The following is a 72,089-nucleotide window of genomic DNA, read 5'->3' as shown; positions in this document are numbered from 1 at the left end:
TAAGGAGTATTTTCCATGGGGGAGGAGCAGACTAAAGCTTGCATTTGGAGATCACTGACGCCGTTGGCTCATCAGTCTCTGTGGCGATGTTAGTCAGTGCGTTCGGCTCTTCACTAACAGGTGCTGTTCTCCCACGACCCAGGAAGGGAGAGACAATCACACCATCCTTTTTTCTTTAGCTGCACAGTTCCGGGGTTTTACCGTGATCAGGAATATGTTCGTCATGAGGCACGAAGGGAGTAGGTCCCGGTTTTCGGAGAGCTGGTTCCCGGTGACATGACTGTGTCGGCAAGGCGTGGGATCAGACTGTTCCCATTTTCCACAACGAATGCCCCAGGATTCATTTTGGAAACGTCAAACCAATGAGGGTAATTGTCATTCTACGAAGGGCAGGCGAATTCTTGAATTCGCTAACAGTCTTCTTTATGAGATCCTTGCAAGGGGCTTGCTACAAGGAACTCCTCAGTCTCTATGGAGCAATTAATTCTCCTGTTCGGGTGTTAACCGATAGGGTGTTCCCACACATGGAGCAGTCGCTGTTCTTATCCATCCGAATCCTTTGTTGTGCAGTTTCATGTTTTTAGTAGGTTCGGGAATATGCTCCCAATCGGAAAATCTATCCAGTGAGGAACGACAAATGTGTTTCTTTATTGTTTAATGGCTGGTAAAGTGTTGCGGATGCTTTGAATCTCTGACAAAAACAAAAACTGTTCAAGGAACTCGACAGGAATGGAAGACACTGTGAGAAAAACAGTGTTCTGAGAAACTCCTGAAGAAGCTCTGAATCGTTGTATCTGTTTCTCTATCTCCAGATGCTGCCAGGCATGCTTAGTTTATCTTGCAATCTCTGTCTTTGCTTCTAAATGAATGATAATTTGAAATATCGAGATTGATTACACAGACCAAACATATCCTGACATTTTACCCTGTTGAAGCTGTGGTGATTCAATTGCAACAAACCTAACAATGATTGCCTGTCCCTCAGCTCCACAGGGAGGGAGAACTTGAAACCAGTTTAGTAGCGTACTTCTGCAGGTGTGGCCAAGTGATTGAGGCGATGGGCGTTAATTCCACTGTGAGTTCCTCATGCAGTTATGCATTTTGCTGACTGTGATTGAGAGTCGAGAGTGAACCATAAGTGTGTTTGTTCTCTGCTTTTTTGTTTGAAATTCAAATCGCAGGATGAAGTAAAATGCATATAACCTAGATAAGGAAGCTTGAGAAACTGCAACCAACCGCCTGTCATGATTGAAAAGGCAGAAACCTCCAAAGCATGAAAGACATTTATAGTCGAACACTTACAGTGCTGAATTAGTTCGAGCCTTTGAGCAAAGTGCTGCCAAATGAGGTAAGAACAGTTCAGGGGATTGTATTGGAATGTGCAGACTTAGTGGGCCAAATAGCATTTTCTGTGCTTGACGCATCCATGGCCAGCTGAGAAAAAACTCAGTTTGTGAAGGAACAGGACATTGTTTGCAAAATGCCCCTCGGCGAGGAAGGGGTTCAAACTACTTCCTGTCAGTCAAGGTATTCATTGGAACATTTTAATTGGTAATATCTGGTATGGTGCCCATTGATGGAATCAGTCTATACGATAATCAGGACACGAAACAGTGATGCCTTATTGCCCTGCCGTGAGCAAGCCATCGCAGCTTACATTCCCTGATTCTGCTTTTGAAATAAAGATCACTTTCTCAATATGTCTGTATTTGTATCAAACAGCTCATTGCTTTCGGGACTAGACATGAAGAGGAATCTGGAGGTGTGACAGGGACAGAAACAGAACGAGACGAGACGAGACGTGAAAGTGTCTAGAGTTTGCCGTGTGTCAGTAGTTTTAGTGAGCAATGTTTGCTGGGCGCTATCCTGTCAGATCCCAGGAGCAAGATGCCTTGATTTGGTAGGATTTGTGTGACTGAAAGTTACACATGCGAAGCGTGTGGGACGATTTCAGCTCAGTATCCACTTCATATCGCAGCTCACAACAACGGTTCACATTTTTTGGAGAAGTGGCTTGTATTCCACTTAAAGCCGCCTTTCACCAGAGAAACTTGCGGACGTAAAGTACATGGAGTGCGTATAATGATGAGGACTCTGTCACTGTCGGGGAATGTCTCTGCGTGTCTGCCTCTGTGTGTGAACATGAGAATACGTTCCTCAAAGGTGTTACAACTCAGTCAACCATCAGTACCATTGTTGTGTCATTTAAGCTCACAGAGCGAATCTCGTTGACATTTTCCCAGGAAAGTCAGAACATTCAAAGTTATGGGGCAAATGCTGCAAACTGGGACGAGGATAGATGGACGTCTGATAACCTGCTCTGTACGATGGACGGATGGTCCTTCACTGTCCCGCCCCAACCCGACTCTCCCACGCTTTAAAATCTCGAGGACAGAGAGAGAAATTGACCTGATGAGAAAATCTCTTCACAATCTTCCATCACCTTTTTATTGTCCCTTTTCCGACAAATTTTGCAAATTACTTACCATGCTTTTTATATTCTCACCTAAATCATTTATTTAAATGAAAAAAAATGAATGTGGGTTCAGCATCGATCCTTGTGGAACACCATCGGTAATAGTCCTCCAGTCTGAAAGCTACTTTCCACGGCTATTCCCAGCCTCCTGCTGTTAATCTAATTTTATATCGAATTGGAAATCTCACCAAACTGTCTGTGATCTCACTTTTTCAATCAGGCAAACATGTGGAACCTTGAAAAAGGTTTTATTAAAGTTCAAGTGAGCAATATCTACCACTTTGTCCGGATCAATCATATTAGTTATGCCCTCGAAAACTCAGTCATGTTTGTGAGATACAACTTCCCTCGCGCAAAAACATTCAGGCTATTCCCATTTATTCCTTGTATCTCCAAATGCATTTAAATCCTATAGTTTATAATTGCATCCAACAACTTACTTAAGACCACTGTCAGAAACACAGGTCTATCGTTTCCAGGATTCTCCATGTAACCCTTTCTTAACAAAAGCACAAAATTAGCCACTCCCCGTTTTTTTCGGCGCCTCACTCATAGTAATAGCTTACACAATTATTTCTACGAAAGGCCCAACAGTTTCATTCCCTAACTTGCCACAAAGTTCCGGGATACGTGAGATCAAATCCCAGAGAAATATCCATCTTCATATTTTCCAAGTCCTCCAGCACTTTCCCTTTACAATGGAAACGACTTTATAAACATCAATATTTAGTTGTAGGGTCCATTTCGTTCTCCACGAAGTGAACATTATGTATCTGTCCATCGGCTGTGGTTAAAACAAAAGTGAGCTCTTTCATCTTAAAGTGGACCTATTTCGTCTCGAGTTCTTAATGTACTTGTGGAATCTCTTTAGGTTATATCCTTAACTTTACGTGCTCAGGCGATCTGACATTCTCGCTTGACCTTGATGATGTCCTCTTTAAGAATGCCCATCCCCTCCTTATATCGTTCAACAGATTCAATTGAAATCATATGTTTATATGGAAATTATGACCTTTTTTAAAAAAAGAAATTCATATGACAAAAGCCTTAATCCCTGCAATCAACCTTGTCCTAATATAATACCTACAATGTGGAAACAGGCCATTCGGCCCAGGAAGATTCCTTTAATCCTGCAACGGACATCACACCCAAACTCACACCTCTACCCAATTCCTGTAACTCTGCATTCCGCATGGCCAAAGAAGGTCACCGACGCATCTTTCGTCTGGGGAGGAAATCCAGGCAGAATCAGAGAGGATGTGGAAACTCCAAACACACTGTCGTCTAAAGTAGAAGTTGCCCATTATTGAGCAGTTTGTCATACTGCACCTCGCCAAAAGCCTTTTAGAAATTCCAGCTGGTCACCTCTACAGGGTAGACTTCGTCTTACTTGCTCATTACCTCCTCACAGATGTCTAATATATTTGTCAGACATTATTTCCCCTTGAGAACCTGTTCTGATGCTACAGGCACTCGGTAAACCCATCCTTCCAATGACATTTGACAAAGAATTTAATACAAAGCTGATTTATTTGATTTTTATCCAGAATATCAAAACTTTGCTTTCAGATCTGAATATGAAGAACAACAAGGTTAAATCGCTGTTGAGATATGTAATCTCTGCACTGTCTCAGCAGGGTCGATGAGTGAGTGAATTCTTTCCCTTAGTGGGATCCCTCTTTTGTCTCAGCAGGGTCGATGAGTGAGTTAACTATGTTTCTCACATGGAGCAAGTAAAGGCTTTCTGCCCACTGCAAACTTGCTGGTGTACTGAGAGTTGAGATGAACGCTTGAACCTATTGCTGGAATAACTACACTTGAAACGTCTCGCACATTGTGAAAATGTCGAAGGGACATCAGTTCTACAGAGACTGTTAAGCACATCCCACAGACTATACATTTGATATGTCTCTCTTCAATGTGAAGACGTTAATGATAAACTGCCCCCTGGAACTTTTAGAGTGAATTATGTCTTTCCGCAGTGTGAACGCGTTGATGACACGTTCGTCTGCAGGAAATTGTGCAGCACTTCCTGCCGTCGGGGCATTTAGAAAGACACGTTAAAATTTTGAGAAAGGTGATGAGCCATCCGGTCACTCGGAATTTTACAGCAGGTCCCATCGATTTGGAAACGAAGATGTCTCTCCTCCCGGGTGAGCACGTAGATCAGTCTCCAAAATTCTTAAAGGTCTCTCATTAATATGAGCATATTTCTCAGAGATGAAGCACACAGAGGTTTGATGACATTTTCCATGGTCTGACGAGATGAAAGGTTTCTAATCAGTATGAGCGTTGTGCTGGACGTTTTAAAGCATTTTCGGCAGTCCAGACGTTGAAATGGTTTCTGCTCATTTTGAACGAGCCAGAGACAGAGTGAATCCCTTTCCACACTCTGAGCAGGTGAATCGCTTTATCCTGGAACCTTTGCCTCCATGGGAATTCAGCTCAGACAAGGAAATGAATACGCACATTTCCATAGACTTTCCTTAGTATGACTGCATTTGTGGTTTGTGAGCTCTGATGATGGGTAGAACCATTGTCCACGCACACAATAAGAGAACGATTTCTCTCTCACTGTAACCAGAGGGTTTTTTTCCTTTCATGTTCTCGATCTGATCAAGTTCTACTTGTGATAAAATGTGCGACTTTATCAGATCACGGCGGAGAGATTGGTTTGTAAATCTTCCCCTTCTAATATCCTGCGAAATTGATGTTATACAAAAATGAGAGTGGGAAAGGAACTTTCACAAGACTCTGGATACTTTCTAAGATATGGTCTGAGGGTGAGGGATTTTCGACACTTAGAATGTGACCAGAATTTCGTCAGAATCTTTCATGCACACAGCATCCACCACAGAGAACAAATAGATCTGCAGGTGGATATAAACACGATCACCTCCCTGTTCCTTCCAGGTCAAACGCTGTTCTGTCTTGTCTGACATGCAGTTCTGTTGAAGCAGACATTTCTTACAATTGCATCATGGCAAAGCTGAGGCCTCTGTCTTCAGTCCAGAAATCAAAATCCACTGCCTCGCTCCTGAGTCGGAAGTGTGCTGCTGGAAAGGCACAGCAGGGCAGGCAGCATTCAAGGAGTCGGAGAATCGACGTTTCGGGCAAGAGCTATCATCAGGAAATAAGCTTGTAAACCGTGGGGGAAGAGAGACAAATTGGTGTGGATGGGGCTGGGGCAAGGTAGCTGAGAGTGTGATCGGTTAATGGAGGTGGGTGTAGTGGTGATTGGTCGCAGAGCAGGGCTGAGCGGATAGGTGGGAAGGAAGATTGATACATAGGTGAGTTCATGAGAGCCATGGAAGCCCAGGACCTGCATGAACTTGGCTGATTGGGAGGGAGAGTTGAAGTGTTCGGCCACGGGTCAGTGATGTTGTTTGTTACGGGTGCCTGTGGGTGTTTTCTGAAGGGAACTGTAATTAGGTATCCTGTTTCACAATATAGGTAGACTGCACCGGGAGCAATGGATACATTCAATGACATGTGTGGAAGTGCAGATAAAACTCTCATGGAAATGGAAGGCTCCTTTGGGGCCTGCGACAGAGTGGAGGTGTGGGTGGAGATTTTGCAAATCCCGTGTTGGAATGAGAATGGGGCGGGAGGGGAGGGTGGTTTGGTGAGGGGCGGTTCATTTACAGGTGGTGGAAATGTCGGAGAATGACATGATGTCTGCGGAGGATGCTGGAATTTAAAGTGATGAATAAGGGAGCTCTGTCCTTGTTGGAGGGATAGGTTTTGAGAGTGGAGTTGCGGCAAATGGATGAGATGAGCTGGAAAGCATCATTGAACATGTGCGAGGAGGAAATGCCTCGCCACTGACTCAATCTTCTCGCTCGCAACTGTCTGATTCTGAACGAGACACGTCATAAACATAGTGACATCCTTCACCGCGTTTTGGACATTCAACCACATATCGCCCTCATGACCATGTCAACCTACTTGCACCTCATTAACATCATTAACTCTTCCACGTCTCCGCTCTTTAGCAGCTCAAACTCTCATCCATTCGTTTGGATTAAACGGTGGTAACCCACTTCAATCCGTTCTCTCAAATTCCCCCTCTGCTCTGGCCTAACTCCCTCTGCTACTATTCAAGGGTGTACTTGCGTTCTGGCCAGTGTTTCATTGTTCCTTACCTGAATGATATTTTTACCACTGCACATTTTCCCAAACGTGCGCTGCGGCCTTCGCAGCTTTATCTTTCCACACGGGCTCCCACATGCTGGAAGGGCAGGGATTGCGGGTTATTCGCCCAAAGATGTAGTCCTGAGATCTTTCAACAAATCTACTGCACGTGGGAGTATTAACAACAAGGGTTGTTCACCCATTACGGGGCAGCTAAATTCCAACGTTTTTATCATTTCTGCAAATGTCTTGACTGTCTTCGCTCTGTCTATCACCGTCATGTCCTCCAGCCCACTCAAGAGCAATTAGTGTTGTTCAATAAATGCCAACCCACCCAGTTAACATGACACCCAAGATTTTGTTTTAAAACGCCCTCTCAGATACCTGCATAGTCTGGAATTCCAATCTCCGGAGTTTGTTCGATTTGAACTGTTCCACGTTTGGTGCCTAAACTTCATCCACCAAGGTCATAAATTGTGAAATCTCTTCACTACGCAAATCGCACAATAGTATAGGAAACGAATTAGTCAACAACAGAAGAAGAAAAGCTGTAATCTTTGTTGAAATGAAGGGCAATTAATTGATATCAATACTACATCGTGCCTTTCACATAATGGAAACTTCAAAGCTGTTCCTCTAGAGGGAGTTTAAACAAATTTTGATCCCAGTCACATTATGAGATATCGGGAAGCTGACAAAGTGTTATATCAAACAAGTGATCAAAGAAATGGGTTTCAAGTCGTATTTTTAAACAGAAAACAAAGCTTGCATCACGAACCTCGGACGATGGAATAGGCTGTGCTCGAATTCATCATTTTCTGCTAGTCAGAAAAAACGCCTGAGACATGGCATGAATCCAAATGAGTCGACTGTCAGTAAGGTGCCTTATTCAGGAACAAATGAAGAGTAATATGGTAAGGAATTATTCTATGAGGGTTACTCCCTGGAGGATCGTGTGAATTTGTTGCATCAAATAGCCAGTTTCTTAACTGTCGGCATTCTATGATACCTTACTGTGTTGTTTTAGCACATGTTCAGAGAGGGGAGAAAAGTCAAGAAAAACAGTCATTTCCCAGTCAGTGGTTAATCCATTGTGTGACAACCAACCGATTCACCTGTGACTGAACTAGCTCCCATCTTCCCTATACTGGTAATGGGTATACACCATTCGGGCAGGTTTTCATGTGTTGCATTGGAACAGCATTCTTTCTCAAGATGGACTTCCCTGGGATATAAAAGAAATGATAATAGACATGGATGCCGATGACTGGAATCAAAAGACGTCAAGAAGAATGGACAGCGTCTACTGGGAAACAAAAAAGAATGGAAAGGAAGCCAACGAAGTTCTGGGGCAAAACGCCATGAGAAAAGACAAGGCGGGGATGGTGGAACAGACGAATAGATCATGTGGCGTGAAACCAGGTAAAACTGAGTTGCGTCCATATGGAAGTTTCCCTGATGATGTGAATTTGCTGAGAGTAAACAGGAGGGAAAATCCTTCATTCAGATGGATCTATAACTAGACTTTCGAAGTTCAAAACCAGCGATGAATGATAAGGAAAAGTTTGGAGCCCTTTTTTTCATTCTACAGTAATTGAAATCGAAAATGATTATTTTTCAGGAAAATGTGTCAGAAGCTGATTCTAAAATATTTGTAAAAATGCGTGCAGAAACATAATGAGTGACTTTCACCAAGACAGGGAGTCTGGTCGGCCGGGTCGGGTAAGCGTTCGGTGCACAATTTCTAATTGGTTAACGTTAATTGGAAATATACCACATTTCACCTCCAACTGAGTACGGCTAAGTGTAGAAAGTGCTGGTTGTGAAGAAAGGTTTAACAACATGTTCTACGTGAACTTCCATAAATTGTAAAAGAACTGAGCTGTTTCTGTTAGCTCAGCATTAAAGGGAAGTCGGTAAGCTCAGTCCACTGCATAATTGGTTTAAGGTATAAAGTGATGCTAACAGTGTGGGATTAATTATCACAATATCTCAGCTTACCACCAGAATCTCGATCTCCCCACTCACCTAACCCTTTATACGATGGCGACAATCAAAGCGAAATTATACTATAGTGAGTGGGAACTGACCTGTCGATGGAATGCACCATTTTCTTTTCATCTATTGTCTTGGTCATTTGGCTGCAATCACAGAGAAGGGAGTGAGACCATTTGTCGCTCACCCTCTCCCCCCAAAATATCCAGCGACAAGACTCGAAAAATGTTCCTGTTTGAATCCTATAATCTTTAAAGCAATACTTCAAACATCTTTATCATTTCGGTTCCAGTTTTGCCGTCAACATTGTCCAATGAGATAAATCTAGTAATTTTTGAATGGTTTTAATGGACTGTGCGAGGTTGCAACAAAATAAGTAACATGAAACGAACTAAACATCCTTTCCAGAATTTAACCCAGCACAGGATCAGCGATATGAGAAACGTCAACATCTTCAAACGTCACCTCTGTATCTCTATTGAGAGATGGATATTTACTCAGGGAGTTTTTCTGCTGGTTGTAAGTAACTGAGGTATTTCCCAACGACAGAATATTCCATAAAATCATTTAAAAAAATAAATGCCGTTTCAATCAAATTTCTTTTGCAACTTTTAAATGTATATGCGCACACACATACATGCAAGTGCAAACACATTTTTATATACATGTGTAGATGTTCATATATATATATATATATATATATATATATATATGAGAGTGTGTATGTGGACAATATTAGGAATGGATTGCCGGACATTTGAAATTTCTTTCTGTAGAATGTGAGCGGTAAGGGTTTTCAATAATGTCCCAGATATCCACATCTGCGGGAAGTGCACCCAACTCCAGCTCCTCGGCAACTGCGTTCGGGAACTGTAGTTTGATGTCAGATCATTTGGAGTCTGAGTAGTATTGAGCGAAGTTATAGGGAGTCAGTAACACTTCAGGTACAAGAAATAGATAGATGGGATACAGTCGGGTGCCAAAACACTAAAAAGGCAGAGAGTGCAGGCATCTGCTGTGGCCGTACCCCTCAGTAATATGCATACCATATTTGTTATTTTTTGGTGGGATGACTTACGAGGGGAAAGCCATTGGGTATAGGTCTTTGGCACAGAGTTTGACCCTTGTTCTCAGAAGGGTGGGGGAGAGAGGAGGAGAGCATTTGTTATTGGGGACTCCATATCGATGGGAACAGATTGAGATTTTGTGGCTATATAGGGCAGACTCATGATTGCTGTGTTGTCTCCCAGCTACCAGGGTTTGTGATGTCTCACATCGCGTTTTCAGGATCTTTAAGGGAGAGGGTGGGCAACCCTAAGTCATTGTCCACATATGCACTAACAACATCGGTAATAAAAGTGATGTGGATGTATGGCAGAATTTCAGGGATCGAAGGTGACATCTTAAATCTAGAACAAACAGAGTTCTCTCTGATCTGTTGCCCATTCTACGTCGTAGTGAGGTGAAGTATAGGGAGAGAGCATTTGAAAATGTTGTTGCAAGGATGGTGCAGGAGGGAGAGATTCCGATACCTGGATAGTTGGGGCTCATACTGGAGTCGATGAACCTTTACAAACAGGATGGTCTTCACCTGAACCAGAAGAGTACCAATACCCTGAGAGGATAATTTGCCAAAGCTCTTCATGAGGGTTTGAACGAATTCAGCCGCGGAGTGGGAAGCTTAATTGTAGCTCCAGTTTGCAGGTGGTTGTGAGTGGATTTGTCATAAATAGCGTTTCAGGTTTACAAGAGTGTACTGGCAAGGATGAAGGTGGCTTGAAGTGTTTTTGCTTCAACGCCGGAAACATCTGAGATAGGGTAGGTGCCATGTGTTATTACCTGGGACTTCGATGTTGTGGCCATTTCAGAGACATGAACGGAGGACTGAAGAGAATGGTTGTTCCTGGTACCTCAGTTTCGATTTTTCAGTCAGAACAGGAGGGTCGTTTCAGAGGGGGAGATGTGGCATCATTCGTCAAGGACAGTATTTTAGTAGCAAAAAGGATATTGGTTAGGACGCGACTGAATCTGCTGAGGTATAATGTACTGAGATTAGAATCAGGAATGGAGAGGTCACCACAAAAATGTTCTAGATATATGGAGGAAAATATTGCAAAGATGATTATGGATAGGAACAAAAGTGACAGGGTAGTTGTTTCTGGGGAGCTTTAACTTTCCAAATATTGATTGGAAATGTTATCGGTTCAGCACCTCAGATCGGTCAGTTTTTGTCCAATGTATGCAGGAGGGTTTCCTGACGCAGCATGTAGACAGGCCAACAAGACGCAGAGCCACATTGGATTTGCTTATGTGTAATGAACTCAGCCAGCTGTTCTCTTTGGAGGTAAGTGAGCACTTTGGTGATAGTGACCACAATTCGGTTATGTTTATTTAGTGATGGATAGGAATAGGTATTTATTGCAGAGCATGAGGTATCGCGGGGAGAAAGACCAGTATGATTCGACGAGGCAAGAATTAAGATGCACCGCATGTGGAAAGTAACTTCAAGGGTTGTGCACACCTAAAATATGGAGCTTGTTCAGGGAAAAGCTACTGCATGTCCTTGGTAAGTATGTATGCGTCATGCAGGGAATATGAGGTCGACACAGGGAGCTGGGTTTACTGAAAAAGTTGAACCTCTTGCGAAGAAGTAGAAGGAGGCGTATGTTAACATGAGATATGAAGGCTGAGGTAGGACGCTTGGGAATTAAAAGCTAACCAGGAAGGGCCTAAAGAGAGAGCTACTTCGAGCGAAGAGAAGGCATGAGAAGTCTTTGTCTTGCAGGAACAATCCTGAAGCTTTCAATTGATAGTTCAAGAATAAAAGAATGTCTGGCATATGATTACGGCCTGTCAAGAACAGAAGTACGAAGTTGTCAGCGGGGTCCAAGGATAGCAGAGATGCTGAATGGATTTTTTTAATCATATCAAAAATGAAAAAGACAATGTTGTCGAAGTGAGTATTGAGATGAAACCTATTAGAATAAACGAAATTGACATTCATAAAGAGGAGTTGTTAGCAATTCATGAAAGTCTAAAAATAGGTTTGTACACTGGACTTGATGGGATGTATCCGAGGATTCTCTGCGAATCGTGGGAGGAGATTGCAGAACTTTTGACTGTAAGCTTTATTGCGTCAGTGTTTATGTCATTAGTGCTAGAAGACCCGAGTTTAGCAAATATTGTCCCCTTCTTCACGAAGGGGAGTAGAGACAAAGCTGGTAATTATAGAACAGTGATCCTTAGCTTTCTTGCAGCTAACATTTTGGAACAGATTATGAGAGATAGGAATTATGATCAACAAAAAAGGAAGAAGTTGGTTCGGGATAGTGAGTACGATTTTAGGAATACCAGGTTGTGCCTCACAAACCTCATTGATGTCTTTGAGAAGGTGAGCAAACAGGTGGATGAGAGTAAAGTGGTTGATGTGGTGGATATGGTTTTCAGTAAGGCAGTGTCGGCTGTTGCATGAAATACAGAGCCATGGGATTGAGGATGGTTTAGCTGTTTGGATCAGAAATTGGCTCGCTGAACGAAGACAGAGTGTGGCAGTTCATGGGAAATGATAATCCTGGAGTTCAGTAACTGATGGTGTACGACAAGGTTCCTTTTTGTGTCCGCTGTTGTTTGTCAATTTTATAAATGACCTGGATTAGGGCATGGAATGATGGATTCGTAAATTTGCAGAGGGCATTAAGATCGACGATGTTGTCAATAGTGCCAATATCTGCTGACGGTTACAGAGGGGCATGGATAATCTGCAGAGCTGACCTCAGAAGTGGCAAATGGATTTTAATGTGGAAAAGTGTGAGATAATTTACTTCGGAGGAACAATAAGAATAAAGAGTTCTTGGCTGATTGTAATATTCTTGGAAGTGTAGATGTGCAGAGCGATCTTGGTGCCCATGTATATAAAACTCGGAAAGTTACCACCCACGTTGACAGGTTTGTTTGCAAGGAGTACGGTGTGTTAGTTTTTTCTTGGGAGAGTGATTCAGTTTCATAGCGAATTTATCACTTTGCAGCTCCAGAAATTAACTGGTGTGGCCGCACTCATAGAGTTGCGTGCATTTCTGGTCGCCACATTATACGATGGATGTGAAAGCATTGGAAAGGGTGCAGAGGACATTTTCTAGGATGTTGCCTTCTATGGAGAGATGGTCTTACGAGGAAAGGTTGAGGGACTTGAGGCGGCTTTTGATAGCGACAAGACGTTTGAGGGATGAATTTAGAGAGACATAGAAGATGATCAGAAGTTGCCATAAGGTGGACAGTGAAGGCATTTTTCTTCAAATGGTAATTTTGGCACAAGGGCACATCGATGTAAATTGAGGGTGATAGATACCGAGGTAGGTTCCTTTAACAGTGAGTAGTAAGGGTGCTGAACGCCTTGCCTTCAACACTCGTAGACTCAACAACTATCAGATCTATGAAATGGTCATTGTATAAACCTGCGGATTATGATGGTAAAATACTAGTCAGATTGGTATCACAGGTCGGTGCAACGTTAGGGACAAAATGAACTTTATTGCGGTGTAATATTCGGTGTTTGAAATGTTCTTCAGCTTGAAGTTGCAATCATCTCTGGTCACTATCAATAAAACCAACACCTGGCGAGAACCGAATTTGCAACTTTGGCACCTGACTCACTTCCAGTCTGTCGTGCAATTACATCAAACTGACGAATTGCACCACGGGAGCTGCCGTGTACTGATGACCAATGGCTACTGATCTTACCACTGGGCCCCTCAAACCAATTACTCCTTTTTTGCTGAAGATCTGAAATGAAACACAGCGCAGAGGAGGTTATACTGATGATGGATCATCGATTATTGAGCAACAGGTTCAGGAAAATGACATAGTAAAATGTGGTGAAAATAGGCATGATTGAATTCTATGTTCGTTTCCCATGGCTTCCTGCGTTGATCACAAGCCACTGTACTGGGATTTTCCTTCTATCGGTATCAATTCGTCAGAGAATTCGATTCACTGGTACTTCACCAGCATCCTTTGGAATGTTCATACGGCACAATGACCCACACTGCACACAACGTCAACAATCTGCTACATTACTACATCCAAGGGCAGGTGGCATGGTTTTTTATAAATAGTGAAAAATTACTCATGTCATGCAAGGGCAAATTGATTTCTAGTTTAATTAGTAAAGTCGCAAGAATCCAGAGTAAGTTTCAAAATGTCAGAAATTCACGTTCATTACGTTGGCCAGAATTCTAGCCCAGCAAGTGGGAAATCTGTCCCTCAATCCCCAGCATCCATGTAATCGCTTGCTCCATGTGTCCACTTGGAAACCTATGTGAAGGGATGTTCAGCCTGACAGAGACCTTGTGAGAATCCTCCACTGTCTGACCTAAAGCTGAAACAGGAGCTATCTATTCCAGCTTGGAGGGTAGCGAAGTGGAGGTGAGACAGAAAATATTAATTGGTGTAGATTCACATTGTTCTCATTGTGATTGTTTAAAAACCTGGGCCAGAAAAGACTCAAGCAGAAAGGAGCAGAAGTAGGTCATTCTTAACACCGCTCCTGCCCCGCCACGCCATTCTGTACCATCACAGCTCACACAGCACTTTTATGTCTTTTTCCAGCATATCCATATCATCGTGTTGCCAAGTGGCTAACACATATTTATCGATCTCTACCATAAATAGACATCGAAGTTATTCATCGCTGAGAGGAAAATGTTGCATTTCGAGACAGTTGGGTTTCTGAATGAATGTTATTGGTTTTGCAGATGAGCAGCCGAGTCTGGTCTGAACACCTTTCAAACCATAAACTAAAACTCGACTCTGATGAGATTTGCTTCCACAACTTTTGAATGGAAGTCTTAAGAAAGGCGTAGAAATTCAACGCGCTTTCCATTACACCACAGAGTCGCGGCCTCACCCAGTTTTCAGCACAAAAGTTTGCCTTAGAACGATTTCGTTCGGGACACCCATCTCATGTCTGTCTGACCTCGTCACACTTTCCAGAATCTGGTCCTTATCCACGTGTGCTCTGGATCTTCAAGTGTTCGGCTACATATTGCTGAAATGTCCACATAACACTTAGCATTACCAGACGTTCAAATAAGAAATTCCAGATGAACAACACTCTCCTCTATCTCCTCTAAACCGCTTTTCTCCTGCTTTTTATCTATGTCACTGGTTGTTATTCTTTCCTGAAAAGCTTTATTCCTGTCATACACATCTATCCTCTTCATAATATGTGCATGTTAATCAGTATCTCACTCAGCCTTCTCTGTGATTAGTTACACAGCCCCAGCTTAGCTCATCTACCTACACAATGGGAATGGTCCAGCCCTTGGCATCATTTTCATCTCCTGTAAACTTCTCCTCCTGCAAACAGACGGTTCCTGCAGTCTTGCGATTACAACGGAAAAAGAAATGTTCTTTGAAGAAATGCCAAAATGTCTAAACAAAATCAGCAGCTCTTGTCCATCTATGATGAGAAAGGACAGTGAATGCTTCGAGTCCAATGATTCGTGTTCGGAACTGATGGGATGTGTGGGTGGGTGAAAAATGTGGAAGAGGGCAGACAGGATCCAGAATGATTGAACTCGATGTTGGGTCCTGAAATCTGCATGGTCTTTCAGTAGAAAATGAGTTGCCAATCTTCCAGCTTGCGCTGTGCCTTGAAGGAGAACTGCAGCAGACCAGAGACTGGTATGATGGCTTGGGTACACAATGCAATGTTAAAGTGACAGGACACTGGAAGACCGGGGTAATTTTTGTTGATTCTGGACTGAACTTAAATGATCTCAGCTTTGTCACCGACTCTGTTTTCCTCTCTCCATTGTAGAGAGATCACCTTCTCAGCAGGAACTACAGTTTTCTGGATTGAATGAAGTGCAGACAAATCACTGGAAGATGTGTCTCGACGTTTCCACAGTGAGGAGAGACATCGGAAACCAGCAGGAAATGTATCTTACAACATAGAACGTTACAGTGCAGTACAGGCACTTCGGCCCTCGATGCTGCACCGACCTGTGAAAATAATGTGATGTCCATTATAATGGAAAATTAACATTTCTTTTGAAACCAATAAAAGCACAGGGAAACAAAAAAAGTAAGGGCCTGACTTTGCAGAGGGCAAGTGATGCAGACAGAAAGAGAATCTATGTATATTTAAACCGAACTAATAGCAGACTTACAAGGCCAGCAAACTACCATATCAACAGCAAAGGAATTAGAAAAAAAAAACAACTCCATGTCTGGAAAGGAACTCGAATGTTTCAGGCCACTGACCTTGAAGTGTTGTGAAGAAGAAGCGAATTGTTCTTCAAAGGGAATATGTGAAAGCTATCAGGCACCCATTACATGAGGCGTCTTGCCAATGTATTACCTGGGACACGGGAAACCTGAATTTGATGGAACTCCACGTGCTACATGCTGAAAACTTTCGCCCAAGAGAAGGAAAAACGGAAATTAAAGATGGAACAGCAAACACATAAAGCTCAGCTTACTATGATGCAAATGGTCGCCCAGCCGTTGGAAGGAGGTGGTGCGTTTAAAGAAGGGCTGGCAGAGGTAAATCTGGCGGGTGCTTTGTTTGCAGAGCAATGGACCACTGAGTGAGGCAGTGCACGCCCAGACGGCCTCAATCGGCCCTGGAGGCTGGGCAGCAGGGTGACTAATGGAGGAAGGTTGAGGTGGAGGTGGGCAGCCCCAAAGTTACAGGTAAACCTCTTTGCTTTATGTTTGGCAACGAATACTCGCTTATGCTCATCTCTACTGCTAACCTTATGGGCACTGAAACATGTCCCACCTCTATACTGAGCACTGAGTTTGCGAAGCGTGAACGAAATTTTCAGTACAACCATGATGCATATACGTCAATGCTTACATCTATGTTATATGTGGAAGGTGCAACTCTTACTTTTTTGGAAGATTCTCGGGCAACATATTCAGAACATAAATCAAGGCAGTTCAGAGAGTCGACGCAAATAAAGATGAACGGAAGTTTCCTGAACTTAATGGGTGCATCAGGAATCGTGACTCGAGAGAGATTTACCGCACCCCAATTGTGCGAAACCAGTAATGGGGAAACATTCCAATTCTCATTTCTGTTATCGGAATCCTGTTCTGTAAATCTGATCTCAGAGTGAGACTGGGATCGGATTTGCGCAGTACCCCGACAGGCTTGCAGGTAATGCAAAAAGAAGACTTAACAGTGCAGGCTGGAAAATACGAATTCTGGATCAGTGGTGCTGGAAGAGTACAGGAATTCAGGCAGCATCCAAGGAGCTTCGAAATCGACATTTCTGGCAAAAGCCCTTCATCAGGAATAAAAGCAGAGAGCCTGAGGCGTGGAGAGATAAGCTAGAGGAGGGTGGGGATGGGGATAGAGTAGTATAGAGTACAATAGGTCAGTGGGGGAGGAGATGAAGGTGATAGGTCAGGGAGGAGAGGGTGGAGTGGATAGGTGGAAAAGGAGCTGGGCAGGTCGGACAAGTCCGGACAAGTCAAGGGGACAGTTTTGCTGGAGGTTAGAAACTAGGATGAGGTGGGGGAAGGGGAAATGAGGAAGCTGTTGAAATCCACATTGATGCCCTGGGGTTGAAGTGTTCCGAGGCGGAAGATGAGGCGTTCTTCTTCCATGCGTCTGGTGGTGAGGGAGCGGCGGTGGAGGAGGCCCAGGACCTCCATATCCTCGGCAGAGTGGGAGGGGGAGTTGAAATGTTGAGCCACGGGGCGGTTTGGTTGATTGGTGCGGATGTCTCGGAGATGTTCCCTAAAGCGCTCTGCTAGGAGGCGCCCAGTCTCCCCAATGTAGAGGAGACCGCATCGGGAGCAACGGATACAATAAATGATATTAGTGGATGTGCAGGTAAAACTTTGATGGATGTGGAAGGCTCCTTTAGGGCCTTGGAAGGAGGTGAGGGAGGAGGTGTGGGCACAGGTTTTACAGTTCCTGCGGTGGTAGGGGAAAGTGCCAGGATGTGAGAGTGGGTCGTAGGGGGGCGTGGACCTGACTAGGTAGTCACGGAAGGAACGGTCTTTGCGGAAGGCGGAGAGGGGTGGGGAGGGAAATATATCCCTGGTGGTGGGGTCTGTTTGGAGGTGGCGGAAATGTCGGCGGATGATTTGGTTTATGCGAAGGTTGGTAGGGTGGAAGGTGAGCACCAGGGGCGTTCTGCCCTTGTTACGGTTGGAGGGGTTGGGTCTGAGGGCAGAGGTGTGGACGAGATGCGTTGGAGGGTATCTTTAACCACGTGGGAAGGGAAATTGCGGTTTCTAAGGAAGGAGGCCATCTGGTGTGCACCATACAACGCGCAGCCCTCCAATCCCTCTGCTCCAATCCTGACCACACCATCAAGCCAGCGGACAAAGGGGGCGCAGTGGTAGTCTGGCGCACTGACCTCTACATCGCTGAAGCCAAACGCCAACTCGAGGACAACTTTTCCTACCGCCCCCTTGACCATGACCCAACCCCCCATTACCAAAACAACATCTCCCAGACCATAAGAACCACATCACCTCAGGAGATCTCACACCCACAGCTTCCAACCTCATAGTCCGGGAACCCCGCACTGCCCGCTTCTACCTCCTTCCCAAGATCCACAAGCCTGACCACCCTGGCCGTCCCATTGTCTCAGCATGCTCCTGCCCCACTGAACTCATCTCTACCTACCTCGACACTGTCCTATCCCCCCTGGTCCAGGAGCTCCCCACATACGTTCGAGACACCACCCACGCCCTCCACCTCCTCAAGACTTCCGTTTCCCCGGCCCGCAACGCCTCATCCCTCACCATGGAGATCCAATCCCTCTACACCTCCATCCGTCATGATCAGGGCCTCCAAGCCCTCCTTTTTGTCCTCTCCAGACGTTCCTAACAGTACCCCTCCACCGACACTCTCATTCGTTTGGCCGAACTGGTCCTCACCCTTAACAATTTCTCCTTTTTATCCTCCCACTTCCTCCAGTCCAAAGGGGTAGCCATGGGCACACGTATGGGCCCCAGCTATGCCTATCTCTTTGTTGGCTACGTAGAGCAGTTGATCTTCCGTAATTACACCTGCACCACTCCCCACCTCTTCCTCCGCTATATTGATGACTGCATTGGCGCCAACTCGTGCTCCCGCGAGGAGGTTGAGCAATTCATCAACTTCACCAAAACATTCCACCCTGACCTTAAATTTACCTGGACCATCTCTGACACCTCCCTCCCCTTCCTGGACCTCTCCATCTCCATCAGTGACGACCGACTTGACACTGATATTGTTTACAAACCCACCGACTCCCACAGCTACCTGGATTACACCTCTTCCCACCCTACCTATTGCAAAAATGCCATCCCGTATACCGAATTCCTCCGCCTCCGCCGTATCTGCTCCCAGGAGGAGTAGTTCCACCATAGAACACACCAGATGGCCTCCTTCTTTCGAGACCGCATTTCCCTTCCCACGTGGTTAAAGATGCCCTCCAACGCATCTCGTCCACATCCCGCACCTCCGCCCTCAGACCCAACCCCTCCAGCCGCAACAAGGGCAGAACGCCCCTGGTGCTCACCTTCCACCCTACCAACCTTCGCATAAACCAAATCATCCGCCGACATTTCCGCCACCTCCAAACAGACCCCACCACCAGGGATATATTTCCTTCCCCACCCCTCTCCGCCTTCCGCAAAGACCATTCCCTCCGTGACGACCTGGTCAGGTCCACGCCCCCCTACGACCCACCCTCACATCCTGGCACTTTCCCCTGCCACCGCCAGAACTGTAAAACCTCTGCCCACACCTCCTCCCTCACCTCCTTCCAAGGCCCTAAAGGAGCCTTCCACATCCATCAAAGTTTTACCTGCACATCCACTAATATCATTTATTGTATTCGTTGCTCCCGATGCGGTCTCCTCTACATTGGGGAGACTGGGCGCCTCCTAGCAGAGCGCTTTAGGGAACATCTCCGAGACAACCGCACCAATCAACCAAACCGCCCCGTGGCTCAACATTTCAACTCCCCCTCCCACTCTGCCGAGGATATGGAGGTCCTGGGCCTCCTTCACCGCCGCTCCCTCACCACCAGACGCATGGAAGAAGAACGCCTCATCTTCCGCCACGGAACACTTCAACCCCAGGGCATCAATGTGGATTTCAACAGCTTCCTCATTTCCCCTTCCCCCACCTCATCCTAGTTTCTAACCTCCAGCAAAACTGTCCCCTTGACTTGTCCGGACTTGTCCGACCTGCCCAGCTCCTTTTCCACATATCCACTCCACCCTCTCCTCCCTGACCTATCACCTTCATCTCCGCCCCCACTGACCTATTGTACTCTATGCTACTCTATCCCCACCCCCACCCTCCTCTAGCTTATCTCTCCACGCTTCAGGCTCTCTGCCTTTATTCCTGATGAAGGGCTTTTGCCAGAAACGTCGGTTTCGAAGCTCCTCGGATGCTGCCTGAATTGCTATGCTCTTCCAGCACCACTGATCCAGAATATGGTTTCCAGCATCTGCAGCCATTGTTTTTACCTGGAAAATACGAATCACAACCCGTGATGCATGTCAGAGAGCGATAGGTTCCTTGAGCGATTCACTCACCCAGGAAGCAAGTAACCATGTTAATCCCATTAACACCGCTTTTCTTGCTGGAGATATGCTGCACCGCACAGCACACATACACCGCGATGGTTCTGACAAATCATAACAGAAGGATTGGTTCAGGAGATTGGTTAAACCAGATCAGTTGTTATTGTGCGAATTTTATTGGAATGATCACAGATGTCACTTTAAACTTTTCTCAGTATCTGTGACGGTAAGTAGACCCTGTTTTTTTTTTATGTGGAAGGCTCTTTTCCTCACGGATCATTGGCGAAGGCATCCAGCGACAGGTGTCAGAATGTACGACGGCACAAAAAACGAAAATTGTATCTTCAGGGTCGATGTAGGTATCTGCTTCAATGCATTTATAAGGACGGATAGGAAGAAACTAAATTGGCTAATTCAGGCAGACAGGGCAGTCCATGTAATCCCCGCCAGGAGTGTCGTCTGGCGTTTACCTATAGTAGATGTCTCTGACCCAAGATTAAGAAGGGTCGCAACTGATTTCAGGGCAAAAGGCAAACACGATGTGGGGCTCATACGAACCCTTAAGAATAACCCCGAAGTCTGAGTATTGTCCTTGCATAGCAAAAGAGCCGTTAAAACCCGAGGCTGTGCAAGAAATTACTCCAGTCTTTGAATCTCTCTTCTAGGCTGGAGTGATAATCCCCCGCGAATAATCACTGGTGAGAACACCCATTTTTTTCGTTAAAAAAGGCACACATACCAGGTGAATTGGGGGAATGGAGGTTTGTTCATGACCTGCAGGTTATCAAGAACGCTGTTGTTCTGCACACCCCAAATGTTCCCAACCCCTTTATTATACTGGCTCAAATTCCACCGGATGTAAATGGCTCTCTATTGTGGATTTTGCAAATACCTTGTTTTGTGTACCGTTACACGCCGACAGTCAATTCTGGTTGACTTTTCCATTCAAAGGCCAATAGTATACTTTCACGTGACATTTTCAAGATTACTGTGAGTCCCCACCATAATTAACGAGGCTCTACACAGGAGTCTGGAGACTCTTGTTTTAACCGGGGAAGGGGTCAGCCCTTCTGCAGTATGTAAACGAATGCTTAATCGCAGCATCAAATAGAAACAATGTGAGAAAGGTAGGCTTGCGGTGCTCTGCCATCTAGTCTTGCAAAACTACAACTTGTGGAACAACAGTTGAAGTTCTTAGGTCACTTAATATCTGAACAAGGAAAGGTCATTGGTCAAGACAGAGTTCAAGCAAACCAGCAAAATTCAAAGCCTCACATGAAGAAACAATTGCTATCCTTTTTGGTCATGTGATCCTACTTAGAATGTTTAACCCACATTACGCAACCCTTCAGGCGCCCAAAATTGACATAGCTCATGGTCCAGGTTTGCAGAGCTAGAGTCCGTTGCAGTGACCCCTGAGGCCTAGAGTGCCTTTTTTGAATTGAAATGGCACTCCAAACTACACCGACACTGGGATTCCAAATCCAAACAAGCCTTCTGTACAAACAGTGGATGCGAAGCGTGCCTGCATGACATCTGTGCTGATGCAGAATTACGTGTGGAAAATTGAGGCCAGTAGCTTATTTGTCACCTCAATTTAGATCCCGTAACGGCAGTTTTGCATAAATGCCTCCGTGTTGTGCCTGCATTTGAAATGACTGTTGGAGCTTCCAGGGACATAGTCCGCTTTGTTGAATTAAACCTACTGGTCCCACATGCAGTATCCTTACTGCTTTCTGAGCAAAACAGAGCACACATGTCGGCAGCACGTTGGCTCACATACAATGCTATGCTATTGGAGAAGCCTGACATGTCAATAAAGCGATGTAACGTCCTTAATGCTGCTTGTCTTCTCCCCACATAAGGAGACGGAAACCCACATGACTGTGTCGCTGTAATTAATGACATTTGAAGCCCGAGACCAGACGTGTAGGATTCACCAATTTAGAATCTGGATACGGCGTTCTATTGTGGATAGGTCAGTATTCAGAAGCAAAGAGATAGGCCAGTGTCTGGTATGTTGTAGCAACTACCCACGAGGTAGTCAAAGCGGGATCACTTCCTTCTCATCTGTCAGCGCAAGCAGCAGAGATGATTGCCTTGATTGAGGCATGTAAATTGGCCGAAGGAGGAACAGTGAATATTTACATCGACAGCAGATATGCATTCGGGGTTGGACATAATTTTGGATCCCTGTGGAAAAACAAGGGCTTCTTGACCTCCACTGGAAAGCCAATCACATAACATGGCCTGATCTCTGACCTCCTGAAAACAGTCCGATTGTCTAAATCAATCACTATATGTCAATGTGAAGCCCACAGGAAAAATTATGATTCAATTTCTCAAGGCAATGAAAATGTAGACTGAGCGGCAAGGACGGCAGCCAATCAGCCGCCAAGTGATCAGTTTGACATGTGTATGTCAAATATTTGTAATCCAAAGCAGATTTATGGGAGTTACAGTCGCAGGCCACATCGAAAGAGAAGCGTGAATGGACAAGGGCAGGGTGCAGAATGAGGGAATGGATGTGGTGTGGCCCCAATGGTAAACCCTTTCGACCACGATCTTTATTCCCTTTCTATGCCAAAGTAACACACGGTAAGGATCATGTGTCAAAAGTGGGGATGTACGACAATATTTCAGCACGCTGGTACAGAAAGGGATTTACTCATTACTCAAAAAATAATGTGAATAATGTGTTATCTGTGCCACTAATAATGTGGGGAGGGGAATACAAATGAATCAGGCAGAACACCCCCAATCCCAAAGACCCTTTGAACATTTACAGATGGAGTTTATTGAACTAACACCCAGCGAAGGGAAAAGGCATTGTCTGGTAATAGTTGATGTTTTCCCAAGGGGTGGAAGTGCTCCCACGTCTAAACAGGATGCCAGTGCAGTAGCCAAGGCTTTGCTAACTGAAATAATTCCGAGATGGGGCATCCCTGAAAGGCTAATCAGCGACAATGGAAAGCCATTTATAAATATTGCCCTCCAGCAGATCAGTGATTACTTGTGAATAAAGGTGAGGCAACATTGTGCCTATCACCCAGGGAGCGGTGGGGCAGTGGAAAGAGAGAAAATTACCCTTAAAAATAAATTGACAAAATATTGTGAGGAACTAGAGGTTACATGGACAAAGGCATTTCCAATTGTGCTAATGTATATGAAGGAGAGGAAGAGTAAATCTTAGGATGTTTGAGATTTTGTTTGGAAGGTGGCCCAATACAGGAATTGGCCCAAGACCGATTGTAAGACAGGTAACAGACCACTGTGAGGACGAGATGTTATGTTACGGTATAAAACTCTCCACACTTCTGTCTTAAATACAGAATCAAAAGAAGGGCAGCACTACCCCAACCTACAGAAGGGAAGATGCACAATCTAGAACCTGAAGACTGGCTGGTGGTGAAAGACTTCAGGAGCAAAAGCATGAAGGCGAAGAGCTGGCTGGGATTGTTCCAAGGGCTCCCTACAACACAGACAGCTGTTAAGATTGCCGAAAGAGCCACGTTGATACACGCCAGCCATTGCAAACGTGTAGCTGACATTGAGGAGACATTGGACAACACCGGATCCAAATAAGTGTAAGTAGTGATTAGTAGACTCATAGAAATATGGGGCTGCATGGCAGGACGAGTCGTGAAGGCAGGGGTGTCTGGGCTAGAACCGCAGTCGGTAATCTTAACCAAGGATGTTAAGTTGACATTTACATGCCACCCATGCCCGTTTGGTAACCAAGACGACTATAAATAAGTCACTAAATATTTACGCAGAGATCCTTGTGTACCCAGTTACTGGCACTTAGTAGTATCTACCACGGCTACAGATACACCTGACACGGGATATCGGTTTCCTGTTATCAAGGAAGGAGGTGCCATGGCAAGGGTAATAATAACCAAGATTCAGAAGAGCGATGACGAAGCCTGGTGGTGTGGAATAGATAGACCCTTCTCCGATATCCATAGACAGATGAATATAGTGATACAGCCTCGCACCCACCCTACCCGAGATGCAGTGCAAAAGGTCCTCCAAGAAATAGTAGCTCCTGGACTCGAAAAGATGAATGTTCAATAACCCGAACTGCAGATGGGCGGAAAGGCCTTTTCCTAGCGGACAGAAATAGAAGAAAGAAAGAAACTGATACGCAGCTAAAATGATCACAAATGAAAAAAAAAAGTGGATTCATTGAAAAAACTTACAGCGACATATTTCACTTTCCGTGGAAGTCTACTGTTAAGGACTCAGTGCTCTCACTGCTGTAGCAATGCGGGATTTCCTCTGAACGTTTATGTTGTTGACAACCTTCCCAAAGCAGGGAATGTTGTATGGAATTGGCAATTAATCGAGTATTGTCACAAACAGGATTCAGACTAGCATAAAACAAAGAAGTGCGAATCCTGGAAATCTGAATCAACAACAGGAATTGACAGAGAAACTCTGACAGCATCTGTGGAGACAAAGAGATTTAATGTTTCATATCACAGATTCAGGCTACTTATGCTTTTTATTGTTTTATTGCCTGGGTAATTGTCAATTTCACTTCGTGAAACAGCATACTCACCAGAATCTCTCATTAGCTGACAGACGTCATGTGTAAAAATGCAAAATTTCTTTATCGGCTGTAATGCTGTTGCTGTTGCCCTGAGTTGGTGAAAGGCTGGCCTTCATTACCTTTTTCTTCGCCTTTATGTCAATGAGCAGCCATAGTGAATGGATAATTTCTGTTTGTCTCCCTTTGTGTCTCTGTACCATCTCACTCTCTTCTACATTCTCCCACTCTCTGTCCGTCAATATCCCTCATTTTTCATTTCTACTCTTGGAAAAGTGTTAAAATAGGAGGCTGTTCCGTGACTTTCTCCGCCCCCCCCCCCCCTTCCCCCCGGCCAGAGTGTGTAGAACTGGGCTCATAGTCTCCAAGTAATGTCTGTGTTACTTAGGTCTGAGATCAGATGACATTTGTTCACTCAAAACGTTATGAGCTTTTACAATTCTAAATAGTATTCATAATAGACCAGAAAAAAAGGAGTTTCACTCCAATTATAGGATTTCTATGATGCCATTGCCGTTTGCCTAAAATCAATGAATGGTGACAGCAGACAATGAGAGCAATTATCTCATTGGATGCGTTATTACTACAACATTGTCCTGCAAGTCTGCAGTGTCTCCTGCGTCTCTTCAGTATTCCCAAAAAAACTTGAAAAGACGGACGGAGAATAATAGTAGAAGAGATAGACAAATCCTTGTCGAACAGAGGAAAAAGAACTCTGCGCTGAATTAGCAGGATAGAACATAGATTAATGGGTCCACATCAGGCGGTAGGGCTTGGTAGCAGGAAATAACAACGGACTGAGCTCAAACACAAGAAGCATGCTGAGCCGTCACTTTTGCGATGTTGGATAAACAATACGGCTCTTACAAAAAGTTTAAACAATGAACTTTCAATGTACAGAACATTTGACAGCATTTGACACCATTAACGCCTGGTTGTTACTATATGCTTTAACTGACGAAACCACAGACACTATTCTTCAAATCAATAAGGGCATTTAATCAAGTATATGATCACAGTTAATCGGACCACCTTTCTGTAATAAAGCTGCTCCATGAGAATTTATATCAACGTCCGCTTGTGCAGGAAGGAAGTTCACAGCTGGTGACTCTCCACTGAAAATGTACAGGAAGAGGCAATCTCTTCTTGCTTTGATTTCAAACGGATGCCTTCACCTCTTTAACCTGACAGGATAAACGGTATGCGTTCATCATCCCTGGGCCGATTTACCGCGTGAATATGCATAGAGGGAAACTCATACCAAGAGACCAGGGTAATTGTGGTGAATTTACCAGGAGTGGTGTCTGAGTCGGTGTTAACAGTGGGCAGTAAGGGCTAAACCATTAGCACTGACATTGATCCTTGTACCAACAGCTCCTCACTCACTTTCTGCCTCATTCATCCCAGTCATCATTGACTTTCAGTTTATCCTACTTTCCCTTCGAAACTTTACGCTTGTTCCGGACCACTTTCGGGTGTCCACTTGGAAACTGCAGCTTTTTCAAACGAAATTCTGGAGAATGCACGTCACTCTTTGGGATAGGCTTCACTGCCCAACCATAATTACTCAAGAGATTGAGATGGTAAGTTACTTTACTTCGTCCTCGAAGTGCTCAACACAATGATACAGCCATGATGTCGATAGGGAGGGAGTTCCAAGAATTAGACATAGCGACATTGAATGTACAGCGAGATAGTTTCAGCTCAGAAAGGCGAGATCCTTAGAGGGGATTTGCAGTGACAATTTATTCGTGTATGTGCTGCCATGGCTGCCAGAGGATGTGGTGGAGGCTCGTACAATTGCAACATTTAAGAGTCATTTGAAATGGTATATGAGTAGGAAGGGTTTGGAGGGATATAGGCCGTGTGCTGGCAAGAGGGACCAAATTGGGTTGGGATTTCCGGTCACCATGGGCAGGTTTAAACGAAGGGTCTGTTTCCCTGCAGTACATCTCTATGACTCTATGATTCCAGTTGGATGCAATCAATCACTGGATTCCTTCTGGCAGAATCGGGTCTGTGCTCTCTGTGGAAGCAGAAAATGGTTTTCATTCAGATTAGCCACAAGAAGAGAAATAAATCTTCATTTCCTGACTTGGAATTTTATCCAGGCCTGGGCGATTCAAACCCAGACTCTGAAGCAGGGACTCCACTGAAGTTGACAATAACCCTTTCGACCGAACCTGTACAAACTCTTGTGCCTTTCGTTCTTTGTCCCCACATTTTGAAGCACCGGTCCTTGCCGTGGGTGGTGAAGGAGCTAACTACTGCCTCGCAGAAAAACCGTGGGGTCAGAGACCCGATCGATCTGTCATGCAGCGGGGATTGCATTGCTCAGAACAGACGTGTTTGCTGTGTGGGACTGAAATTGAGCTCGATCACACACAGATACGGTGCAACAGCTGCCAGCAGATGTGGAGATGGTTGGGATGGTTTCATTCACACTCTGGGAAAAAGATTGGATCCTAAATTCAGGGGAGCTAAGTGTCACAGATAGAAGGCTGAAAATTGGTTTGGGAACGATATGAGTCATGACCGAATGGTGGGCAGACCAGATGGGCTGAAAGCTCTAACTGTCCTCCGATGCCTTCTGGTCTCTGGCCATCCAGTATCTAAGGAAATAGAAACAGAGTTAATCGTGCATTTCGAAGTCCTCCTCTCATAACTCGGTGAGGTGAGAGATGGAACAGATCTGCTATTAAATTTTGAGACTGGGAGAATGTTTGGAGACGGAGTAATAAAAGAGAAACTGAGTATAAAGTTGAGAGTCAGGAGATATTCAATAAAAAAGGTAGACGGAGATGGACATGGAGAAATAAGTGTCACTGGGCTTGAAGATTTAACTCGGTTTTCCATTCCAAGATTCTACCAGACCTGCTGAGATTTTCCCGCAATTTATTTTGTTGGTACTGAAACAGAAGGGAGAAGTGTGATCCTGGACCAATCAGCTATGTCTGCTCTGTGGACGTTTGAATTCCCTGTTCGAACAAATCACTTCTGACCCACACGGAAACCTCACTATCCTGCATCACCCCCACCTCTGTTACTGACAACAAGCTGTTCATGACGTAAACCCATATTGGTACACAACAGCATCATGTACCGAGTGAATTGGGAAAATTTCAGGGAGAGTTCCATTCGGTTTCCATCAGAGCATTCTCATTCAGTTAATTCAGCAGCACCATTTGACATGCAGCTGTCACTGTCATGTGGCCATTCGCATTCGACGTCTCTGGACATTTTGGTTGGGGCACGTTTGAAATGGTAACTCACGTTTTGGAAGGGACATCGTTTATAGCATATTCGGCTGAACTGGTAACCTTGTCTCTTGCACCTGCAGTACAGTGGAGACAGTTTTCACTCAGAAATCAAGAGATGATCAAAAACGGAGGGAAAAATGTGTCAACAAAACCTGCCTCAGCGAGCGAATTCGCTCTTGCAACATTAATGGAGAGCGGCAAACCGATTAGCAAACAACAGCTCCCTGCGTGGGTCTCGACCCCACATCATTGAGATGAAAGGTCTCAAGCTCTACCGACTGAGCGAACCAGGACAGGATTGGTGTTGGTTAATTTATGATTTCATACTGAGTTTAATTCAGCTGACACGGCAATTTTCAAAAATCTCGTTCATTCCTCCCCATTTCAAATAACATTATTCAAGTCTTTCAAATCACAGATTTATTCCTTCAGACTATTACAATCCATTTAGGCCTTGCCCCGGGATTTACGATTCTCTGCTAATATTTTGACCCTGATCCTTAGGTCGCCGAACTGATTCCCAGACACTCTGGTAGACTGCCAGTCAATCGGGAAAATACCTCAGGAAACCAAATCGTTTCTGATTAGAGTGTAGGGAATCCCATCTGCTGAAGAGACAGAGTCCTCACAATTCAACACTTTCTTTGTTCTACCTGCCTACAAAGTTTACCACTTCTAATATTCGAGAGAGTAATTCTGATTATAAAATGTTTTAAAAACAGGAACAATCTTCTGAAGCCATTTCCAATTTGAATTCGAATTTTTTACCCTTTCACACGGTAACAGCCGTTCCTGAGGAAGGAGTTTCCATTAGGTGTGTCCCAGGGATGGGCAGGAAGCCGCTGATTGAAACTGCAGTGGCCCCTTTCTAGTGGCAGCAGGGGTTTGTAGAGAGTGGGGTCACATTCTGCTGCACGTGACCGTCTCACTCACTGTGGACTCAGGGTCAATTATGGATGAGTTCCCGTGGTTGTATTGTCAGTATATGGTCGGTCACAATACTTGATATGAAATATTTGAGGCTCTGTGCTCTTTTTGGGCTTGGACAACCAACATTTCAGCCAAATGCTCTGACCATTTGAGACACAGCAACTGGCAGCAAAATTGTGCGTCTACACATCCAAACGCACAGTGCTCGAGAGGAAGTGAACAGCAGTCGTTCTCATTATTTTAAGAATCAGTTGCTCATGTTCCCGTGTTTATCGCAGAGAGGGTGAGAGACTCGAGGAGTAACAAACACACCCATAAAGCAACATCAGGACCTGTGTAGTTCTGTCATAAGAAGCTGCCTGCAGTTGTTCTATTGCAAAGTTTGGTTTCAAACCCACGACGCAATAGAGACTGGACCCGAAACCCAGCACATTAAACCTCTCTGGATTAGTGGTGCTGGAAGAGCACAGCAGTTCAGGCAGCATCCGAGGAGCAGTAAAATCGATGTTTCAGGCAAAAGCCCTTCATCAGGAATACAGGGCTCTTCAGCACCACTAATCCTCAATCTGGTCTCCAGTATCTTCATTCATTGTTTTTACCTACATTAAACCACTCGGCGACGCTCCCTGACGATAACTAAGCGCCAAACCTGTCAAGACTAATGTTTCAGCATCGCTTCACTTCAGGCAATTTCCCCTGGCACTTTCTATGAATACCTTCGCATAATTAAAAAAAAATATTTACAACAATTTGAAAGGTTTGTACGGTGTGGACATTAGTGAGAAGCTGAATATTCTTCGATAGTTTTCCCCGGAGCTTCAGGCCTGAGGGATGTCCTTGGAAAAGTTTACAAAATAATGAGGTAGACGAGCAGAGAACATCGTCAATCTACAATTTTTCAGAGGTCACGTGAGTTTAAAGCGAGATAGCATAGGTTTTATGTGAGAGCAGTACAATTTGAAAGGGAGACATTTTTGTGCGTGTGGAATAAATTGCCACATTTAGTGGCATCTAAATGGGTATACAGACAGGAAGTGTTCGGAGAGATAAGGGACAAATATTGGCAAATATGTTCAGATTAGTTACGGTCATCTGTTCAGCAGGTGCAAGTTGGAGAAGAAGGCAATTCTGTGACACTCCAGTACCTGACAACAGTTTCAATAGACCACTTGCAAAAACGCATGCTGTTTGTTACTAAGTCAGCGTGTTTGAATTTTATTTTTTCTTGAGGCGTAATGTTTTGAAATGACACAGAGAGGAATGTTTTCCAGACATTTACAGACAATGACCATTCTCCTTGATACATTCCCAAGTTCTCCATCAAATAATCTCGTTGACTAAAAAAAACCTCAGAAATCGTGTTATCCCCTCAACTCTCCAGTGAATCCAAAAACTGACAGCTCTGAACGTGGACAAGGTGCAAAACGCAAAAGGCAGAGTCATTATCAGACACACAAACTCATTACTTCTGTCTGTGAGGCAGTGCGAGACGTGTACGTCAAGAACTGCTCACACAAATAGCACCGAAACAATTCCAAACGGAGCTTGCCGACATTCTGGAGATTTAGTGCATTGCCAAGTAACAGAAAGAGCTCAAGTAACATAAAACAAAACAGAAAAATGTACCATACAAAGTGAATATTACCAATTATATTCTCGATTAAATTAGCTCAACAATGAGCTGGTGCCTCCATCTGATCGAGCGAGCCAATCTCCAGCCTCCCTCACCAGAACAGTAATGAAGGAAATGAGAGAAATATAACAAAGTTTTACGTTGCGATTGCCCAACTTTTAGCCACAACAACAAAAAACGAGGGAGCAGATTTAGTGCAGGATCTGGCTTCACAACAACGGTGAAATAACGACGTCCACTCACTTTCAGGGAAAACTGTGAACAACTCACATTGTCCAGAATATGAATACACAGCGCGGGCTGTTTAGTTCCCATATTCTACTGCTGCCCCGATATTCATACGAAAATGTACCTTTCAAAGAGAGCGTTGAAAGGTACATTTGTGGAATGACAGTGGCAGCTGTTTCCCCTCGCTCTTACTGCCGCCCTTGGTAGTGTAGGGGCCGATATTCTCATCTTACACGCGGTAGTTGAGTGTGCAATTCTCTGTTCTGGAAAAGCGGAGTGTTTTGGAGCAGAAAGATGTGAAGTTCGGATGCTTCTGGAGTTCTTGTTGAAAAGTTCGGTGACGCGAGGAAGATGGTTTGCAGACTTTTCCTCGCCTGTCTGGGTGACATTCTCAGCGCTACAGAGGTTCATGTGAAGCGCTGCTCTCATGTTTTAGTACGAATTCATTTGGTTTCATTCCTGCTGCTTCCGTTTGTTGGGGTTGCAGATTGGGTCCAACGGATGGAATCCGTGGATGAGTGCCCTGCTTCCAGGAATTGTCTGGCTGTCTTCTGCTTGCCCTGTCCGATTATTGTTGTACTATTCTAGTCGAATGTGTGGCCCTTGCCGTTTGTACGTATTGCTACTAGGGACTGCTGGACTGACGCCCACACAAATTCTTTGCCAAGAACCAATATCCACACACTTTCATTCGCAAATGCATGGCACACAAAGTTCGCAACGAGGATATGCTTTGAGGTAATTTTTAAATCATGCTTCCCTGTATTAAAAACAAATTCTGGAAAACGATATCCAGACTCCTCCGAACACTCGGACTTATGACAGCACAGAAACCGAGAGCCTCACTCAGACAACAACTCACGAGAAAACAAGGCCCAATCCGCATCATGTGCAGGTCAAACGTGGTTGACGACATTCCCCGCAGGGACTGCACGAAACACGACATAGGAGAAAGAGGCTGACAACTAGAGAGCTGCATTCATAATTTCTCCTGGACTGTAAACACCTCGGACAGCTGTTCCTTGCAGTTATGCACAGAATATTGAATGTCTCTGATTCCAAGGCTTGGAACTCGGATGATATGACCGTCTGAAGCACTGGTTACTTCCTTGTGTGAGGTAACTCCTGATGGAACACATGTAACACTCTATTGCTCATTGAGAAATATATCCAAAATAGGAGCTCAGAGCAGCATTTCTGTTGTCTTTCTGGTGCTGTCCCTGACATGCCCTGTGGCACTACACTTATTCTGTGATTCCTGAGGGTTTGGCACATGATTCCACGATCGCATTATGGGCAGTAATCTGCATTTTCGCTTCAATAACGGGTGTGTGAAGCGGAGGTCCACCATTCTCTCTTCAATTTTTCTCTTCTTTTGCGCAACTGCAATACAGTAAAGGATCAATTAATATTGTAAGATGATATACAGAGGCCTGTGAAATATCGAAGTTTAAATGACATTTATGCAATGGTTAGAGATTACCTCGATTCAGTAAATAAGGACGTAAAGTCTGTTTGGCTGGAGTTGAGGAACAGTGAGGAATGAACTCACAAGCATGTGTAGTTTACAAGCCCACTCGCAGTAACCACAAAGCGAAATAAATCGTACAAGGAAAAAATATTGTGTGTGAGTGACGAAAATGGCAATAGTCATGCGTGATCTTAACTTCCCATCTAAAACTCTCGGTTCCATTGTAAAAACGTTTGGAGAACAATAATCAAAAAAATCCCACATGTCCCATAAAACATCACGAGGGATATCTTGGTAATTGATTACTCTACTGGTGACTTAATTTCCCTATTTTCTTGAAAACCATCTCTTTAATTGTGAGCATCAGAAAAGGCTTTCTTTTGGCAGCAAGAAATAAATATGTGATGAACCTTTGTTCGTTTCATGTATAAGAACACTGAGACTCCTCTGCACTGCACATCTTTTGCGTTTCTATCGATTTTAATAGTAGCGTGTCTTTTGATTCTTCCCAACAAAGTATATGAACTCGCATTCCCGACATGAAACTGCATCTGCCAAGAATGCTCTAATTGTTGGACGGAATCCTGAGGAACAGAATGTACATGTATTTGGAAAGACAAGGATTGATTCGGGACAGTTAACATGGCTTTGTGCGTGGGAAGTCATGTCTCACAAACTTAAATGAATTTTTTGAAGTAACAAAGAAGATTGATGAGGACGAAGCAGTAAATGTGATCTATATGGACTTCAGTAAGGCGTTCAACAATGTTCCCCATGGGAGACTGATTGGCAAGGTTAGACCTCATGTAACAGCAGTGGACCTAACACCGACCCTTGTGGTACGTCGCCAGTACCTGGACACCAAGAAGAACATGTTCCATCAACTATAACAATGTTTTCTATTGGCAAGCCAATTAATGATCAAAGCTGCCATCTCTCCCACAATTCCATTCCATCGCATTTTATATAATAGCCTATTGTGGGGAACCTTATCGAACAACTTGCTGAAACCCATATCCACCACATCAACCGGTTTACTGTCATCTCCCTGTTTGGTCACTTTGTCAAAAAAGTCAATAAGATTCGTTAGGCAAGGCCTACCCATCACAAAACCGTGCTGACTGTCCCTGATCAGATTTTTCTTTTCTAGATGGTCATAAATCCTATCTATAATAACCTTTTCCAACACGTTACTAACAACTGCAGTGAGACTCACTGGTCTGTAATTAGCAGGGTTGTCTCTACGACACTTTTTGAACACGGGAACAACGTATGCTATGCTCCATTGCACAGGCACTATTCCTGTAGATAACGATGATTTGACGATCGATGCCAAATGCTCATCAATCTCTTCCCTTGCTTCCCAGAGGATACGAGGACAGATCCCATCCCCAGGGGACTTGTCTGTTATCACATTCTGCAGTATTTCTATCACCTAATCCTTGTGAACCTCAATCTCTAGTACTCTGGACGCAAGTATCTCAGTATCTTCCTCTCCTTTCATACCTTTGCTGTCATTTGTAAGGTGCGAGGCACCAATGTAAAAGAAGAAAAGCACAAAGGTAGGAAAAGATATTTGCAGGCAAACTGAGTCAAAATTATTTATTGAAAGGAAAGGAAAATCACACTTGGCAATTTGCCATATCTCTTTGCGAACATGACCAGCAGAAGTAAGCAAGGGAGCTATTGATTTGAGTATTCTCGGACCTGAAGCAAACAAAGGTTAGTGACATATTCATTTCTTTGTCTGGCGAACGAAATGATCTTTCCTGATGGTTACAATGAAAGAGATGGTTCCCAATAAAAGACAGAGATTAATTCGCATGTAGATATATTTCAATGTGACACGATTCATTTTCAGCCCCTAATTACCCCAGAGATGGAGGAGGTGAGTTACTTTTCTTCACTCTTCAACTCCTCAGCACGGAGGAACAAACATGAAACCGCTAGAGATGGAATTCTTGAATTGGGAACCAGAGACACTGAAGAAACTAGGCAAAAGTGAGGACTGCAGATGCTGGAAACCTGACTTTAGATCAGAGTGATGCTGGAAAAGCACAGCAGGTCAGGCTGCATCCGAGGAGCAGGAGAGTCGACGTTTCTGTTGCCAGTCATGCTCCGCTGCACAAACAATTTTCGTTTTTGGCTCAGATTTCCAGCACCTGCAGCTATTTGTTTTATGTTAACCTTCATAATGTTTTGAACAAAACCAATGACCTGCCAGCATCGGAAAATCGGCAGAAGTACTGGTACACCGATATGTTTGCTGAACAATACAACCATTCCATGAGCGGGAATACGATTCGGGCCACGGTGCTGAGAGTACCGAATCCTCACAAGTAAATAACAAGACAAGGCGATAGATACTATCGTATTTGGTGTAAATAAAACACCCTGTCTGAACATTTTCGTTGCAGATTTTTTTTCAAATTGTCTTCGAAGATTTACAAAGTGGGAAAAGGCCATTCCGCCCGTGTGCATTGCGGCTAATCAGAGAGCCATGTATTCCAGTCGCAGTTTCGAACTTTGGCCCAAAGCCTCGTGTTTCCAGGTCAAATGTCAATGAGGTTATCCTATGTTCTTACATTGCACAATAATGGGACAGAAGTATAACGAATTGTAACTCTTTTGAGGAACTCATGCTCATTTTCACCCACAGAGGGAGACACACACCAGAAGATACCGCCAAACTGACGGAGGTGTCCGTTGTGGAGAGCTGGAATTTGAAATGGACAATAGGACAAATGCAAGCTTTACATGCGGAAGCACAGAGGAGATGTCCCGAGAGAACTTTACAAGGGGAGCGTCAACGTATACCACGGTTAAAGCAAAATATCCCCCCTCGAGCCAGGTAGGACACGAACGTACAATCTTCTGATCCGAAGTCAGACGCGTTATCCATTACGCCACTGGCCCAAGAGACAAACCTGCACTTGGCAGAATGTCGATATGTAATGCCATGGACTTTCACGGAATCAGAATTAAAAAGGTGAACAAGCACCGAAGATAATCACCAACATTGCTTCACTTCGAAGTTTCCAATTTGTGAAGCAGTGCCTTTCACTGGCAAAGGAGAGACATTTGTCCTCAGCTGCCTGCTTCAGGGTCGCCTCCTTCTCTGCTGGAAGTTTCCATCGTTTTATTCACAGTCACGACGCGATTTCATGATCCACTCCAGTGAAAAAGTGTCATGGTGTCGTCCAAACAAGACCCTGCAGAAACTCGGCGAGAAACCTCTGGTCATTTCGAGCTCAGGATGTGGAATTAGACGAGATGCGTGACACCTTTTATTGGCGCTGCCACTTCACTGAAATTAGCGGCTCAAAACGAGCCGTTGTAAGCATCAGCTTGATTTGTACCTTCCTGCAGTGCATTTACTCAACAAAATCAGATCGCTCCCATCCGGCCCAGCTGACTTATCTATTTTCACACTCTGCAGTATTTCTAATATCTCTTTCTTGTGAACCTCAATCTCTTCTCGTCTAGACGCAAGTAGCTCTGTATCTTCCTCGCCAACATTTTCATTTTCTATAGCGAACACTGTCGAAAAATATTTATTTAGTGCTTCCCCTATCTCCTCTGACTCCACACACAACTTCCCACTATTATCCTTGATTGTCACAAATTTAACTCTCGTCATTCTTTTATTCCTGACATACCTATGGAAAGCCTTAGGGTTAACTTTGATCCTATCTGCCAACAACTTCTCATGACTCCTCCTGGCTCTTCTCAGCTCTCTTTTTAGGTCTCTCCTGATATCGTCGGAACCCTCGAGCGCTCTAACTGAGTTTTCACATTTTGTCCTAACATAAGACTTCTTGTTCTTCTTGACCAGGGATTCCACTTCCTTAGTAAACCACGGCTCACGCGTTCTATATCTTCCTCCCTGCCTGACAGGTACATACTTATCTAGGACACACAGGAGCTTTTCCTTGAATAAGCTCCACATTTTAATGTGCTCACCCCCTGCAGTTTCCTACCCCATTCTACGCTTCCTCAATCTTACCTCATTGCATCGTAATTTCCCTTCCACCAGCTGAAACTCTTGCTCCGTGGAGTACACCTATCCCTTTCAATCACGAAAGTAAACCTGAGAGAATTGGGATCGCTGTCTCCAAAGTGCTCACCTACTTCCGAATCTAAAACCTGGCCAGGCTCGTTACCCAGTACTAAATCGAAAGTGGCTTCGTCCCTTGAAGGCATGTGTACGTACTGTGTCAGGAAGCCCTCCTGCACACACTGGGCAAAAAATGACTCATCTATAGTACTCGTACTGTAGTGATCCCAGTAAATATTTGGATATTGTCTTGAGTGTTCCAGAGTTTTTCATTGTCCCAGAGTCCAGATGAAGTTTGCATTCCTCACGTACGTGAGCGAGAATGATTTCAATGTCTCAGATCAGTTCCTGTCCCGAGAACATCAGAGTCAATGTCCCGTCCTCTACTCGGTCCGACAGTTCACACTTCTTCATTCTCCTCTGATTCCATTTCCCAAAGAGTTTCTCAAGATTTACAAAGCTGGAGCCTAAATTATATGGTTTGCTTCCTAAACATTTTTTCAACTGCCAACTGACAATATTTTCACAGTATCTCTTCACAATCCTCTGGCTTGCACCATGTCCAGGGATGAGAAGTCCCGTTTGGTGGAGAGATTCCCGAGGCTGATGAGTTTCACTTTGGAACAAAGATGGTTAAGTGGCGATTTCCTGCGGTTGTTTCTAATGATGGGAGAGGGAGCGGTGGGGAATGAGCACTTTGACGAGCAGGAGGAAGTGTTGCCACTGACCCGAGTCAGAGAACAGTGGACAGGGATGAAAGGAATCTAATGAAAAGCAGCACTTCTGCTCAGGATGTTCAATAACAGCTGCAAAACCCGATGTGTCGAGCAGTGTATCTGGAAAGAGAAACAGAGATAATGTTTTAAATATGGAACATTTCTGATGTAGAACTCGAGTTTCCCAAGTCTAATCAAATTACCGGCCTGGTTCACAAAATAGTTTTTCTGAACTTTGAGCGAAAATTGTACCAGCAGGAAAGCATTCATAACGTAGTCAGCAGGATTCGAACCTACGTGGGGAAACCCCAATGGATTTCTAATCCATCGCCTTAACCACTCGGCCATGACTACAGACGGCTCAGGTGCGTTGAGCATTGACCTAATCAGCCGTGATCTCATTGAAAGCTACCGTTGACTTGATGAGCGAAATGCTCCCATCTCCTTTCATACCTTTGCTGTCATTTGTAAGCTGCGAGACACCAATGTAAAAGAAGAAAAGCACAAAGGTAGGAAAAGATATTTGCAGGCAAACTGAGTCAAAATTATTTATTGAAAGGAAAATCACACTTGGCAATTTGCCATATCTCTTTGCGAACATGACCAGCAGAAGTAAGCAAGGGAGCTATTGATCTGAGTATTCTCGGACCTGAAGCAAACAAAGGTTAGTGACATATTCATTTCTTTTTCTGGCGAATGAAATGATCTTTCCTGATGGTTACAATGAAAGAGATGGTTCCCAATAAAAGACAGAGATTAATTCGCATGTAGATATATTTCAATGTGACACGATTCATTTTCAGTCCCTAATTACCCCAGAGATGGAGGAGGTGAGTTACTTTTCTTCACTCTTCAACTCCTCAGCACGGAGGTACAAACATGAAACCGCTAGAGATGGACTTCTTGAATTGGGAACCAGAGACACTGAAGAAACTAGGCAAAAGTGAGGACTGCAGATGCTGGAAACCTCACTTTAGATCAGAGTGATGCTGGAAAAGCACAGCAGGTCAGGCTGCATCCGAGGAGCAGGAGAGTCGACGTTTCTGTTGCCAGTCATGCTCCGCTGCACAAACAATTTTCGTTTTTGGCTCAGATTTCCAGCACCTGCAGCTATTTGTTTTATGTTAACCTTCATAATGTTTTGGACAAAACCAATGACCTGCCAACATCGGAAAATCGGCAGAAGTACTGGTACACCGATAAGTTTGCTGAACAATACAACCATTCCATGAGCGGGAATACGATCCGGGCCACGGTGCTGAGAGTACCGAATCCTCACAAGTAAATAACAAGACAAGGCGATAGATACTATCGTATTTGGTGTAAATAAAACACCCTGTCTGAACATTTTCGTTGCAGATTTTTTTCAAATTGTCTTCGAAGATTTACAAAGTGGGAAAAGGCCATTCCGCCCGTGTGCATTGCGGCTAATCAGAGAGCCATGTATTCCAGTCGCAGTTTCGAACTTTGGCCCAAAGCCTCGTGTGTTCTAATGTTTCCAGGTCAAATGTCAATGAGGTTATCCTATGTTCTTACATTGCATAATAATGGGACAGAAGTATAACGAATTGTAACTCTTTTGAGGAACTCATGCTCATTTTCACCCACAGAGGGAGACACACACCAGAAGATACCGCCAAACTGACGGAGGTGTCCGTTGTGGAGAGCTGGAATTTGAAATGGACAATAGGACAAATGCAAGCTTTACATGCGGAAGCACAGAGGAGATGTCCCGAGAGAACTTTACAGGGGAGCGTCAACGTATACCACCGTTAAAGCGAAACATCCCGCCTCGAGGCAGGTAGGACTCGAACCTACAATCTTCTAATCCGAAGTCAGACGCGTTATCCATTACGCCACTGGCCCAAGAGACAAACCTGCACTTGGCAGAATGTCGATATGTAATGCCATGGACTTTCACGGAATCAGAATTAAAAAGGTGAACAAGCACCGAAGATAATCACCAACATTGCTTCACTTCGAAGTTTCCAATTTGTGAAGCAGTGCCTTTCACTGGCAAAGGAGAGACATTTGTCCTCAGCTGCCTGCTTCAGGGTCGCCTCCTTCTCTGCTGGAAGTTTCCATCGTTTTATTCACAGTCACGACGCGATTTCATGATCCACTCCAGTGAAAAAGTGTCATGGTGTCGTCCAAACAAGACCCTGCAGAAACTCGGCGAGAAACCTCTGGTCATTTCGAGCTCAGGATGTGGAATTAGACGAGATGCGTGACACCTTTTATTGGCGCTGCCACTTCACTGAAATTAGCGGCTCAAAACGAGCCGTTGTAAGCATCAGCTTGATTTGTACCTTCCTGCAGTGCATTTACTCAACAAAATCAGATCGCTCCCATCCGGCCCAGCTGACTTATCTATTTTCACACTCTGCAGTATTTCTAATATCTCTTTCTTGTGAACCTCAATCTCTTCTCGTCTAGACGCAAGTAGCTCTGTATCTTCCTCGCCAACATTTTCATTTTCTATAGCGAACACTGTCGAAAAATATTTATTTAGTGCTTCCCCTATCTCCTCTGACTCCACACACAACTTCCCACTATTATCCTTGATTGTCACAAATTTAACTCTCGTCATTCTTTTATTCCTGACATACCTATGGAAAGCCTTAGGGTTAACCCTGATCCTATCTGCCAACAACTTCTCATGACTCCTCCTGGCTCTTCACAGCTCTCTTTTTAGGTCTCTCCTGATATCGTCGGAACCCTCGAGCGCTCTAACTGAGTTTTCACATTTTGTCCTAACATAAGACTTCTTGTTCTTCTTGACCAGGGATTCCACTTCCTTAGTAAACCACGGCTCACGCGTTCTATATCTTCCTCCCTGCCTGACAGGTACATACTTATCTAGGACACACAGGAGCTTTTCCTTGAATAAGCTCCACATTTTAATGTGCTCACCCCCTGCAGTTTCCTACCCCATTCTACGCTTCCTCAATCTTACCTCATTGCATCGTAATTTCCCTTCCACCAGCTGAAACTCTTGCTCCGTGGAGTACACCTATCCCTTTCAATCACGAAAGTAAACCTGAGAGAATTGGGATCGCTGTCTTCAAAGTGCTCACCTACTTCCGAATCTAAAACCTGGCCAGGCTCGTTACCCAGTACTAAATCGAAAGTGGCTTCGTCCCTTGAAGGCATGTGTACGTACTGTGTCAGGAAGCCCTCCTGCACACACTGGGCAAAAAATGACTCATCTATAGTACTCGTACTGTAGTGATCCCAGTAAATATTTGGATATTGTCTTGAGTGTTCCAGAGTTTTTCATTGTCCCAGAGTCCAGATGAAGTTTGCATTCCTCACGTACGTGAGCGAGAATGATTTCAATGTCTCAGATCAGTTCCTGTCCCGAGAACATCAGAGTCAATGTCCCGTCCTCTACTCGGTCCGACAGTTCACACTTCTTCATTCTCCTCTGATTCCATTTCCCAAAGAGTTTCTCAAGATTTACAAAGCTGGAGCCTAAATTATATGGTTTGCTTCCTAAACATTTTTTCAACTGCCAACTGACAATATTTTCACAGTATCTCTTCACAATCCTCTGGCTTGCACCATGTCCAGGGATGAGAAGTCCCGTTTGGTGGAGAGATTCCCGAGGCTGATGAGTTTCACTTTGGAACAAAGATGGTTAAGTGGCGATTTCCTGCGGTTGTTTCTAATGATGGGAGAGGGAGCGGTGGGGAATGAGCACTTTGACGAGCAGGAGGAAGTGTTGCCACTGACCCGAGTCAGAGAACAGTGGACAGGGATGAAAGGAATCTAATGAAAAGCAGCACTTCTGCTCAGGATGTTCAATAACAGCTGCAAAACCCGATGTGTCGAGCAGTGTATCTGGAAAGAGAAACAGAGATAATGTTTTAAATATGGAACATTTCTGATGTAGAACTCGAGTTTCCCAAGTCTAATCAAATTACCGGCCTGGTTCACAAAATAGTTTTTCTGAACTTTGAGCGAAAATTGTACCAGCAGGAAAGCATTCATAACGTAGTCAGCAGGATTCGAACCTACGTGGGGAAACCCCAATGGATTTCTAATCCATCGCCTTAACCACTCGGCCATGACTACAGACGGCTCAGGTGCGTTGAGCATTGACCTAATCAGCCGTGATCTCATTGAAAGCTACCGTTGACTTGATGAGCGAAATGCTCCCATCTCCTTTCATACCTTTGCTGTCATTTGTAAGCTGCGAGACACCAATGTAAAAGAAGAAAAGCACAAAGGTAGGAAAAGATATTTGCAGGCAAACTGAGTCAAAATTATTTATTGAAAGGAAAATCACACTTGGCAATTTGCCATATCTCTTTGCGAACATGACCAGCAGAAGTAAGCAAGGGAGCTATTGATCTGAGTATTCTCGGACCTAAGCAAACAAAGGTTAGTGACATATTCATTTCTTTTTCTGGCGAACGAAATGATCTTTCCTGATGGTTACAATGAAAGAGATGGTTCCCAATAAAAGACAGAGATTAATTCGCATGTAGATATATTTCAATGTGACACGATTCATTTTCAGTCCCTAATTACCCCAGAGATGGAGGAGGTGAGTTACTTTTCTTCACTCTTCAACTCCTCAGCACGGAGGTACAAACATGAAACCGCTAGAGATGGAATTCTTGAATTGGGAACCAGAGACACTGAAGAAACTAGGCAAAAGTGAGGACTGCAGATGCTGGAAACCTCACTTTAGATCAGAGTGATGCTGGAAAAGCACAGCAGGTCAGGCTGCATCCGAGGAGCAGGAGAGTCGACGTTTCTGTTGCCAGTCATGCTCCGCTGCACAAACAATTTTCGTTTTTGGCTCAGATTTCCAGCACCTGCAGCTATTTGTTTTATGTTAACCTTCATAATGTTTTGGACAAAACCAATGACCTGCCAACATCGGAAAATCGGCAGAAGTACTGGTACACCGATAAGTTTGCTGAACAATACAACCATTCCATGAGCGGGAATACGATCCGGGCCACGGTGCTGAGAGTACCGAATCCTCACAAGTAAATAACAAGACAAGGCGAAAGATACTATCGTATTTGGTGTAAATAAAACACCCTGTCTGAACATTTTCGTTGCAGATTTTTTTCAAATTGTCTTCGAAGATTTACAAAGTGGGAAAAGGCCATTCCGCCCGTGTGCATTGCGGCTAATCAGAGAGCCATGTATTCCAGTCGCAGTTTCGAACTTTGGCCCAAAGCCTCGTGTGTTCTAATGTTTCCAGGTCAAATGTCAATGAGGTTATCCTATCTTCTTACATTGCACAATAATGGGACAGAAGTATAACGAATTGTAACTCTTTTGAGGAACTCATGCTCATTTTCACCCACAGAGGGAGACACACACCAGAAGATACCGCCAAACTGACGGAGGTGTCCGTTGTGGAGAGCTGGAATTTGAAATGGACAATAGGACAAATGCAAGCTTTACATGCGGAAGCACAGAGGAGATGTCCCGAGAGAACTTTACAGGGGAGCGTCAACGTATACCACCGTTAAAGCGAAACATCCCCCCTCGAGCCAGGTAGGACTCGAACCTACAATCTTCTGATCCGAAGTCAGACGCGTTATCCATTACGCCACTGGCCCAAGAGACAAACCTGCACTTGGCAGAATGTCGATATGTAATGCCATGGACTTTCACGGAATCAGAATTAAAAAGGTGAACAAGCACCGAAGATAATCACCAACATTGCTTCACTTCGAAGTTTCCAATTTGTGAAGCAGTGCCTTTCACTGGCAAAGGAGAGACATTTGTCCTCAGCTGCCTGCTTCAGGGTCGCCTCCTTCTCTGCTGGAAGTTTCCATCGTTTTATTCACAGTCACGACGCGATTTCATGATCCACTCCAGTGAAAAAGTGTCATGGTGTCGTCCAAACAAGACCCTGCAGAAACTCGGCGAGAAACCTCGGGTCATTTCGAGCTCAGGATGTGGAATTAGACGAGATGCGTGACACCTTTTATTGGCGCTGCCACTTCACTGAAATTAGCGGCTCAAAACGAGCCGTTGTAAGCATCAGCTTGATTTGTACCTTCCTGCAGTGCATTTACTCAACAAAATCAGATCGCTCCCATCCGGCCCAGCTGACTTATCTATTTTCACACTCTGCAGTATTTCTAATATCTCTTTCTTGTGAACCTCAATCTCTTCTCGTCTAGACGCAAGTAGCTCTGTATCTTCCTCGCCAACATTTTCATTTTCTATAGCGAACACTGTCGAAAAATATTTATTTAGTGCTTCCCCTATCTCCTCTGACTCCACACACAACTTCCCACTATTATCCTTGATTGTCACAAATTTAACTCTCGTCATTCTTTTATTCCTGACATACCTATGGAAAGCCTTAGGGTTAACCCTGATCCTATCTGCCAACAACTTCTCATGACTCCTCCTGGCTCTTCTCAGCTCTCTTTTTAGGTCTCTCCTGATATCGTCGGAACCCTCGAGCGCTCTGAGTTTTCACATTTTGTCCTAACATAAGACTTCTTGTTCTTCTTGACCAGGGATTCCACTTCCTTAGTAAACCACGGCTCACGCGTTCTATATCTTCCTCCCTGCCTGACAGGTACATACTTATCTAGGACACACAGGAGCTTTTCCTTGAATAAGCTCCACATTTTAATGTGCTCACCCCCTGCAGTTTCCTACCCCATTCTACGCTTCCTCAATCTTACCTCATTGCATCGTAATTTCCCTTCCACCAGCTGAAACTCTTGCTCCGTGGAGTACACCTATCCCTTTCAATCACGAAAGTAAACCTGAGAGAATTGGGATCGCTGTCTCCAAAGTGCTCACCTACGTCCGAATCTAAAACCTGGCCAGGCTCGTTACCCAGTACTAAATCGAAAGTGGCTTCGTCCCTTGAAGGCATGTGTACGTACTGTGTCAGGAAGCCCTCCTGCACACACTGGGCAAAAAATGACTCATCTATAGTACTCGTACTGTAGTGATCCCAGTAAATATTTGGATATTGTCTTGAGTGTTCCAGAGTTTTTCATTGTCCCAGAGTCCAGATGAAGTTTGCATTCCTCACGTACGTGAGCGAGAATGATTTCAATGTCTCAGATCAGTTCCTGTCCCGAGAACATCAGAGTCAATGTCCCGTCCTCTACTCGGTCCGACAGTTCACACTTCTTCATTCTCCTCTGATTCCATTTCCCAAAGAGTTTCTCAAGATTTACAAAGCTGGAGCCTAAATTATATGGTTTGCTTCCTAAACATTTTTTCAACTGCCAACTGACAATATTTTCACAGTATCTCTTCACAATCCTCTGGCTTGCACCATGTCCAGGGATGAGAAGTCCCGTTTGGTGGAGAGATTCCCGAGGCTGATGAGTTTCACTTTGGAACAAAGATGGTTAAGTGGCGATTTCCTGCGGTTGTTTCTAATGATGGGAGAGGGAGCGGTGGGGAATGAGCACTTTGACGAGCAGGAGGAAGTGTTGCCACTGACCCGAGTCAGAGAACAGTGGACAGGGATGAAAGGAATCTAATGAAAAGCAGCACTTCTGCTCAGGATGTTCAATAACAGCTGCAAAACCCGATGTGTCGAGCAGTGTATCTGGAAAGAGAAACAGAGATAATGTTTTAAATATGGAACATTTCTGATGTAGAACTCGAGTTTCCCAAGTCTAATCAAATTACCGGCCTGGTTCACAAAATAGTTTTTCTGAACTTTGAGCGAAAATTGTACCAGCAGGAAAGCATTCATAACGTAGTCAGCAGGATTCGAACCTACGTGGGGAAACCCCAATGGATTTCTAATCCATCACCTTAACCACTCGGCCATGACTACAGACAGCTCAGGGGCGTTGAGCATTGACCTAATCAGCCGTGATCTCATTGAAAGCTACCGTTGACTTGATGAGCGAAATGCTCCCATCTCCTTTCATACCTTTGCTGTCATTTGTAAGCTGCGAGACACCAATGTAAAAGAAGAAAAGCACAAAGGTAGGAAAAGATATTTGCAGGCAAACTGAGTCAAAATTATTTATTGAAAGGAAAATCACACTTGGCAATTTGCCATATCTCTTTGCGAACATGACCAGCAGAAGTAAGCAAGGGAGCTATTGATCTGAGTATTCTCGGACCTGAAGCAAACAAAGGTTAGTGACATATTCATTTCTTTTTCTGGCGAACGAAATGATCTTTCCTGATGGTTACAATGAAAGAGATGGTTCCCAATAAAAGACAGAGATTAATTCGCATGTAGATATATTTCAATGTGACACGATTCATTTTCAGTCCCTAATTACCCCAGAGATGGAGGAGGTGAGTTACTTTTCTTCACTCTTCAACTCCTCAACACGGAGGTACAAACATGAAACCGCTAGAGATGGACTTCTTGAATTGGGAACCAGAGACACTGAAGAAACTAGGCAAAAGTGAGGACTGCAGATGCTGGAAACCTCACTTTAGATCAGAGTGATGCTGGAAAAGCACAGCAGGTCAGGCTGCATCCGAGGAGCAGGAGAGTCGACGTTTCTGTTGCCAGTCATGCTCCGCTGCACAAACAATTTTCGTTTTTGGCTCAGATTTCCAGCACCTGCAGCTATTTGTTTTATGTTAACCTTCATAATGTTTTGGACAAAACCAATGACCTGCCAACATCGGAAAATCGGCAGAAGTACTGGTACACCGATAAGTTTGCTGAACAATACAACCATTCCATGAGCGGGAATACGATCCGGGCCACGGTGCTGAGAATACCGAATCCTCACAAGTAAATAACAAGACAAGGCGATAGATACTATCGTATTTGGTGTAAATAAAACACCCTGTCTGAACATTTTCGTTGCAGATTTTTTTCAAATTGTCTTCGAAGATTTACAAAGTGGGAAAAGGCCATTCCGCCCGTGTGCATTGCGGCTAATCAGAGAGCCATGTATTCCAGTCGCAGTTTCGAACTTTGGCCCAAAGCCTCGTGTGTTCTAATGTTTCCAGGTCAAATGTCAATGAGGTTATCCTATGTTCTTACATTGCACAATAATGGGACAGAAGTATAACGAATTGTAACTCTTTTGAGGAACTCATGCTCATTTTCACCCACAGAGGGAGACACACACCAGAAGATACCGCCAAACTGACGGAGGTGTCCGTTGTGGAGAGCTGGAATTTGAAATGGACAATAGGACAAATGCAAGCTTTACATGCGGAAGCACAGAGGAGATGTCCCGAGAGAACTTTACAGGGGAGCGTCAACGTATACCACCGTTAAAGCGAAACATCCCCCCTCGAGCCAGGTAGGACTCGAACCTACAATCTTCTGATCCGAAGTCAGACGCGTTATCCATTACGCCACTGGCCCAAGAGACAAACCTGCACTTGGCAGAATGTCGATATGTAATGCCATGGACTTTCACGGAATCAGAATTAAAAAGGTGAACAAGCACCGAAGATAATCACCAACATTGCTTCACTTCGAAGTTTCCAATTTGTGAAGCAGTGCCTTTCACTGGCAAAGGAGAGACATTTGTCCTCAGCTGCCTGCTTCAGGGTCGCCTCCTTCTCTGCTGGAAGTTTCCATCGTTTTATTCACAGTCACGACGCGATTTCATGATCCACTCCAGTGAAAAAGTGTCATGGTGTCGTCCAAACAAGACCCTGCAGAAACTCGGCGAGAAACCTCGGGTCATTTCGAGCTCAGGATGTGGAATTAGACGAGATGCGTGACACCTTTTATTGGCGCTGCCACTTCACTGAAATTAGCGGCTCAAAACGAGCCGTTGTAAGCATCAGCTTGATTTGTACCTTCCTGCAGTGCATTTACTCAACAAAATCAGATCGCTCCCATCCGGCCCAGCTGACTTATCTATTTTCACACTCTGCAGTATTTCTAATATCTCTTTCTTGTGAACCTCAATCTCTTCTCGTCTAGACGCAAGTAGCTCTGTATCTTCCTCGCCAACATTTTCATTTTCTATAGCGAACACTGTCGAAAAATATTTATTTAGTGCTTCCCCTATCTCCTCTGACTCCACACACAACTTCCCACTATTATCCTTGATTGTCACAAATTTAACTCTCGTCATTCTTTTATTCCTGACATACCTATGGAAAGCCTTAGGGTTAACCCTGATCCTATCTGCCAACAACTTCTCATGACTCCTCCTGGCTCTTCTCAGCTCTCTTTTTAGGTCTCTCCTGATATCGTCGGAACCCTCGAGCGCTCTGAGTTTTCACATTTTGTCCTAACATAAGACTTCTTGTTCTTCTTGACCAGGGATTCCACTTCCTTAGTAAACCACGGCTCACGCGTTCTATATCTTCCTCCCTGCCTGACAGGTACATACTTATCTAGGACACACAGGAGCTTTTCCTTGAATAAGCTCCACATTTTAATGTGCTCACCCCCTGCAGTTTCCTACCCCATTCTACGCTTCCTCAATCTTACCTCATTGCATCGTAATTTCCCTTCCACTAGCTGAAACTCTTGCTCCGTGGAGTACACCTTTTCCTTTCAATCACGAAAGTAAACCTGAGAGAATTGGGATCGCTGTCTCCAAAGTGCTCACCTACGTCCGAATCTAAAACCTGGCCAGGCTCGTTACCCAGTACTAAATCGAAAGTGGCTTCGTCCCTTGAAGGCATGTGTACGTACTGTGTCAGGAAGCCCTCCTGCACACACTGGGCAAAAAATGACTCATCTATAGTACTCGTACTGTAGTGATCCCAGTAAATATTTGGATATTGTCTTGAGTGTTCCAGAGTTTTTCATTGTCCCAGAGTCCAGATGAAGTTTGCATTCCTCACGTACGTGAGCGAGAATGATTTCAATGTCTCAGATCAGTTCCTGTCCCGAGAACATCAGAGTCAATGTCCCGTCCTCTACTCGGTCCGACAGTTCACACTTCTTCATTCTCCTCTGATTCCATTTCCCAAAGAGTTTCTCAAGATTTACAAAGCTGGAGCCTAAATTATATGGTTTGCTTCCTAAACATTTTTTCAACTGCCAACTGACAATATTTTCACAGTATCTCTTCACAATCCTCTGGCTTGCACCATGTCCAGGGATGAGAAGTCCCGTTTGGTGGAGAGATTCCCGAGGCTGATGAGTTTCACTTTGGAACAAAGATGGTTAAGTGGCGATTTCCTGCGGTTGTTTCTAATGATGGGAGAGGGAGCGGTGGGGAATGAGCACTTTGACGAGCAGGAGGAAGTGTTGCCACTGACCCGAGTCAGAGAACAGTGGACAGGGATGAAAGGAATCTAATGAAAAGCAGCACTTCTGCTCAGGATGTTCAATAACAGCTGCAAAACCCGATGTGTCGAGCAGTGTATCTGGAAAGAGAAACAGAGATAATGTTTTAAATATGGAACATTTCTGATGTAGAACTCGAGTTTCCCAAGTCTAATCAAATTACCGGCCTGGTTCACAAAATAGTTTTTCTGAACTTTGAGCGAAAATTGTACCAGCAGGAAAGCATTCATAACGTAGTCAGCAGGATTCGAACCTACGTGGGGAAACCCCAATGGATTTCTAATCCATCACCTTAACCACTCGGCCATGACTACAGACAGCTCAGGGGCGTTGAGCATTGACCTAATCAGCCGTGATCTCATTGAAAGCTACCGTTGACTTGATGAGCGAAATGCTCCCATCTCCTTTCATACCTTTGCTGTCATTTGTAAGCTGCGAGACACCAATGTAAAAGAAGAAAAGCACAAAGGTAGGAAAAGATATTTGCAGGCAAACTGAGTCAAAATTATTTATTGAAAGGAAAATCACACTTGGCAATTTGCCATATCTCTTTGCGAACATGACCAGCAGAAGTAAGCAAGGGAGCTATTGATCTGAGTATTCTCGGACCTGAAGCAAACAAAGGTTAGTGACATATTCATTTCTTTTTCTGGCGAACGAAATGATCTTTCCTGATGGTTACAATGAAAGAGATGGTTCCCAATAAAAGACAGAGATTAATTCGCATGTAGATATATTTCAATGTGACACGATTCATTTTCAGTCCCTAATTACCCCAGAGATGGAGGAGGTGAGTTACTTTTCTTCACTCTTCAACTCCTCAACACGGAGGTACAAACATGAAACCGCTAGAGATGGACTTCTTGAATTGGGAACCAGAGACACTGAAGAAACTAGGCAAAAGTGAGGACTGCAGATGCTGGAAACCTCACTTTAGATCAGAGTGATGCTGGAAAAGCACAGCAGGTCAGGCTGCATCCGAGGAGCAGGAGAGTCGACGTTTCTGTTGCCAGTCATGCTCCGCTGCACAAACAATTTTCGTTTTTGGCTCAGATTTCCAGCACCTGCAGCTATTTGTTTTATGTTAACCTTCATAATGTTTTGGACAAAACCAATGACCTGCCAACATCGGAAAATCGGCAGAAGTACTGGTACACCGATAAGTTTGCTGAACAATACAACCATTCCATGAGCGGGAATACGATCCGGGCCACGGTGCTGAGAATACCGAATCCTCACAAGTAAATAACAAGACAAGGCGATAGATACTATCGTATTTGGTGTAAATAAAACACCCTGTCTGAACATTTTCGTTGCAGATTTTTTTCAAATTGTCTTCGAAGATTTACAAAGTGGGAAAAGGCCATTCCGCCCGTGTGCATTGCGGCTAATCAGAGAGCCATGTATTCCAGTCGCAGTTTCGAACTTTGGCCCAAAGCCTCGTGTGTTCTAATGTTTCCAGGTCAAATGTCAATGAGGTTATCCTATGTTCTTACATTGCACAATAATGGGACAGAAGTATAACGAATTGTAACTCTTTTGAGGAACTCATGCTCATTTTCACCCACAGAGGGAGACACACACCAGAAGATACCGCCAAACTGACGGAGGTGTCCGTTGTGGAGAGCTGGAATTTGAAATGGACAATAGGACAAATACAAGCTTTACATGCGGAAGCACAGAAGAGATGTCACGAGAGAACTTTACAGGGGAGCGTCAACGTATACCACCGTTAAAGCGAAGGATCCCCCCTCGAGCCAGGTAGGACTCGAACCCACAATCTTCTGATCCGAAGTCAGACGCGTTATCCATTACGCCACTGGCCCAAGAGACAAACCTGCACTTGGCAGAATGTCGATATGTAATGCCATGGACTTTCACGGAATCAGAATTAAAAAGGTGAACAAGCACCGAAGATAATCACCAACATTGCTTCACTTCGAAGTTTCCAATTTGTGAAGCAGTGCCTTTCACTGGCAAAGGAGAGACATTTGTCCTCAGCTGCCTGCTTCAGGGTCGCCTCCTTCTCTGCTGGAAGTTTCCATCGTTTTATTCACAGTCACGACGCGATTTCATGATCCACTCCAGTGAAAAAGTGTCATGGTGTCGTCCAAACAAGACCCTGCAGAAACTCGGCGAGAAACCTCTGGTCATTTCGAGCTCAGGATGTGGAATTAGACGAGATGCGTGACACCTTTTATTGGCGCTGCCACTTCACTGAAATTAGCGGCTCAAAACGAGCCGTTGTAAGCATCAGCTTGATTTGTACCTTCCTGCAGTGCATTTACTCAACAAAATCAGATCGCTCCCATCCGGCCCAGCTGACTTATCTATTTTCACACTCTGCAGTATTTCTAAAATCTCTTTCTTGTGAACCTCAATCTCTTCTCGTCTAGACGCAAGTAGCTCTGTATCTTCCTCGCCAACATTTTCATTTTCTATAGCGAACACTGTCGAAAAATATTTATTTAGTGCTTCCCCTATCTCCTCTGACTCCACACACAACTTCCCACTATTATCCTTGATTGTCACAAATTTAACTCTCGTCATTCTTTTATTCCTGACATACCTATGGAAAGCCTTAGGGTTAACCCTGATCCTATCTGCCAACAACTTCTCATGACTCCTCCTGGCTCTTCTCAGCTCTCTTTTTAGGTCTCTCCTGATATCGTCGGAACCCTCGAGCGCTCTAACTGAGTTTTCACATTTTGTCCTAACATAAGACTTCTTGTTCTTCTTGACCAGGGATTCCACTTCCTTAGTAAACCACGGCTCACGCGTTCTATATCTTCCTCCCTGCCTGACAGGTACATACTTATCTAGGACACACAGGAGCTTTTCCTTGAATAAGCTCCACATTTTAATGTGCTCACCCCCTGCAGTTTCCTACCCCATTCTACGCTTCCTCAATCTTACCTCATTGCATCGTAATTTCCCTTCCACCAGCTGAAACTCTTGCTCCGTGGAGTACACCTATCCCTTTCAATCACGAAAGTAAACCTGAGAGAATTGGGATCGCTGTCTCCAAAGTGCTCACCTACTTCCGAATCTAAAACCTGGCCAGGCTCGTTACCCAGTACTAAATCGAAAGTGGCTTCGTCCCTTGAAGGCATGTGTACGTACTGTGTCAGGAAGCCCTCCTGCACACACTGGGCAAAAAATGACTCATCTATAGTACTCGTACTGTAGTGATCCCAGTAAATATTTGGATATTGTCTTGAGTGTTCCAGAGTTTTTCATTGTCCCAGAGTCCAGATGAAGTTTGCATTCCTCACGTACGTGAGCGAGAATGATTTCAATGTCTCAGATCAGTTCCTGTCCCGAGAACATCAGAGTCAATGTCCCGTCCTCTACTCGGTCCGACAGTTCACACTTCTTCATTCTCCTCTGATTCCATTTCCCAAAGAGTTTCTCAAGATTTACAAAGCTGGAGCCTAAATTATATGGTTTGCTTCCTAAACATTTTTTCAACTGCCAACTGACAATATTTTCACAGTATCTCTTCACAATCCTCTGGCTTGCACCATGTCCAGGGATGAGAAGTCCCGTTTGGTGGAGAGATTCCCGAGGCTGATGAGTTTCACTTTGGAACAAAGATGGTTAAGTGGCGATTTCCTGCGGTTGTTTCTAATGATGGGAGAGGGAGCGGTGGGGAATGAGCACTTTGACGAGCAGGAGGAAGTGTTGCCACTGACCCGAGTCAGAGAACAGTGGACAGGGATGAAAGGAATCTAATGAAAAGCAGCACTTCTGCTCAGGATGTTCAATAACAGCTGCAAAACCCGATGTGTCGAGCAGTGTATCTGGAAAGAGAAACAGAGATAATGTTTTAAATATGGAACATTTCTGATGTAGAACTCGAGTTTCCCAAGTCTAATCAAATTACCGGCCTGGTTCACAAAATAGTTTTTCTGAACTTTGAGCGAAAATTGTACCAGCAGGAAAGCATTCATAACGTAGTCAGCAGGATTCGAACCTACGTGGGGAAACCCCAATGGATTTCTAATCCATCGCCTTAACCACTCGGCCATGACTACAGACGGCTCAGGTGCGTTGAGCATTGACCTAATCAGCCGTGATCTCATTGAAAGCTACCGTTGACTTGATGAGCGAAATGCTCCCATCTCCTTTCATACCTTTGCTGTCATTTGTAAGCTGCGAGACACCAATGTAAAAGAAGAAAAGCACAAAGGTAGGAAAAGATATTTGCAGGCAAACTGAGTCAAAATTATTTATTGAAAGGAAAATCACACTTGGCAATTTGCCATATCTCTTTGCGAACATGACCAGCAGAAGTAAGCAAGGGAGCTATTGATCTGAGTATTCTCGGACCTAAGCAAACAAAGGTTAGTGACATATTCATTTCTTTTTCTGGCGAACGAAATGATCTTTCCTGATGGTTACAATGAAAGAGATGGTTCCCAATAAAAGACAGAGATTAATTCGCATGTAGATATATTTCAATGTGACACGATTCATTTTCAGTCCCTAATTACCACAGAGATGGAGGAGGTGAGTTACTTTTCTTCACTCTTCAACTCCTCAGCACGGAGGTACAAACATGAAACCGCTAGAGATGGACTTCTTGAATTGGGAACCAGAGACACTGAAGAAACTAGGCAAAAGTGAGGACTGCAGATGCTGGAAACCTCACTTTAGATCAGAGTGATGCTGGAAAAGCACAGCAGGTCAGGCTGCATCCGAGGAGCAGGAGAGTCGACGTTTCTGTTGCCAGTCATGCTCCGCTGCACAAACAATTTTCGTTTTTGGCTCAGATTTCCAGCACCTGCAGCTATTTGTTTTATGTTAACCTTCATAATGTTTTGGACAAAACCAATGACCTGCGAGCATCGGAAAATCGGCAGAAGTACTGGTACACCGATATGTTTGCTGAACAATACAACCATTCCATGAGCGGGAATACGATCCGGGCCACGGTGCTGAGAGTACCGAATCCTCACAAGTAAATAACAAGACAAGGCGATAGATACTATCGTATTTGGTGTAAATAAAACACCCTGTCTGAACATTTTCGTTGCAGATTTTTTTTCAAATTGTCTTCGAAGATTTACAAAGTGGGAAAAGGCCATTCCGCTCGTGTGCATTGCGGCTAATCAGAGAGCCATGTTTTCCAGTCGCAGTTTCGAACTTTGGCCCAAAGCCTCGTGTGTTCTAATGTTTCCAGGTCAAATGTCAATGAGGTTATCCTATGTTCTTACATTGCACAATAATGGGACAGAAGTATAACGAATTGTAACTCTTTTGAGGAACTCATGCTCATTTTCACCCACAGAGGGAAACACACCAGAAGATACCGCCAAACTGACGGAGGTGTCCGTTGTGGAGAGCTGGAATTTGAAATGGACAATAGGACAAATGCAAGCTTTACATGCGGAAGCACAGAGGAGATGTCCCGAGAGAACTTTACAGGGGAGCGTCAACGTATACCACGGTTAAAGCAAAACATCCCCCCACGAGCCAGGTAGGACTCGAACCTACAATCTTTTGATCCGAAGTCAGACGCGTTAGCCATTACGCCACTGGCCCAAGAGACAAACCTGCTCTTGGCAGAATGTCGATATGTAATGCCATGGACTTTCACGGAATCAGAATTAAAAAGGTGAACAAGCACCGAAGATAATCACCAACATTGCTTCACTTCCAAGTTTCCAATTTGTGAAGCAGTGCCTTTCACTGGCAAAGGAGAAAAATTTGTCCTCAGCTGCCTGCTTCAGGGTCGCCTCCTTCTCTGCTGGAAGTTTCCATCGTTTTATTCACAGTCACGACGCGATTTCATGATCCACTCCAGTGAAAAAGTGTCATGGTGTCGTCCAAACAAGACCCTGCAGAAACTCGGCGAGAAACCTCGGGTCATTTCGAGCTCAGGATGTGGAATTAGACGAGATGCGTGACACCTTTTATTGGCGCTGTCACTTCACTGAAATTAGCGGCTCAAAACGAGCCGTTGTAAGCATCAGCTTGATTTGTACCTTCCTGCAGTGCATTTGCTAAACAAAATCAGATCGCTCCCATCCGGCCCAGCTGACTTATCTATTTTCACACTCTGCAGTATTTCTAATATCTCTTTCTTGTGAACCTCAATCTCTTCTCGTCTAGACGCAAGTAGCTCTGTATCTTCCTCGCCAACATTTTCATTTTCTATAGCGAACACTGTCGAAAAATATTTATTTAGTGCTTCCCCTATCTCCTCTGACTCCACACACAACTTCCCACTATTATCCTTGATTGTCACAAATTTAACTCTCGTCATTCTTTTATTCCTGACATACCTATGGAAAGCCTTAGGGTTAACCCTGATCCTATCTGCCAACAACTGCTCATGTCTCCTCCTGGCTCTTCTCAGCTCTCTTTTTAGGTCTCTCCTGATATCGTTGGAACCCTCGAGCGTTCTAACTGAGTATTCACATTTTGTCCTAACATAAGACTTCTTGTTCTTCTTGACCAGGGATTCCACTTCCTTATTAAACTACGGCTCACGCATTCTATATCTTCCTCTCTGCCTGACAGGTACATACTTATCTAGGACACACAGGAGCTTTTCCTTGAATAAGCTCCACATTTTAATGTGCTCACCCCCTGCAGTTTCCTACCCCATTCTACGCTTCCTAAATCTTACCTCATTGCATCGTAATTTCCCTTCCACTAGCTGAAACTCTTGCTCCGTGGAGTACACCTATTCCTTTCATTCACGAAAGTAAACCTGAGAGAATTGGGATCGCTGTCTCCAAAGTGCTCCCCTACTTCGGAATCTAAAACCTGGCCAGGCTCGTTACCCAGTACTAAATCGAAAGTGGCTTTGTCCCTTGAAGGCATGTGTACGTACTGTGTCAGGAAGCCCTCCTGCACACATTGGGCAAAAAATTACTCATCTATAGTACTCGTACTGTAGTGATCCCAGTAAATATTTGGATATTGTCTTGAGTGTTCCAGAGATTTTCATTGTCCCAGAGTCCAGATGAAGTTTGCATTCCTCACGTACGTGAGCGAGAATGACTTCAATGTCTCAGATCAGTTCCTGTCCCGAGACCTTCAGAGTCAATGTCCCGTCCTCTACTCGGTCCGACAGTTCACACTTCTTCATTCTCCTCTGATTCCATTACCCAAAGAGTTTCTCAAGATTTACAAAGCTAGAGCCTAAATTATATGGTTTGCTTCCTAAACATTTTTTCAACTGCCAACTGACAATATTTTCACAGTATCTCTTCACAATCCTCTGGCTTGCACCATGTCCAGGGATGAGAAGTCCCGTTTGGTGGAGAGATTCCCGAGGCTGATAAGTTTCAGTTTGGAACAAAGATGGTTAAGTGGCGATTTCCTGCGGTTGTTTCAAATGACGGAGAGGGAGCGGTGGGGAATGAGCACTTTGACGAGCAGGAGGAAGTGTTGCCACTGACCCGAGTCAGAGAACAGAGGACAGGGATTAAAGGAATCTAATGAAAAGCAGCACTTCTGCTCAGGACGTTCAATAACAGCTGCAGAAACCCGATGTGTCGAGCAGTGTATCTGGAAAGAGAAACAGAGATAATGTTTTAAATATGGAACATTTCTGATGTAGAACTCGAGTTTCCCAAGTCTAATCAAATTACCGGCCTGGTTCACAAAATAGGTTTTCTGAACTTTGAGCGAAAATTGCACCAGCAGGAAAGCGTTCATAACGTAGTCAGCAGGATTCGAACCTACGGGGGGATACTCCAATCGATTTCAAAATCCATCGCCTTAACCACTCGGCCATGACTACAGACAGCTCAGGTCGGTTGAGCATTGACCAAATCAGCGTGGGGAAACTCCAATGGATTTCTAATCCATCGCCTTCACCCCTCGGCCATGACAACAGACAGCTCAGAGCGGTTGAGCATTGACCAAATCAGCCGTGATCTCATTGAAAGCTACCGTTGACTTGATGAGCGAAATGCTTCCATCTCTTTTCATACCTTTGCAGTCATTTGTAAGTTGCGAGACACCAATGTAAAAGAAGAAAAGCACAAAGGTAGGAAAAGATATTTGCAGGCAAACTGAGTCAAAATATTTATTGAAAGGAAAATCACACTTGGCAATTTGCTAGACCTCTTTGCGAACATGACCAGCAGAGGTAAGCAATGATCTGAGTATTCTTGGACCTGAAGTGATGCTGGAAAGGCACAGCAGGTCAGGCAGCATCCGAGGAGCAGGAAAGTCGACGTTTCTGTTGCCAGTCTTGCTGCGTTCCGCAAACAATTTTCGTTTTTGTCTCAGATTTCCAGCACCTGCAGCTATTTCTTTTATGTTAACCTTCATAATGTTTTGGACAAAACCAATGACCTGCCAGCATCGGAAAATCGGCAGAAGTACTGGTACACCGATATGTTTGCTGAACAATACAACCATTCCATGAGCGGTAATACGATCCGGGCCACGGTGCTGAGAGTACCGAATCCTCACAAGTAAATCCTCACAAGAACATTTTCGTTGCAGATTATTTTCAACTTGTCTTCGAAGGTTCACAAAGTGGGAAAAGGCCATTCCGCCCTTTGTGCATTGCGGCTAATCAGAGAGCCATTTTTCTAGTCGCAGTTTCCAACTTTGGCCCAAAGTTTGATCATGGTGTCATGCAGAAACTCAGCGAGTTCACTCAGACATTTTTGTGTGTGCAGAATGATTTGCCACATTTAAGGCAAATTCAATGGCATCCGAATGGGTATATAGACAGGAAGCGTTCGGAGAGATAAGGAACACATTTTGGCAAATATGGTTCAATTAATTTCGGTTATCGTTTCAGCAGGGACAGGGTCGATAGTAGGGTCTTTTTCCGTGCTCGGCATCTTTGTTCTGCTCCCGCAGCTGACACCAGTTTTAATGCACCATTTGGAAAAAAAAACATGCACTCTGTTTGTTACGCAGTCAGCGCGTTTGCCTACATTTCTGAAAGGTGGATGGGACAAGTTGACCCAGCAATGAGGGTCTTTCCGGACTTTTGCTGCCAATGACCGTTCGTTTGGCACCTTCCCAGTTTTGCCATCAAAGATTTTGGCTGAAGAATAATACCGCACGGATAATGTTAGCCCCGTCAGCTCTCCAACGAATCCAGAAACTGACAACTCTTCATGTGGAACAGAAGCAAAACAGAAAGTGTGGACAATTGCCAGGCACACCGAAGCATGCATGCTGCTTTTGTTGCAGTGCAAGCCGATTATGTCATGAACTGCTCAGAGAAACGGCAGCGAGGCAATTCCGGACATACTGGAGATTTAGTGCATTGCCAAGTCACAGGAAGTGCTCAACAAACATAAAACAAAACGCAACAGCAATAATCCATGAAAAATGAAGTTTACCAATTGCACTCGTGATGAAATTAGGTCAACAATGCGCTGATGACTCCATCTGATCGAGAGGACCAATCACCAGCTCCCTTCACCAGGACAGTAATGAAGGAAATGCGAGAAATACAAAAAACATTGCTCATCGCGATTGCCAACCTTTTTGCCACTGCAACAACAAAAACGGCGAGCAGATACAATGCAGAATCTGGTTTCATATCAGCAATGAAGTAGTAATATCCATTCACTTTCAGTGAAAACGGTGAACAATGGAAATTGTCTGAAATATAAATACCCAGCGCAGGCTGCTTGGTTCCCCGATTATACTGCTGCACAGACTTTCATATTTAAAGGTACCTTTCAAAGAGAGTGTTTGTGGCTGTCCATATGACAATGGAAATTGTTGCCCTCGCTCTCACTGCCATTATTGATTATGTTGGGTTTGGCATCCTCACCTTGCACGCGGGAGTTCAATGTGAACTCTGCTGTGAAAAATCGGAGTGCTTTGGAGCAGAAAGATGTGAAGCTCGTTGGCTTCATGGAGATGTTGTTGGAATGTTTTGCGGTGCTGGGAAGAGGGATCCTCACAGTTCTGGGTAACATCCTCAGGGTTGCAGAGCCTGTTGTGAAGCCTACTATCCTGTGGCGGTTGGAATTGATTTAGTTTCATTGCCGCTGGGTCCGGTTGTTGGTGTTGCAGATTGGATCCTGATCAATGTGTTTATTGATGGAATCCATGGATGGGTGCCCTGCTTCTAGAAAATCTCTGGCTGCTTTCTGATTGCCATTTTCTAGTACTATTGTGCTGCTCTCGAGGATGCATGCTGTCTGTACGTATAGCTACTCGGGACAGCTGGCCGTGGCAATTAGTGACGGCCACATAAATTCTTTGCCAAGAATATGTATCCCACAACTGCATTCCCAGATGTCTGGCACACTAAATTGTCAACTAGGATATGCCATAAAGCAATTGAAACACCCATGCTTCCCTTTTTTAAAATAAATTTCTGAAAACTGATAGCCAGACATCTCTGAACACACGGATTTAGGACAGCACATAAACCAACAGCCTCGCTGAGGGAAAGCTCACCAGAAAACAATATCCAATGCCCATCTTGTGCAGGACAAATGTGGTTGTCAAGATTCCACGCAGGGACTGCAAAAAACACTATATCGGAGAAACAGTCAGACAAATAGCGAGCTGCAATAATGAACTTCAGCCAGCCCGTATACGCCACGGGCAGATGTTCTTGTAGTTGTATGTAGGGCATTGATTGTTTCTGATTCAGGGGCTTGGACCGTCTGCAGCACTGGATAATTCCTTGTGTTGTAATTACTGTTGGAACATATGTAAAACTCGATTGCTCATTGAGATGTACATCCAAAATATTAGCCGAGAGAAGTATTTTGGTGGTTTTTCTGGTGCTGTTCCTGTCATGCCCTCTGGAACTGGACTTATTGTGTGCTTCCTGACGATTCGGTGCATGCTTCCGTGATCGTATTTTGGGCAGAAACCTGCGTTTTAGCTTCAATAACGTGCGTTTGCAAACCTGGTACACCTCCCTGTATTTTGTTACCTTTTATTGTGTGCAATTGCAACCCGACAAATTATTAATTTACATTGGAAGGTGACAAAGAGAGGCGTGTGAAATGCCAAGGTATTAGTGACATTTATCAATTGGTTGCATATTACTTTTATTCAGGAGATAAGGATGTAAAACGTGTTTGTGTAGAAATGAGGAACGGTGAGGAAAGAAGTCATCCACAGGTGTAGTTTCCAAGTGCACTCGCAGTAACCACTACGTACAAGAAAAAAAACTACATGTGAGTGATAAAAGATGGCCATAGTTACGGGTGATCTTAGTTACCCATCTCCCACTCACGGTTCAATGGTAAGAAAAAAGGTTGGATGACAATAATCAATAAATCATATCTGTCCCAGAGAACAACGCGAGCCATATTTTGGTCATCGATTAGTTTACAGCTGACTTAGTATCTGTCTTTTCTTGGAAACCATCTCCTTTGTTGTGACCATCAGGAAAAATATTACTTTGACATAAATAAAATGAAGATTATGTCACTAATCTTTGTTTGTTTCATGCCCAAGTACAATGAGACGACCTTGATCAACTCTGCTAGTCATGCTAGCAAAGAAATCTGGAAACATGCCAAGTGTGATTTTTCGCTCAATAAATAATTTTGATTCAGTTTGACTGAAACCACCTCTCCCTAAAGTTGTGCTTTTCTTCTTTTAAAATGGTGTCCGGTATCTTCCAAATGACGGCAAAGATACGAGAGCAGATGGAAGCAATTTAGCCTATCAAGTCTGCGACAAAATTCAATGAGATCATGGCTGGTTTGGTTAATTCTCAACCCCCGTTTTTATCCTCATCTCCGTGATGCTCCATGTCTGTCTATCACAGCCTTGAATACACCTCGCCTTCACAGCCCTCTGTTGTTAGGAAACCTACGGATTTGCTACCATCTGAAAGAGTGAATATCCTCCTTATCATTTTCTTAAATGTTCGATCCCTTCAGCTGTGAGAACGCACTCTCGTCCCAATTTCTCGGGGTGTACATCAGAGCAGAATAAGTCCCTGAAGGTAGGTCTGCACTCTCCAGTGCCGCTCCGTGTATTTGAAACATTTTCATATTTTGACCTCTGATTAAAAATAGTAGACCTCATTTGCACATCAGATTGGCCAGTGGTGAATTTTTTCAAGAAGACTTCAATGAGCGTAATTCTACTGGCAGTGAATAGGGCTAGACAAATTAGATTACTTACAGTGGGGAAACAGGCCCTTCGGACCAACAAGTCCACACCGCCGCGCCGAAGGACAACCCACCCATACCCCTACATTTACCCCTTACTTAACACTACGGGCAATTTAGCATGGCCAATTCGCCTGACCTGACCTGCACATCGTTGGACTGTGGGAGGAAACCGGAACACCCGGAGGAAACACACACAGACACGGTGAGTGCGTGCAAACTCCACACAGTCAGTCGCCTGAGGTGGCAATTGAACGCGGGTCTCTGGCGCTGTCAGCCAGCAGTATTAACCACTGTGCCACCATGCCGCACTAATGCGAGGACATTTTTCTTTCGCGATCCAGTGCTGTGTTTATTCACCGCTCTGCGCATGAAAATGGTTCTTACCCATCCACTTTATCTCTCATCAATATGTGTGCAATTCAAATTGATGAGGCCATGACTACACGCGCGCAATGCTGTCTTAGTGTGTCTTATGTAATGGAAAGTTCCAACCTGAAACACCAGAATTTGGCTTTTCTTGGCACCCCAGCATCCTCCTCCTTTCGAAATAAAGAGAGTCTGACAGTGAATACTGGGGTTCCAGGAAAAGCCAAATCCTGGTGTTTCAGGTTGGAACTTTCCATTACATAAGACATACTAAGGCAGCATTGCACGCGTGTCGTCATGGCCGCGTGATACAGGTGATTGATTAGAAATCCATTGGGGCTTCCCTCCGCAGGTTCGAATTCTGCTGGCTCCGTTTTCAGTGATGTCATGCAGGACGAGTTTTCACTCACAGTTCAGAAATCTCGTCTCAACACACAAGACCAGTCAGTTGATTAGACTTAGCAAACTCAAGTTATTAATCAAAAATGCAACACACTTAAAACATTATCTCCGTTTCTCTTTTCACACTTACTGCCAGACCCATTGAGGTTTTGCAGTATTCTTTGAATGTACTGTGCAGAAGTGCTGCTTTTGAATAGATTCCTTTTACCCCCGTCCTCCGTTCACTAACTCTGGTCAGTGGCAACACTTCTCCCCGCTCGTCGAAGAGTCAATCCCCACCACTAATTTTCCCATCATTATAAATTGCCGCAGGAAATTGCTGACAAACCATCTTTGCTCCAAAGCGAAACTCACCAACCTCGGGAATCCCTCCAAAAAACGTGACTTCTCATCCCTGGACATGGTGAAATACAGACGATTGTGAACAGAATTTGGGAAAATATTGTCACTTGTCAGGTGAAAAAGTGTTAAGAAGGCAAAACACGTCACCCAGTCTCCAGCTTTGTCAATCTTCAGAAACTCTTTGGGAAAAGGACTCAGAGGAGAATGAAGAAGGGTGAATAGTCAGACTGATCGGAATCAGTCAGGACAACTTTCCGTTCTTTAAGAGGACGGGACATTGATTCTGATGTTCTCAGGACAAGAACTGATTGGAGACATTGAAGTAATTCTCGGTCCTGTACATGAGGAATACAAACCTTGTATGGACACTGGGACAACGAAAATACCCGATACCACACAAGATACTGAGAGGTTCGAAGAGAGATGTTCCCGACTGGAGCAGAGCTGGTTCCCAGTGACATGGGTGTGTCTGTTGTGGATGGGATCAGACTGTTCCCATGTCGCCATTATGAATGTCCCAGTCCTTATTTCGGAAAAGTAAAATTGATAGAGGACAGTTGTCGTTCTAGGAATGGCAGCCTGAAGTGGTAGGTCAATCACAGACTGCTTTCGAGGATCGTCCAAGGTGTTAGGTTGGAAGTATCAGCTCATTCGACTGTTAACTGAAATGTTACTGGTTCAATAGCCCCGGGGCGACAGCGATTGATGTTCATAATAAATCTGTTTTCTGTGCAGCACCGTTTCATGTTTCTAATGGGGTCAGGAAAATGTTTTCGAAACAGAACGATAAAAAAAAAAGTTTCTGCATTGCTTTAATGGTTAATGTAAAGAACTGTGCATTCTGGGAATCTGAAGCAAAAACAGAAACTGCTGTCGAAACTAACCAGTTTGGCAGTGCCTGTGGGAGATTACCGAGTTCTGATGAAGTTTTGAAATATTTGTCTCTGATTCTCTCTGAATAGACGCTGTAAGATCTGCTGAGATTCTCCTGGTATTTCTGTTCGTGGTTTTAACTGAATGCCTATTCCATTTATAAGGATGATACAACCAAACCCATCTCAAACCAAAATTAAGAAATAACACCTCAGCATCTCACTCCACCGCAAGCCCAAGAAGAACGACACGATACTGCACTTCTCCAGCTTCCACCCTAAATATATTAAAGAAGCCATACCGGAAGGACAAGGGCTTCAACTGCACAGGAACCGTTCAGATGAGGAATAATGCGATAGACACCTAAAGATTTTGAAGGATATCTTCATGATGATGGGGTACCTGTTGAACTGATTGATCGCCAATTCCGGTGTGCCACAGTGAAAATCTGCTGTGAACTCGTCAGAAGACAGACAGAGAATGCAACTAATAGAGTATCTTTCATCGTCAGTACTTTCCTGAAGTTCAGCACGTTCTTCACAGGATTCAGCATGTCACCGATGATGATGAGCATCTCACTAAGAACATCCCCATGGCTTCAATTCTCACCTTCAAACACCCAGCAAAATTATAACATACGACCGTTTACAGTAAACTACTCAACCTTCACATAGCATTAACCACGACACCACAGCACTATGCCTTCGCAACCTTTGCAAGACATGGACACTACCATGACCCGTTGGTACACCACCCACCACGTACACGACAGGTACTCATGTGACTCAGGCAATGTTGTTTGTCACATATGCAGCAGGCAATGATACAACAAGATACCACAAGATACTCAGTAATGGTATATTGGCGAGACCATGCAGATGGTGTGCCAATGGATGAATGGTAACGGCATAACAATTGCCAGACAGGATTATTCACACCCAGTCGGGGAAGAGTTCAGCAATCAAGGACATTTGGTTTTCAACCTTCGACTAAATGTCGGCCAAGGTGGCTTTCGAGATACACAACAACGCAAAATCGCCAAACAGAATCGGGTCGCCAACTGCCTTCGTTTTGGTGATGGCATCAACCATGATATTCGGTTAATGTCACACCACATGTAACCCACCACACTGTTCTGTATCTGTGCAATCTTCCTTAATTGTTCTGTTTTCACACCATCACCGTGACAAGTTGTTATTGTCCTTCTACCTTAATCACTTTGTTCAATATTGGCTAACTGATAATTTGGGTCAGTCTCGCGGCATGTCACTCTGCCAAAGAAAAATAAGAAAACTGGGAATTTATTAAACCAGGAGCAAGGGCAAGGGTTACTGGGCGGGGTGCGGGAACGAGACTGGGGCATCGTGGCGAAGGGGGGCAGGTGTTTCGCTGCTCTGGGGACATCTGTGGAGGAACATGAGAGTTAATGTTTCGGAGCTGGTGTCCCTTCCTCTGGTGTTTTTGTTGTGGAGCGGTTTTCCAGTTGCTTCTGTTTCTGTTCCATGTCATTCCAGTGCCTTGATTTGTCTCCAGTACAACTTTATTATAACGGTTTGTAATTATCTCTCTGTCTCACTTTGTTGGATCATCGGTCAACCATTCTATTGGCACTCAGTTATTGACACATTACTCACACTGTCGGTCACTCTTGTTCACTTCTAGAGATTACGTCTTTGACACTCCGCTCCCACAATTTGCCTGATATTTTGATCTGTCTGCCCTTGATCTCTTTTCCCTAAATTCAGTGCTCTGTGTTATTCCCTCCCATTTCACCTAATGAAAGGGCTCTGGTCCGAAATCTTGTTATTTCAAATAAACATGTGCATCTATAACCTGGTGTGATTTCTGAATTGGTCCATCGCAGTCCAAAACCGCAACCTCCACAGCAGCTACACGGAAATACCACTACACGCACTTTCCCCTCCACACTATGTTCAAGCTCATTTACTCCTGTTGCCGCATGTAATTCTGAAATTGTTGTTGTTTGTGATGAAAACTTAAGGTTCAAGCGGTTCTCTTGGAATGTATGTACTTTGGAATGTGGTTCAATTTCAAAGAAAAACATACTTCAAGGGACGATATATGCTTCAAAGCTTTGCCTGAGTTGTTTAAATGTCTTTTATCTTGAACCCAGTGAGCTGACGGAAGAATAAACATGCTTTGCACTTCTACCACACGGTGCCAGGGACCCAGTTCAATTCCAGCCTGTGGCGACTGTCTGTATGGTGCTTGTACTCCTCCCATGTGTGCGTGAGTTTTCATCTCACATTCTGAAAGCTGTGTAGTTTCGGTGGATTGCCAAATGGAAAATTACCCAACTTGTCCATGTATATGGACTTCAGGTTATTTCGCTGTGAGAAACTTGAAGGGGATCGATTAGGAAGTGGTTTTTGTTGGGATAATCTTCACTGCTTTGGTGTGGGCTTGATAGACCGAACGGCCTACTTCCACACAATTGGGATTTTACGAAAATTATTGCGATCGTGCGATTTTCTAGACAGTCCGAAAGATAAATAATGTTTCTAGGTGTCGTTTTGAATGTCTGCAAACGATATTCCAATTCTCACACAGGAGCTACACCTCGAAGTCTGCACTTATGCAATTTAAAGTTGTGCATTCAGTGTTCACGCTTCGGAAATCACAGCTTTTTACCATTAAGACCAAATCTTGTGTTTTTTAATCTATATCATAAACAGTCGAATTAGTCTCATTTATCTACATTTAATGCATGTACTTCAAACTGATGGGAATGGTAACTTCTCAGATTCAGGTTCATTTTGATGGTGGATAGGTAGATGACGACCACTCTTCCCATCATCCCAAGTGGATTTGCAAGGCATCGATCACCAACGCTGAGCCGTGCTGCTCCCTGGGAGAGAGTGAAGCGCGCGGTGATGGCCTGTTCGGTGACATCATACATGTATTTGTCTCCACTTAGTTTCTATGGAGTAGGACTGACAATGAGGGAAAGTTCGAAGGCAAGAGCTAATTCTGGGAGGGGAAGACTCCTGAAGAGGTTTTGGCAGTATCTGAGAGACTTTCCAAATTTCAAACAGGCAAAGTCATTGAATAAAATCTCTGGGGATGCCTTCTAACAGGATAATGGTGTAACCGAAAATATATAACATAGCCTAAATGAAGATAAATACCGCAGTCTTAGCAGGACGAATGGTAAGAAGAACATATTTGATTGAGGACTTCCTGCTCCAGTCTTTAAGTAGCGCAGCTGAGTCAGCTGCTCATAAATGATGATAAAACATCTATCCTTTAACTGATCACCTTCAGCCACGTGCTGGAGTATGTCTAGTCTACATATGTCTACCTTTTGCTGCAAAATGGCTATGGAGACGTGTATGTCTTTGATATCAGGCTTATTCGGAAGAATGGCTCCACTAAGGTTTGAAGTTAGCTTTCGTGATTCGTTGGTTAGCACTGCTGCCTTACAGCATGAAGGACCTGGATTCGATTCCAGCCTCAGGCGACCATTTAGAGTTCGCATATTCTCCCCGTGCCTGCATGGGTTTCTTCGGGTTGCTCCAGTTTCCTACTACAGTCCAAAGATATGAAGGTTAGATAAATTGGATATGCTAAATTGTACCTCGTTCTCCAGAATGTGTTGGTCAGGAGCAGTGCAAAGTAATAGGGAAGGGAAATTGCTGTGGGTTGAATACTCCTTAGAGGTTGCGTGTGAACTTGTTGGGCCCAATGACCTGTTTCCACACTCTAGGGATGGTATGATTCTATTTCATTACGTCGGTACTTTAACAGCGTAAGGCATGGTACAACTCAGCAGCTTGCTGGTAAAATGGTGAATGCATCACCAAATTCAACATTTCTATTCATGGCAAGTTGCTGACTCAGCCTATCTCAAATGTCTGATAACATGAATCTGCAGCAAGAACACAGGGACACATATATCCAAACTGCTCCTCTTAACTCTCTAGCTTAAGCGTTACATTTTTTGAAGGTTTTCTCACCTCCCAGTAAGTGTTGGCCTTCTAACAATTGAGTTTGACAAAGTTTATTTGAACAGTTCATTAAACTATTTGGATGTTTTGAAGTGGGGGAGGAGGGCAACCCTCTGATCTACTGGTTCAGTGAAGGACTGACTGAAGGAATACCTATCCAATTGTGATGATTAGTAGCTTGGAAGGGAACATGCAGATTATTATATTCTCATTCGTTTACTTCCTTTGTCTTTAGGACGAAAGTAGTACTAGAGCTGGAGTGTGCTGTCAAATGGAAATTGTTGATGAATCACAAAGCTGCGACAGTGGTGAATGGTTTGAAATTATACATAAATTGCCAATCGAACTGGCTCAATGGCCATGGAATGGAACGCTCTGAAGAAACTCAGCCGACCTGGTAGCAACTGTGAAAATTGTCAGAGAAGTAATGTTTCTTGTCCTACATGTCCTCTCTTCAGTCCTGTTCTGAAGAAGAGTCATTTTGGCCTCAAAAAGTTAACTGTATTTCTCTCCAAGTATGCTGTTAGAGTTGCTGAACCTCTCCAGCACTTTCTGCTTTCATTTCAGTTATTAAATGTCGGCAGCATTATCCTTTTGGACGAATGTTTCATAATGGCGCTGTCCAACATCTTGAGGTATGTTGTCGATATATTTGTTCAGTCAATCGGGGAGTATTCCATCACACACTTGACGTGAGCCTTCTCGGTATTAGAGAAGCGATTGGAGTCAGAAAGCCCATGACTGATGGCAGTTTTCTTGCCATCTGGCCTGCTCTTGTAGCCACATTATTTATGTAGGGAGGACAGTTCATTTTAGGGTTAATAGTAACTCCCACATTGTTGATCGTTGAAGACTAGGTAATGGCAACACCATTGAATTTCCAGAGGTGTTGATTAGATTATCTTAATCAGGATGTGTGAAATTCATATCACTTGTCTGCCCAGGCCTTCACATTGCCAGAATTCTGCTGCATTGTGAAATGAAATGCTTCAGGAGTTGAGGTAGTAAGAATGCGGCTGAACTCTGGACATTTATTAACGAACAGAACCTTGAATAATTCCTGAAGTGAGGTCCTGGAGTTTAGATAACTGACCCGCAACAACCAATCCAGTTTCTGTGCGTCTGGAGTCACATGTATCTTGGAGCAAATAAGAATAGCAGCTTTACTTCCCTAAGGGGTAGAGGCGAATCGGAAGGGATTTTCCATGGTCAGTTGTAATGGGTTAAAGGCATTAGACATAGAATTTCAACTTAGAATTCATAACATCTATCGTTGCAGGGTTTGAATTAGGTCTCTGATATCAATTCTGGAATATCTTCACGTGAGCTGATTATCATGTACTGATGAGCAATGCTTCTCCAAAACTGGGATTAAGCTTGCTATTAAGCTTCTTCATTTCTCAGAAATTTGAATTAAAAAAAATGTGAGCAATGCTACAGTCTCAGTCTCCACAAGCTGCTTACACATAGTACCATGCAACACTTTTGGTGATACATCAACTCAGATTTTCAAACAAGGAGCTTGTCAGTTGCCTGAAGGGAGAGATAACGTCGCACAGAAAACTGCATCAAACAATTCAAACACGTGGAGAAGGTGATCCTCACTATCCTGGTCTTCATTGGCGTTCCTTATAAGGCATTATGACAATTTTACTTGTTTTAGTCTACTGTTGATCTGCTCTTTGATTTTAACTTTTGAACAATAAAGTCTCCAATTCACTGACAGGTTTCCTTATTTAGACATAGGAAGTGCGATATCAGTTCACTGAGCAGTAGTCTCCTTACAATTCTCCAGCGATAGAGACTTCCGATGTCACTGCAAATGCAGAACTTCCTAATCTCTGTGTTCTGTCATCCGTTCCGGTTTCCTACCGTTTGTAGGTATGATAAGAAATCAGACAAGTCAGTTGCAAAGAATGGTAAACGGAAGTGAAACATTAACTCTTGCTATCCCACAGATGATGTAAGACATGCTGAGCCATTTCTGTTTCTGATATACAAATGAAGCCTGTTTTTGCGACAACTTTGAATGTTAAGTGCTGACCTGAGAAAAGTAATGCAAGACACTAAAATGAAGCGATAAACTGTTTCAGATCGCTATGGATTCTGCAATGAGTCTGAAAATGAGGTTCAGATTATTCAGGACAGATGTTAGTGAGCACTTCTACACACAATATTTGGGAGAGGTTTGGAACTCACTTCCACAAACGATGGCAGATGCAGGGTTTTTATTTTGGTTGCCAGAATCAATCCTGTGATTGTTTACATCTATCTCTAAGGACGATAGCAGCAGAAACAAGAGAAAACTGTGACCACAAATCACCTATTAAGGATCTTGCCTTTCTGAGTTGGAAGTATCTGGCTATTCCTAAATCCCTGGAACTCCCTCGCTAACAGCATCTTGGCTGTACCTCTATGTTAAGTTCTCTCTAGTTTCTGTACAGTAGCTCATCATCTCAATCACTGGAGTAATTAGGGATGGGCAGTGAATCCAATGCCATTGAGTGGCGTCTATATGCCACGAATGAGTTTCGAACATCTGCAGGTTCTACGTGGATGCCCGCAAGCGATCGGCAGAAGGGAGAAGTGGAGCAGGGCGTTTGAGTAAAGTGAAAGGCAATGATGACTGGAGGGCGTGAGGCTGTAAGTGAGAGAGGAATTGGTGATGCAAGGCTCACTGTTGGTATGAATGGGTCAGCCTATATTGGCCACTGTTTACACTGACTTACACAACACTGCTGATCAATTCACCACAATGATACTGTTCTCTTGGCGTTGTATTTCCTCTGTGCATACTAACGTGGTTAATGGGCCCCGAGAGGATGAACGTATCTTCTTTATCCTGTCGACTTAAACATATGAATATATCAGTTTGAAATGAATGTAATACGAGATTGGCTCGTTCTGAGCATTTATAATGGAGAATGTCCAGGTGTGAACGTTTCTTTTGTGTATCAGCGGAGGTTAGTTTAAACTCTTATGGAGCAACTTTCATAAAGTAACAAATGTCCAAGTTACTGTGATTGAACAGCTAATTAAATACACATATGGATATGAACAGCATTGTCTGCGCTGACACCGTTGATGAATTAATTAAAGCGCCTGGTAATAACGAGACGAGTATGGTGTCAAATCCTGGTTGGCATGTCCTGTACATTGAAAGATCGTTGCTTAAACTTCTTTAAAATGTTGTATTGTTGATCCACCATACCGAACGAGCATGCTTCTTGTGTTTGAGCTCAGCGCATTTTTATTTCGTGTTACCACGTCCTGCCGCCTGCTGTGGCCCCATCAGTCAATACGAGATCCTGCTAATTCAACTGAAAGATTTTTTACTATGTTCCACAAAGACGTTTCAGTTAACAGTTGAATGCGCTGAAACTTCCAACCTAACAAATTCGACGATCCTCTAAAGCGGTCCGCGACTGAATTCCAAATTCAATGTGCCATTCCCTGAACGACTACTGTCCTCTATCTGTTTTACTTTTACAAATGAAAGACTGAACCATTCATTATGGAGACATTTTAACAGTCTGATACCCCCACGACAGACACACCCATGTCACTGGGAACCAGCTCACCTCCATCAGGGATAATCTCCCTTTTTGCCTCTCAGTGTCTTGTGTGTTCTAGAGATTTTCATTGTCGCAGAGTCCAGATGAAGTTTCTATTCCCCATGTACAGGGGTGAGAATTTTTTCAATGTCTCAGACCAGTTCTTGTCCCGACAACATCAGAGTCAATATTCTGGTCTCTGCTCGGTCCGACAGTCTACCCTTCCGCATTCTCCTCTGATTCCACTTCCTAAAGAGTTTCTCAAGATTTCCAAAGCTGGTGCCTGGATTGATTCGGCTCCTTAACATTTTTCCAACTGCCAATTGACAATGTTTTCACAGTAAAGCTTCAGAAACCTCTGGCCTGCACCATGTCCAGTGATGAGAAGTCACGTTTGGTCGTGAGATTCCCGAGGCTGGTGAGTTTCACTTTGGAACAAAGATGGTTAAGTGGCAATTTCCTGCGGTTGTTTGTAATGATGGGAGAGGGAGCGGTGGGGAATGAGCACTTTGGGGAGCAGGAGGAAGTGTTGCCATTGACCCGAATCCGTGAACAGAGGCCACGGATTAAAGGAATCGAATGAAAAGCAGCACTTCTGCTCAGGACGTTCAATAACAACTGCAGAAACACGATGTGTCGAGCAGTGTATCTGGAAAGAGAAACAGAGATAATGTTTTAAATATGGAACATTTCTGATGAAGAACTCGAGTTCCAAAGTCGAATTAAATTACTGGCCTGGTTTGCAAAATAGGTTTTTTGAACTTTGAGCGAAACCTCGCCAAGCAGCAAGTCATTCATAGCGGAGTCAGCTGGATTCGGACCTATGCGGGAAACCTGAATGGATTTTTAACCTATCACCTTAACCACTCGGCCATGAGTACTGGCTGAAAAGCAGAGTTGAGCATTAACCAAATCAGCCATGATCTCATTGAAAGCTGTCGCTGAATTGATGGGCTAAATGCTTCCATCTCCTCTCCTAACTCTGCTGTCAATTGTAAGGTGCGAGACACCAATGTAAAAGAAGAAAAGCGCATAGTTAGGAAAAGATATTTGCAGCCAAACTGAGTCAAAATTATTGATTGAAAGGAAAATCACACTTGGCAATTTGCTAGATCTCTTTGCAAACATGACCAGCAGAGGTACTCAAGGGAGGTATTGATCTGAGTGTTCTTGGACATGAAACAATCCAAGGTTGGTGACATATTCATTTCTTTTTCTGGCGAACGAACTGATCTTACCAGATGCTCACAATGAAAGAGATTTTTCCCAATAAAAGACGGCAAAGAAGTCCCATCTAACGCTGGCACCATCGTGAGCGCTGCTGTTTCACAATGCCACAGAGTCAGGGTCAATTCCCGCCTCAAGCAACTGAATGTGTGGAGTTTGCACATTCTCCCCGTGGATGCGTGCGCTTGCGCTGGTTTTCTCCCACAGTCCAAAAATGTACCGGTTAGGTGAAATGGCCGTGCTAAATTGACGGAGTGAATGGAGAGGAATGCATTTGGGCTGGGGCGGGTCGGTGTGTAGTTGCTGGGCCGAAGGACCTGTTTCCACATTGTAAGTATTCTAATCTACAGTAATCAATGACCAAAGTATGGCGCACGTTGTTCGTTGGGGCATATATGACTTGTTGATTGTTTTTCTTCAAAGTTTCTTTACAATTCAAATGGGAGTGGAAGAAGGGAAATGAATGTCTCCCATAATTCTTGCCTTCTTTTATCATTCACAGGCGGTATTTTTCCTGTACTTTTTTTTGCACTGTGGTTACTGTTAGTGTTCTTGTAAGCTACACCGGCTGGTTTCCCCTTTCCTCAATGTGCCTCATCTCTACCCAAACACATTTCCATCCTTATCTCTTGAATCAATGTAATCTCTAACCATTGCATAATTGCCACGGAAACTGGGCTTTGAACACGCCTGTGTATGTCATTTTTCAATATTAATTTATCGTTTACTGTGTTGCAATTGCACATGAGAAGACGAAAACACAATAGAGGCAGGTGGTCCTGGGTTTCAAACGCACGTAATTGCAGCTAAAACGCAGATTACTGCACACAAAGCGATTACGGAAGCATGCACCGAACCGTCAGGAAGCACACAATAAGTACAATGCTGGATGTCATGTCAGGAACAGGACCAGAAACACAACAGAAATACGTCTCTTGGGTACTATTTTGGACGTTTTTCTCAATCAGCTATCATGTTTTACATATGTTCCATCGTGAGTTACCTCACACAAGGAAGTAACCAGTGCTGCAGACGGTCATATAATCCGAGTCCCAAGTCCCGGAGTCAGAGA

The 72,089-nt window shown here is 44.1% G+C and overlaps 11 non-coding genes across 11 annotated transcripts; all 11 read right to left on the bottom strand.

Annotated features, from left to right (window-relative positions):
* Positions 1–37,268: 37,268 nt before the first annotated feature.
* On the bottom strand, positions 37,269–37,350 carry trnas-aga (transfer RNA serine (anticodon AGA)). The gene has a single exon. It is a non-coding gene; the product is annotated as a tRNA-Ser (tRNA).
* A 1,439-nt stretch (positions 37,351–38,789) lies between these two features.
* On the bottom strand, positions 38,790–38,862 carry trnar-ucg (transfer RNA arginine (anticodon UCG)). The gene has a single exon. It is a non-coding gene; the product is annotated as a tRNA-Arg (tRNA).
* A 2,129-nt stretch (positions 38,863–40,991) lies between these two features.
* On the bottom strand, positions 40,992–41,073 carry trnas-aga (transfer RNA serine (anticodon AGA)). Its single transcript has one exon. It is a non-coding gene; the product is annotated as a tRNA-Ser (tRNA).
* Positions 41,074–42,511: 1,438 nt separating this feature from the next.
* trnar-ucg (transfer RNA arginine (anticodon UCG)) lies at positions 42,512–42,584 on the bottom strand. Its single transcript has one exon. It is a non-coding gene; the product is annotated as a tRNA-Arg (tRNA).
* Positions 42,585–44,709: 2,125 nt separating this feature from the next.
* trnas-aga (transfer RNA serine (anticodon AGA)) lies at positions 44,710–44,791 on the bottom strand. The gene has a single exon. It is a non-coding gene; the product is annotated as a tRNA-Ser (tRNA).
* Positions 44,792–46,230: 1,439 nt separating this feature from the next.
* On the bottom strand, positions 46,231–46,303 carry trnar-ucg (transfer RNA arginine (anticodon UCG)). The gene has a single exon. It is a non-coding gene; the product is annotated as a tRNA-Arg (tRNA).
* A 2,125-nt stretch (positions 46,304–48,428) lies between these two features.
* Positions 48,429–48,510, bottom strand: trnas-aga (transfer RNA serine (anticodon AGA)). The gene has a single exon. It is a non-coding gene; the product is annotated as a tRNA-Ser (tRNA).
* Positions 48,511–49,949: 1,439 nt separating this feature from the next.
* Positions 49,950–50,022, bottom strand: trnar-ucg (transfer RNA arginine (anticodon UCG)). Its single transcript has one exon. It is a non-coding gene; the product is annotated as a tRNA-Arg (tRNA).
* A 2,129-nt stretch (positions 50,023–52,151) lies between these two features.
* On the bottom strand, positions 52,152–52,233 carry trnas-aga (transfer RNA serine (anticodon AGA)). The gene has a single exon. It is a non-coding gene; the product is annotated as a tRNA-Ser (tRNA).
* A 1,437-nt stretch (positions 52,234–53,670) lies between these two features.
* trnar-ucg (transfer RNA arginine (anticodon UCG)) lies at positions 53,671–53,743 on the bottom strand. Its single transcript has one exon. It is a non-coding gene; the product is annotated as a tRNA-Arg (tRNA).
* A 2,129-nt stretch (positions 53,744–55,872) lies between these two features.
* trnaq-uug (transfer RNA glutamine (anticodon UUG)) lies at positions 55,873–55,955 on the bottom strand. Its single transcript has one exon. It is a non-coding gene; the product is annotated as a tRNA-Gln (tRNA).
* Between the last annotated feature and the right edge of the window lie 16,134 nt (positions 55,956–72,089).

Source organism: Chiloscyllium plagiosum, unplaced genomic scaffold, assembly GCF_037043375.1.
Source record: "Chiloscyllium plagiosum isolate Xiang-an unplaced genomic scaffold, Cpla_swu_hap1 HiC_scaffold_40, whole genome shotgun sequence".
NCBI lineage: Eukaryota > Metazoa > Chordata > Chondrichthyes > Orectolobiformes > Hemiscylliidae > Chiloscyllium > Chiloscyllium plagiosum.
This window is presented reverse-complemented; position numbering and strand designations above follow the sequence as displayed.